This window comes from Macaca thibetana, chromosome 15, assembly GCF_024542745.1.
Source record: "Macaca thibetana thibetana isolate TM-01 chromosome 15, ASM2454274v1, whole genome shotgun sequence".
Lineage (NCBI taxonomy): Eukaryota > Metazoa > Chordata > Mammalia > Primates > Cercopithecidae > Macaca > Macaca thibetana.
In genome coordinates this window covers 34,020,513-34,092,601 of record NC_065592.1, presented here as the reverse complement: position 1 = coordinate 34,092,601, position 72,089 = coordinate 34,020,513, and the positions used below count along the sequence as shown (strand labels likewise).

Sequence of the window (72,089 nt, the reverse complement as noted above, 5' to 3'; positions counted from 1 at the left end):
TACCTTGCATATTAGGAAAAGTATCACAGAGTGTACACCTCCTGCGATATGGGGATTAATATTCTCTTCTCCCCTTCTAGATATTAAGAACAATATCACACAGGGGTTTACACTTTCTTCGATAGCTGAAGTAATGTCAGCCTCTCCTCCTTTGAATGTTAAGAACAATATAACAGGGGGGATGTACACCCCCTGCAATACTGGGAGTAATATCAGGCTCTCCTCCCCTCGTGATATTAGGAACAATATCCCAGCGTGGGTGTACATCTCCTACTATATGGGGAGTAATATCATCCTCTTCCTTCCTGGATTTTAGGAACAATATCCACAGGATGGGTGTATACAACCTGCGATATTGAAAGTAATATCATCCTCTCCCCCTCCAGGTATTAGAAACAATATCACAGAAGGGTCTTATACTCTCTGCAATATTGAAAGTAGTATCATTTTTTCCTTCCCTGAATATTAGGAGCAATATCTCCGGATGGATGTACAGCCACTGTTACATTGGGAGTAATGTCTTATTCTACCCACTGAATATTAGGCGCAATAGGGCAGGGTGGGTATACACCCATGGTGATATTGGGAATAATATCATGCTCTCCCTCCTTGGATATTAGGAACAATATTGCAGGTTGTACACCCCCTGCAGTATAAAGAATAATATTATCTTTTCTTCCTTTAGCTATTAAGAACAATATCACATGGAGGGTGTGCACCCCCTGCACTATTGGAAGTAATATCATTCTCTCTTATTCTGGATAGTAGAAAGAAAATCTCAGGCGGGGTGTACAACCCCTGTGAAATTAGGAGCAATATCATACTCTTCCAACGTGGATATTAGAAACAATGTAACAGGGAGCATGTTCACTTCTTCGATATTGGTAGTAATATCCTCTCCCCTCTGGATATAAGAAACAATATGATAGGCGGGTTGGACACCCCCCACAATAGGGGACGAATAATACCCCTCTCTCCCTCCCTGGATATTACGATCCACTGTGAACACACAGCGTGTTTACGATATTGTGAGTAATATCATCTCCCCCTCTAGAAATTACGAGCAATGTCAAAGACGGGTGTACACCCTCTGTAATATAGGGAGTAATATCATCCTTTCCCCCCTTGGATATTAGGAACAATATCAAAGGAGTGTTTATAACTCCTGCGATATTGGGAGTAATATCCTCTCCCACGTTGAAATTAGGAACAGTATCACTGGGGGCGTGTGCACTCTCCGCAGTATTGAAAGTAATATCATCCTCTGCCTTCCTGGATCACAGGAACAGCATCACTGGAGGGTGGACGCTTTCTGCGATATTGGGAGTAATATAATCCTGTCCGCCTTTGAATATTAAGGACAATATCACAGGAGGGTTTTACATCCCCTGCGATATTGGGAAAAATATTATCCTCTTCCTCCCCTGCATATTAGGAAAAGTATTACAGAGTGGGTGTACACCTCCTGCGATATGGGGAATAATATCATCTTCTCCCCTTCTGGATATTAGGAACAATATCACATGGGAGTGTACACTTCCTGCGATATTGGGAGTAATATCAACCTCTCGGCCTTCGAATATTAAGAACAATATCACAGGGTGGTTATACACCTTCTGCTATATGGGGAGTAATATCCTCTCCCTTACAGGATATTAATAACAATATCACAGGGTGAGTGAACACAGCCTGCGATACTGGAAGTATTATCATCCTCTCCCCCTCAGGATACTAGGAACGATATCACAGAAGGAATGTTCACTCCCCACGATATAGGGAGTCATATCATTCTCTTCTTCCGTGAATATTAGGAGTGATATCAGCGGGTGGAAGTACACCCACTGCTATATTGGGAATAAAGTCAAACTCTAACCCCTGGATATTAGGATCAATATCACAGGGTGGGTGTACACCTACTGCGACATTAAAACTAATATCATGCTCTGCCTCCCTGGATATTAGTAACAATATCACAAGTGGGTGTACACCGCCAGCGGCATCAGGAATAATACTATTATTATCCATCATTAAGTATCAATATACATAATAATAACAATGTTAATATCAATCAATATTGTCACTAATATAATAATGATTAATATTAATTATTAAGAAAAACAATCACCAATATTAATATTTTGTTTAATAACGTTAAAATTATTAATAGTAAACATTAATATTAATCATTCATACTAACTTTAAATATATTATAATTAATAATATTAATTAATGTTATAAATGGTCATGATTATATTTATTAATGTTATCGATTAACATTAATTATTAATATTAATGATCAACATCATTATTCCTGATATCCAGGGGGTGAGGCTATTACTCTCCATATCACAGAAGGTGTACACCCCCATGTGATGTTATTCCTAAAAGCCAGGGAGTAGAGGATGACAATACTCAAAATATCACAGTAGGTGTACATCCCTTCTGTGATCTTGTTCCAAATATCTAGTGGGGCAGAGGATGACATTACTTCCAATATCGCAGGGGTGTAGACCGCCCCTGTGACATTGTCCCTAGTACCAAAAGGTGGAGAGGTTGATATTTCTCCCAATTTTGCAGGGGGTGTACACCTCCCCTGTGATATTTTTCCTAATATCAAGAAGGGGAGAGGATGATAATTAGGGTCAATATCGCTGGAGGTGTACACCCCCTAGTAATATTGTTTTTAATATTTAGTGGGGGAGAGGATGATATATATATATATATTTTATTATAATTTAAGTTCTAGGGTACATGTGCACAACATGCAGGTTTGTTACATAGGTATACATGTGCCATGTTGGTGTGCTGCACCCATTAACTCGTCATTTACATTAGGTGTATCTCCTAATGCTATCCCTCCCCCACCCTCCCCACAATAGGATCCGGTATGTGACGATCCCCTTCCTGTGTCCAAGTGATCTCATTGTTCAATTCCCACCTATGAGTGAGAATATGTGGTATTTGGTTTTCTGTTCTTGCCATAGTTTGCTGAGAATGATGGTTTCCAGCTGCATCCATGTCCCTACAAAGGACATGAACTCATCATTTTTTATGGCTGCATAGTATTCCGTGGTGTGTATGTGCCACATTTTCTTAATCCAGTCTGTCACTGATGGACATTTGGGTTGATTCCAAGTCTTTGCTATTGTGAATAGTGCCACAATAAACATACATGTGCATGTGTCTTTATAGCAGCATGACTTATAATCCTTTGGGTATATCCCCAGTAATGGGATGGCTGGGTCAAATGGTATTTCTAGTTCTAGATCCTTGAGGAATCGCCACGCTGTTTTCCACAATGGTTGAACTAGTTTACAGTCCCACTAACAGTGTAAAAGTGTTCCTATTTCTTTACATCCTCTCCAGCACCTGTTCTTTCCTGATTTTTTAATGATTGTCATTCTAACTGGTGTGAGATGGTATCTCATTGTGGTTTTGATTTGCATTTCTCTGATGGCAAGGGATGATGAGCATTTTTTCATGTGTCTGTTGGCTGTATGCATGTCTTCTTTTGAGAAGTGTCTGTTCATATCCTTTGCCCACTTTTTGATGGGGTTGTTTGTTTTTTTCTTGTAAATTTGATTGAGTTCTTTATAGGTTCTGGATATTAGCCCTTTGTCAGATGAGTAGATTGCAAAAATTTTCTCCCATTCTCTAGGTTGCCTGTTCACTCTGATGGTAGTTTCTTTTGCTGTGCAGAAGCTCTTTAGTTTGATTAGATCCCATTTGTCAATTTTGGCTTTTGTTGCCATTGCTTTTGGTGTTTTAGACATGAAGTCCTTGCCCATGCCTATGTCCTGAATGGTATTACCTAGGTTTTCTTCTAGGGTTTTTATGGTTTTAGGTCTAACATTTTAATTCCAATATCACAGGGGACACACCCCCTGTGATATCGTTCCTAATATCCAGGGGAAGAGAGATGATATGACTCGCCATACGGTAAGGGATGTACAGCCCCTCCATAATATTGTTTCTAATATCCAGGGGAAATTAGAATATTACTCTCCATATGAATGGGGATGCACACGACCACATTGATATAGTTCCTAATATCCAGGAAGGGAGAGGATGATATTACTCCCAATAATGTAAGGGGTGTACACACCTCCAGTGATTTTGTTTCTGATATTTAGGTGGGGAGAGGATAATATGACTCTCAATATCTCAGAGGATGTACACCCACCCTTTCTGGGATATTGTTTCTAATATCAAGTGGGGTAGATGATGTTATTGCTACCAACATCACAGGGGGTGTAAACCCTTGTTATTATTTTCCTAGTATCAAGGTTGGGAGAGGATGATACTACTGCCAATATTGCAGGAGGTGTACACTCCACCTGTGATATTACTCCGAATATCCAGGGGAAGAGAGAATTATATTAATCCCAATAGCGGATGAGGTGTACACACCTCTGTGATACTGTTCCCAAGATCCAGTGGGCGAGACGATCATATTAATGGCCATCTTGCAGGGACTATGCACCCCTCTGTGATACTGTGTTTAATATCCAGGAGGTGGAGGATTACATTACTCCCAATATTGCAGTGTGTGTACACCAACTCTGTTGTATTGTTCATAAAATCCAAGGAGGGAGGCCGGGCGCGGTAGCTCACGCCTGTAATCTCAGCACTTTGAGAGGCCAAGGCGGGTGGATCACGAGGTCAGGAGATCGAGACCATCCTGGCTAACACAGTGAAACCCCGTCTCTACTAAAAAAATACAAAAAAAAAATAGCTGGGCGTGGTGGCGGGCGCCTGTAGTCCCAGCTACTCGGGAGGCTGAGGCAGGAGAATGGCGTGAACCCGGGAGGCGGAGCTTGCAGTGAGCCGGGATCGCACCACTGCACTCCAGCCTGGGTGACAGAGCGAGACCCCGTCTCAGAAAAAAAAAGAAAAAGAAAAAGAAAAAAAAATCCAAGGAGGGAAAGGATGATATTACTGTCAGCATAAATAGGGGTGGACACACCTTCTTAGATATTGTTACTAATATCCAGGGAGGAGAGCATTATATTAATCCCAACATCGCTAGTGTATACACCCCTTGGTGATATTGTTCCTATTATCCCGGTAAAGAGTCTATGACACTACTGGCCATATCACAAGGTGTGTTTACCACCACTGTTATATTGCTTCTTAGTTCAAGCAGTCAAGGAATTGACATTACTCCCACGATGGAATGAACTGAACACCTCAAAAGGGATATTATTCCTAATATATACCCTGGCTACGAGGCAGGAGTAATAGAACCCACCTCTTCCCCCCTGGCTATTAGGATCCACATGGCAGGGAGGTGAGGCACCCCCACGATGCGGGGAGTAATAGCACCCCCCTCTACCCCCCTGGCTATTACGATCCATGGTGGACTCATAGCTTGTTAAAGATATTTTGAGTAACATCATTTTGTCCTGTGGAAAATATGAACTGTTTCACAGACGGGTGTACACCTTCTGTATTGGGAGTAATATCATCCTCTTCCTCCCCGGATATTAGGAACAGTATCACAGGAATATTTCTACTCTCTGTGACATTGGGAGTCATATCCTCCTCTCCCACGTTGAAATTAGAAACAATATCACTGGGGGCGTGTACACCTTCTGTGGTATTTAAAGTAATATCATCCTTTTCCCTCCAGGATCATGGGAACTGTTTCCCTGGGGGGTGTACACTTTCTGTGATACATATAGTAATATCATTCCCTCCGCCTTGGAATATTATCAAGGACCATCTCACACAGGGGTGTGCAACCCCAGGGATATTGGCAATATTATTATCCTCTTTCCCCCCTGCATATTTGGAAAAATATCAGAGTCAGTGTACACTTCCTGTGATATGGGGATTAATAATCGTCTTCTCCCTTTCTGTATCACACGGGGGTTTACACTTTCTTTGATATCTGGAGTGATGTCATCCTCTCCTGTTTTGAATGGCAAGAACAATATCTCAGGGGGAATGTACGTCCTCTGCCATATTGGGAGTAATATTACGCTCTCCCCTCCTTGATATTAGGAACAAAATCCCAGCGTGGGTGTACACCTCCTACTCTATGGAAAGTAATACCGTCCTCTCCCTTCGTGGATTTTAGGAACAATATCACAGGATGGGTGTACACAGCCTGCATTATTGAAAGTAATATCATCTTCTCCCCCTCCGGATATTAGGAACAATATCACAGAAGGGTTATACACTCTCTGCGATATTGGGAATAACATCGTTTTCGTCTTCCCTGAATATTAGGAGCAATAGCTCCCGGTGGATGTACACCCACTGTTATATTGGGAGTAATGTCATACTCTACCCTCTGGATATTAGGACTAATATCACAAAGTGGGTGTACACCCACGGCGATATTGGGGGTAATATCATGCCCTCCCTCCCTGGACATTAGGAACAATATCAAGGTGGGTGTACACCCCCTGCAGTACAAAGAATAATATTATCTTCTCTTGCTTTAGTTATTGAGAACAATATCACGTGAGGGGTGTACACTTTCTGCTCTGTTGGGAGTAATTTCACTCTCTCTTATTCTGGATAGTAGAAATAATATCACAGGCGGGGTGTGCAACCCCTGTCATATTGAGAGTAATATTATCCTCTCCGAACATGGATATTAGGAACAATATCACAGGGGGCGTGTACAATTCTTCGATATCGGTAATAGTATCATTCTCTCCCCCCAGACGTAAGAAAGAATATGGCAGGGGGGGTGGACACTCCCCGCGATGTGGGGAGTAGTATCCCTCCCTGGATACTACGATCCACGGTGATCACACAGCCTGTTTACGATATGGTGAGTAATATCATCTCCCCCTCTAGAAATTATGAACAGTATCAAAGACAGGTGTACACCCTCAGCATTATAGGGAGTAATATCATCCTTTCCCCCGTTGGATATTAGGAACAATATCAAAGGAGTGTTTATAACCCCTGAGATATTGGGAGTAATATAATCCTCTCCCACGTTGGAATTAGGAACAGTATCCCTGGGGGCGTGTACACCCCCCGTGATATTGAAAGTAATATCCTCTGCCCTCTGGATCATGGGAACAATATCGCTGGGGGGTGTACACGTTCTGCGATATTGGGAGTAATATCAGCCTCTCTCCTCCATGCATATTAGGAACAATATCCCAGGGTGGGTGTACACGTCCTGCTATATGGGGTGTAATATCATCCTCTCCCTTCCAAGATATTAATAACAATATCACAGGGTGGGTGAACACAGCCTGTGATACTGGAATTATTATCATCCTTTCCCCTTCCAGATACTAGGAACAATATCACAGAAGAGGTGAACGCTTGCAGCAATATTGGGAGTAATAATCATACTCTTCTTCTGTGACTATTAGGAGCAATATCGCCGGGTGGGTGTACATTCATTGCTGTGTTGGGAGTCATGTCACACTCTACCCCCTGGATATTAGGATCAATATCACAGGGTGAGTGTACACCTACTGCAATATTAAAACTAATATCATGTTCTCCGTCCCTGGATATTAGGAACAATATCCCAGGTAGGTGTACACCCCCTGAAGTATTAGGAATAATATTATTAACCATCAATGATCAATTTTAATAATATCAATGTTAATATTAATTACCAGAGTATTAATTACTAATAAATAATTATTTTAATTATACTATTCTGCATGACTTTATTAATATTATTTATCAAAAATATTAATTATTAATCTTAACAGTAATAATCATTTTATTACCATATTATTTAGTTATTATTGATTTAATTAACATTAATTACTGATATCATTAATTAACGATATTGCTATTAATTATTAACAGTAATCACTAATATTTATAAGCAATAATAATTTCACTATCAGTATTAGAATTATTAATATCAAATATTACTATTAATTTTATTATATTTATTAATATTAATAATTGATAGTATTCTTCCTGACACCCGGTGGGGAGGGAATGATATTACTCCCAATATCGCAGAAAGTGTACACCCCTCTATGATGTTATTCCTAATAGCCAGGGGGTAGAGGATGACATTACTCAAAATATGGCAGTGGGAGTACATCCCTTCTGCCATCTTCTTCCTAATATCCTGGGTAGGAGAGGATGATATTACTCCCAATATCGCAGAGGGTGTAGACCTCTCCTGTGATATTGTCCCTAATGTCCAAAGGTGGAGAGGATGATCTTTCTCCCAATTTCACAGGGGGTGTACACCACCCCTGTGATATTGTTCCTAACATCCAGTGGGCGAGAGCATAAGATTATTAGTCTCAATATCGCAGGAGGTGTACACTCCCTAGTGATACTGTTCTTAATATCCAGGGACGGAGAGGATGATATCACTCCCAATGTAGTAGGGGGTGTACACCCCTTCTGTGATATTGCTCCTAATTTCCGGAAGGTAGAGTGTGATGTTCCTTCCAATATACTAGTGGGTGTACCCCCAGCCTGTGTTATTTCTCCGAATATTCGGGGAAACACAGGATGATAAAACCCCGAATCTCGCAAAGTGTGTACACCCATTGTGTAATATTTTTCCTAATATTCGAAGGTGGAGAGGAGGATATTAGTTTCAATATCTGTTGCGGGAAGTCAGGGACCCCGAATGGAGGGACCGGCTGAAGCCACGGCAGAAGAACATAAATTGTGAATATTTCATGGACATTTGTTAGTTCCCCAAATTAATACTTTTATAATTTCTTAAGCCTGTCTTTACTGTAATCTCTGAACATAAATTGTGAAGATTTCATGGATACTTATCACTTCCCCAGTGAATATCCTTGTAATTTCCTATGCCTGTCTTTACTTTAATCTCTTAATCCAATCATCTTTGTAAGCTGAGGAGGATGAATGTCACCTCAGGACCCTGTGATTGTATCAACTGCACAAATTGTTTGTAGAGCATGTGTGTTTGAACAATATGAAATCTGGGCATCTTAAAAAAAGAACAGGATAACAGCAATGTTCAGGGAACAGGAGAGGTAACTTTGAACTGGCCACCGGTGAGCCGGAGGGAACAGAGCTATATTCCTCCTCTTTCATAAGCAAATAGGAGAAATATCGCTGAATTCTTTTTCTGGGCAAGGACCATCCCTGAGAAAGAGAATGCTCCCTGAAGGTAGGCTTATAGAGGCCCCTTTCTAAGGCGTCCCCTCTTTTATGGTCGAAGCCAAAGGGATGAAATAAGCCCCGGTCTCCTATACTGCTCCCAGGCTTATCAGGTGGACAAAAATTCCTACCTAATAAATTTTGGTCAGACAGGTTATCTGCTCTCAAACCCTGTTTCCTGATAAGATGTTATCAATGACAATGCGTGCCCAAAACTTCATTAGCAATTTTAATTTCTCCTCTTCCGGTGGTCCTGTGATCTCGCCCTGCCTCCATTTGCTTTGTGATATTTTATTACCTTGTGAAGTATGTGATCTCTGTGACCCACTGCCTATTCATGCACTCCCTCCCCTTTTGAAAATCGCTAATAAAAACTTGCTGGTTTTAGGGCTGGGGGAACATCACAGATCCTGCCGACAAGTGATGTCTCCTCCGGACACCCAGCTTTAAATTTCTCTCTCTCTTGTGCTCTTTCCCTTTATTTCTCAACCCAGTGGAGACACTTGGGAAATAGAAAAGGACCCATGTGAAACATGGGGAGCGGGTTCTCCCGATATCTGGCGCGCCAACTTGGTCTTTCTTTTTTCCTAAGTGCATGTGGGAACCTCATTCCCTTTGGCAGGTGCAGTGAAATGACATCAGCTTGGTTCACAGATATGAGTGTTGGACTCCCTGATGACTGGTGAGTAGTCTGTGTATGGTCCGGGTTAACTATGGGACACACGGAGTATAAAAATTATACCTATCTCTTCTATATTAAACTCCGGTTAAAACAAGGAATGATTCGGGTGCCCATGGAAAATATGGTCACTCTATTCAGGGCGGTGGAAAAATACTGTCCTTGGTTTCCTAAAATAGGAACCGTATATGTAAAAGTATGGGATCTTGTTGCAGCATTCCAGGACCTGGTCTCCACAGGGAATTATGTTCCTGTCACTGTTTGGGATGATCCGGCCTTGGTGCGTGCCCTCCCAATACCTCCTCAACCTTCCTCTCACACATGACCTTTCATTATCTGATCAGCCTCTTGACTTTGGCTTAACGTTACCCCCTTATAATTTTACTTCTTTTCACGAAGGGCAGGTACTTGAAGCTCCTGCAGCCCCGACTCACACAGCCCAGGACCAGAGATATGCTAATTCTTCCCTCTTCAAACCTTGGCAGCATTTGCCTCTAGGTGTCACCTAATGGCTCCGGGACCAAACTACAATTTACCTGTAATTCTACAGGCCTTCCCCCATCCACTTCAGCCCCTCACCCTCCTGTCCTTTCGGTTCCTCAACTCGTCTGCGTTGATATGCGCCGCTCAATCTTATTTTTCTAAAACAATGTATGGATGCTTGTACTCAGTATGGTCCTACTTCTCCTTATGTTAAAATGGTATTACAAACTCTTTGTACAGAGGTCACTTTACTTCCTTTAGACTGGGACCTTTTGGCAGAAGCTGTTCTGACCCCATCTCAGCATTTACAGTTTTGTACTTCGTGGTCAGAAGAGGCCTGTTTGCAGGCTCAACTAAATCCGACTAAGGGCATTCTAGTCACTCAAGCTCAGCTCACAGGTTCTGAGAGTTTCCCTGATACTCATGCCCAATTGAACTTTGATACTCTTACCATGGAACAAGTAACAAATGTGTGTATGAGAGCTTGGGATAAATTATTCACCCTATGCCAAGCTCCTGTTTCTTTTACTACTGTTAAACAAGCTCAATTGCTTTTACTACCTAATATCCTTTTAAACAAAGGAGATAAGACACGAGGCCCTGGGATGGGCTCCTGTGGTTAAAAGGCCGCTTATTGGATTAATGTAATTTCTCAACAACGGTCCACCTGCACCATATACATTCAAGGGAATAAGTTTTGAGGGCCTAGTAGATACTGAGGCTGAAATTAACGTTCTACATAACTCTTACAGTACTCCCAGTCAGCATATGATGGAAAACATGGAGTTTATTCCTGGACTTGGTCTCGGTCCAAAGCATGAAGGGATTACTAAACCCCTCCCAGTTACTGTTAAAAAGCAGGACTGTTTTAGTGGTGGCCGCTGCCACACCTCCTGATCCTATCCCTTTACAATAGAAATCCAACACACCTGTCTGCGTTCAGCAGTGGCTGCTTTCTAAAGAAAAACTGGAGGCATTAACTGAATTGGTTTCTGAACAGTTCCAACTTGGAAATGTGGAACCCTCTCTTTCCTCCTGGAATTCTCCTGTATTTCTAGTAAAAAAGAAATCAGGCAAGTGGCGGATGGTAACCGATTTAAGGGCCATTAACACTGTAATTAAACCTATAGGGGCCGTCTAACCTGGCAAGCCTGCCCCTGCTTTAATACCTAAACATTGGCTTCTCATAGTTACTGATCTTAAAGATTTTTTTTTGTATTGCTTTACATAAATCAGATTGTGAAAAATTTGCTTTTACTGTACCATCTGTCAATAATCAGGAGGCTGCAGCTCGTTATGAATGGAAAGGACTTCCTCAGGGAATGCTGACTAGCCCTACAATCTGCCAGCTTTATGTTGGACAAGTGCTTTCACCAGTTCGAGCCCGATTTCTCCAGGCCTATATTCTTCATTATATTGATGACATTTTAATTGCTGCCCCCACTGATAAAGAATTAATTGACTGTTATCAAATTTTCAGCCGCCGTGTTACAGAGGCTGGATTACACCGCTCGGGATAAAATTCAACAGACCACTCCTGTTCAATATTTAGGAATGATGGTTGACAAACAATGCATCCAACCTCAAAAAGTTCAAATTAGGAGAAATTCCTTAAAAACTTTAAATGACTTCCAAAAACTTTTGGGTAACATTAATTATTTAAGACCTACTTCAGGTATTCCAACCTATGCATTGCTAACTGGTTTTCTACTCTGCGGGGAGATTCTGATCTCCGCAGTGCCAGGACTTTGATCCCTGAGGCTTTATTAGAACTGGAATTCGTAGAGGAAAGAATCCAGACCGCCCAGTTATCTAGAGTACAGCCGTTTCAGCCTTTTCAGCTTCTGGTTTTCACTTCATTACACTCCCCTACTGGACTAATAGTTCAACATAATGATTTAGGAGAGTGATGTTTTCTGCCTCATTCTGTGTCAAAAACTTTGTCTGTCTATCTGGACCAAATTGCCGTAATAATTGGCCAGGCTCGGTGTAGAATACTTCAGATTTCTGGATTTGATCCGAATTTAATTATAGTTCCTTTAAATCGGCTTGAAGTTCAGGCTGCCTTTCAGCATTCAGTACTGTGGCAAATTCACTTGGCTGATTTTGTTGGCGTTATTGACAATCATTATCCAAAAAACAAATTGTTTGATTTTATAAAAATGACATCTTGAGTGGTCCCTCGACTAACCAAAGATCAGCCCATTCCTGAGGCTGTTACAGTGTTCACTGATGGCTCCAGTAATGGCAATGCTGGCTATGTAGGTCCTACAGACAAGCTTATTTCTACTTCTTATACTTCTGCTCAAAAGGCAGAGTTAATTCGTGTGATTACTGCCTTACAGGATTTCCCCAAACCTTTAAATATTGTCTCTAATTCTACTTAACATGGGAAAGAGGATGTGCTTGTGTTTCACCAGGAGATCATCAAACAAAAACCACAGAGAAAAGATGTCTGTGTCAGAGACTGCCCTCAGATGTGGTGAGATCTGTGCCAACTCCTTAGAAGCTGGCACATCAAATCACAATGGGTCTAATTCAATCCTCTCTGGTGGCAATGGAGACTCATCTAACTAATCCCACTTCTAATTACCTTTCTTTTTCTCTTTGCAACCCTAAAAATCTCACCATATCTATTAGCCTAAAAATAACATCCCTCTGTTTTTCTCTTCCTCCTTCAGCACTCAATCTCGCTTATAATGGGTTTTATTTAATGATTCTCTTCCTTATACTTTCTGTCTCATCAGTTTCCTCTCACACTGATTTACCTGCTACACATAATTATTCTTATTGGGCTTATGTGCCTTTTCCTCCACTTATTCGACCTATCACCTGGATGGATGCTCCTGTTGAAATCTACACTAAAGATAGTGTATGGATGCCTGGAGCTACAGATGACTGTTGCCCTGCTCAACCAGGAGAAGAAGGCACTGCATTTAATGTTACCATGGGTTACAAATACCCTCCTCTGTGCCGTGGACATGCATCTGGTTGTATTCATTTAGAAACTCAAGCCTGGGCTGCTTATCTTCCGGAGAGATCAGCTACAGAGGAACCAGGACATTTGGTCTCTGGCCTCTCCCTTTCTCCTTTAAAACAAATGAAAGAGGGAGTAATGGGAGAGACCCCATACTTTAAATATAAACCTGCAGGAAAACCATGCCCTAAAAATTTTGAGGGCCCATCTAAAACTTTAATTTGGGAAGATCGTGTTAACTCACATGCAGTAATATTAAAAAATGACTCATACGGTTTAGTAATAGACTGGGCACCAAAGGGCTGTTTAAAAAACAATTGCTCCTCTGGCGGAAGGGAATGCCTGGAGGCTACTTATTTTATTTCTTATGGAGAGAAGGAGAATCATCATTCTACTTTGCATAGGAGGTTCAGCTCATTCTTTCCCTTAAAATGGGAAGATAAAGGCATTACCCTCCCCCCACAAGCCTGGTATGATACTCCCCATTCTGAGCCCAGAACACCCAGAACTTTGGAAATTGGCTATTGCCATGTCTGGACTGCAAGTATGGGAAGGGGAAACTATTCTGTCTGTTGTCCCCATTACTGCTCCAGTCTCTCAGTATCAATGTAGATCCAGACATTCTGCATTACTTATCTCCAACATGACTGTTCCCATACAGAGTTGTGTTAAGCCTCCTTACATGCTGTTAGTGGGAAATATCAAAATTTGGACGAACAATCAAACTGTCAAATGCATTAATTGTCATTTATACACTCGTATTAACTTCCATTTTGACTCCAGGAAAAGTGTAATGTTAGTTCGAGCTCAAGAAGGAATCTGGATTCCTGTAACTTTGGCCAGACCTTGGGAATCTTCTCCCTCGATACATTTAATTAATGAAGTGTTACAGCAAATTCTAAAAAGATCTAACAGATTTCTTTTCACTTTAATCGCTGTGATCATGGGCCTAATTACAGTCACTGCACTGGCCACCACTGCTGGAATAGCGTTATATCAGTCTATTCGAACAGCTCATTTTGTTAATAATTGGCAAGTCAATTCCACCCAAATGTGGAATTCTCAACAAGGCATTGATCAAAAATTGGCTACTCAAATTAATGATTTAAGACAGTCTGTTATTTGGCTTGGAGATCGGGTAGTGAGTCTCGAACATCGCATGCAAATGTGGTGCGACTGGAAAACCTCTGATTTCTGTATCACCCCATATTCCTATAACGAGACTGATCATTCATGGGAAATGGCATGGGAAATGGCTGATTACGATCCCCCCCCGGCTATTATGATCCACATCACAGAGTGGGTGTACACCTCCTGTGATATGAGGAGAAATATCATCTTCTCCATTTCTGGATATCAGGAACAATATCACACGGGAGTGTACACTTTCTGTGATATTGGGAGTAATATCAACCTCTCGGCCTTTGACTATTAAGAACAATATCACAGGGTGGATGTACACCCCCTGTGATATTGGGAGTAATATCAGCCTCTCTCCTCCATGCATATTAGGAACAATATCCCAGGGTGGGTGTACACCTCCTGCTATATGGGGTGTAATATCATCCTCTCCCTTCCAGGATATTAATAACAATATCACAGAGTGGGTGAACACAGCCTGTGATACTGGAATTATTATCATCCTCTCCCCCTCCAGATACTAGAAACAATATCACAGAAGAGGTGAACACTCCCAGCAATATTGGCAGTAATAATCATACTCTTCTTCCGTGACTTAGGAGCAATATCACCAGGTGGGTGTACATTCACTGCTATGTTGGGAGTCATGTCACACTCTACCCCCTGGATATTAGGATCAATATCACAGGGTGAGTGTACACCTACTGCGATGTTAAAACCAATATGATGTTCTCCATCCCTGAATATTAGGAACAGTATCCCAGGTAGGTGTACACCCCCTAAAGTATTAGGAATAATATTATTAACCATCAATTATCAATTTTAATAATATCAATGTTAATATTAATTACTAGAGTATTAATTATTAATAAATAATTATTTTAATTATATGATTCTGCATGACTTTAATTATTAATATTATTTATCAAAATATTAATCTTAATAGTAATAATTTTATTACCATATTATTTTGTTTTTATTGATTTAATTAACATTAATTACTGATATCATTAATTTGTTAATAACAATATTGCTATTAGTTATTAACAGTAATCACTAATATTTATAAGCAATATTAATTTTACTATCAGGATTAGAATTATTAATATTGAAGATTACTATTAATTTTTATTATATTTATTAATATTAATAATTGATAGTATTCTTCCTGAAAACCAGTGGGGAGGAGATGATATTACTCCCAATATCGCAGAAAGTGTACACCCCTCTATGATGTTATTCCTAATAGCCGGGGGTAGAGGATGACATTACTCAAAATATGGCAGTGGGAGTACATCCCTTCTGCCATCTTCTTCCTAATATCCTGGGTAGGAGAGGATGATATTACTCCCAATATCGCAGAGGGCGTAGACCTCCCCTGTGATATTGTCCCTAATATCCCAAGGTGGAGAGGATGATCTTTCTCCCAATTTCGCAGGCGGTGTACACCACCCCTGTGATATTGTTCCTAATATCCAGTGGCAAGAGCATGAGATTAGTCTCAATTTCGCAGGAGGTGTACACTCCCTAGTGATATTGTTCCTAATATCCAGCGATGGAGAGGATGATATCACTCCCAATATAGTAGGGGGTGTACACCCCTTCTGTGATATTGCTCCTAATTTCCGGAAGGTAGAGTGTGATGTTCCTCCCAATATACTGGTGGGTGTACCCCCGGCCTCTCTTATTTCTCCGAATATTCGGGGAAACATAGGATGATAAAACCCTGAATCTCGCAAAGTGTGTACACCCATTGTGTAATATTTTTCCTAATATTCGAAGGTGGAGAGGAGGATATTAGTTTCAATATCGCTCGCTGTGTACACACATCCTGTGAAATTGTTCCTAATATCCAGGAGGAAAGAGAATGCTATTAATGGACACTCCACATGGTGGGGTGAAGCACTTCTTGCGATATGGGGAGTATTCGCGCCCCTCTCTTCCCCTCTGGCTGTTACGATCCACATTCCAGGGGGGTGAGGCACCACTCTGATATGGGGAGTAATAGCACCCCCCTCCCTCCCTGGCTGGTAGAATCCACATCGCAGGGGGGTTAGGCACCCCCTGTGATATGGGGTGTAATAGCACCCCCTTTACCCCCCTGGCTATTAATCTCCATCAGATGGGCAGTTTGCAAATATTTCCTCCCATTCTATGAGATGTCACTTCAATTTGTTGATGGATTTGTTTCCTTTGCTGTGCAGAAGCTTTTCGTTTTGGTTGCCTGTGCTTGTGGAGTATTACTCAAAAAATGTTTGCCCAGACTAATGTCTTGGGAGAGTTTCCTCAATGCTTTCTTTTCAGAGTTTCATGGTTTGAGGTCTTAGATTTAAGTCTTTAATCCATTTTGATTTGACTTTTTGTATATGATGAGACATTCTTCTGCATACGGGAATCCAGTTTTCCCAGCCCCATTTATCAAAGACACTGTCCTTTCCCTGATGTAAGTTCTTGGCATCTTTGTTGAAAATGAGCTCACCATAGATGTATGGATTTATTTCTGGATTCTCTATTCTGTTCCATTGGTCCATGTGTCTGTTTTTATGTCAGTATCATGCTATTTTGGTTAGCATAACTCTGTAGCACAATTTGAAGTCAGGTAATGTGATTCCATCAGTTTTGTTCTTTTTGTTCAGGATAGCTTTGGCTATTCTGGGTCTTCTGCAGTTCTGTATCAATTTTAGGATAATTTTTTCTATCTCTGTGAAGAATGTCATTGGTCTTTTGATAGGGATTGCATTTAATCTGTAGATTGCTTTGGGTAAGATGAACATTTTGATAATATTGATTCTGCCAATCCATGAACATGGAATATCTTTCCATCTTTTGGTGTCATTTTCAATTTGTTGCATCAATGCTTTATAGTTTTCATTGCAGAAACCTTTTACTTCTTTCGTTTAGCTAATTCCTAAGTATCTTATTTTATTTGTAGCTATTATAAGTGGGATGGGTTTCTTGATTTCTTTTTCAGATTGTTCATTGTTGGCATCTAGAAACACTACTGATATATGTATATTGATTTTGTATCCTGCAACTGTACTGAATTTGTTCATCAATTCTAATAGCATTGGTGGAGTCTTTAGGTTTTACCAAATATTAATATAAGATCATGTCATCTGCAAACAATGATAATTTGTCTTCTTCCTCTCCAATTTGGATGCCCTTTGTTTCTTTCTCTTGTCTGCTTGCTCTAGCTACGACTTCCCATACTATGTTGAATAAGAGTGATGAAAGTGGTCATTCTTGTCTTTTTCCAGATCTTATAGAAAGGCTTTCAGTTTTTCCCTGTTTAGTACGATACCAGTTGTTGGTCTGTCATATACAGTTTTTACTGTGTTGAGGTATATCCTTCTATACCCAGTTTTTTCAGGGTTTTTATCATGCAGGGATGTTGAATTTTATCAAATGCCTTTTCAGCATCGATTGAAATGATTATGTAGTTTTTGTTCTTCATTGTGTCTATATGATTTATGAATGATTGATTTGCATATATTTAACGATCCTTGCATTCTTGGGAAAATCCCAGTTGATCATGATGAATTATTTTTTAATGTATTGTTGACTACTGGTTGTTAATATTTTCTTGAGGATTTTTGCATCGATATTCATCAGGGATATTGGCCTACAGTTTTCTATTTTAAACGTATTTTTGTCTGGTTTTGGTATCAGGATAATACTGGCCTTGAGAAATGAGTTTGGAAGTATTCCTTCCTCTGTTTTTTTGAAATAGTTTGAGTAGAATTCATATTAGTTATTCTCTAAATGTTTGGTAAAATTCAGCAGTGAAGCCATTGCGTCCTAGGCTTTTCTTTGCTGGGAGACATTTTATCACAGCTTCTATCTCATTACTTGTTATTGGTCTGTTCAGATTTTGGATTTCTTTATGGTTCAGTCTTGGTAGATTGCATGTGTTTAGGAATTTACCCATTTCTTCTAGGTTCTTTAATTTATTGGCATGTAGCTGCTCATAGTAGCCTCTAATGATTCTTTGAATTTCTGCAGTATTACTTATAATGTCTCCTTATTCATCTATAATTTTATGCACTTGGGTCTTCTCTCTTTTTTTTTTAGTATTGCTAAAGATTTGTTGATTTTATTTATCTTTTCAAAAAACAACTTTTCATTTCATTAATATTCTGTGTTTTTTATTTCAATTTTATTTGTTTCGCAGTGATCTTTTTATTTTCTTTTTCTTCCCTCCCCCCTTTTTTTGCAATTCTTATTCCAGCATTGAATCTGATCTTTATTATTTATTTCTTATTTATTTATTTATTTAGAGACAGGGTCTCACTCTGTTGCCCAGGCTGGAGTGCAGTCACCCAATTTCAGCTCACTGCAGCCTTTGCATTCCAGGCTCAAGCAATCTGCCCACCTCAGCCTCTTGAGTAGCTGGGACTACATGTACATGCCACCATGCCATAAATATATATTATATGTGTATATATATACATATAAAAGTATATATATATATATATATATATTTTTTTTGAGAGATGGGGTTTCACCATGTTCCCCATGCTGGTCTCGAACTCCTGAGCTAAAGTGATCTGCCCGCTTCAGTCTCCCAAAGTGCTGGGACCACAAGCCTATGCCACTGCACTCAGCCTATTTCTTTTCTTCTACTAATTCTGGGTTTGGTTTTCTTTTGCTTTTTAAGTTTTTTAAGATGTATTGTTGGGTTGTTTGAAGTTTTTCTAGTTTTTTTTTTTAATGTAGGCACTTATTGCTATAAACTTTCCTCTTAGTACTGCTTTTGCTGTATCCATAGGTTTTGGTATGTTTTGTTTCCATTTTCACTTGTTTCAGAAAAATTTTAAATCTTTTTCTTAATTTCTTCATTGACCCTCTGCTCATTCAGGAACATATTGTTTAATTTCTATGTGTTTGTATAGTTTCCAAAATTTCTCTTGCTATTGTTTTCTGGTTTTATCCCATTGTAGTCAATGAAGATATTTGATATAATTTCAATTTTGTTTGAAATTTTTAAAACTTGTTTTGTGGCCTAACATACGGTCTACTTATGAGAATGATCCATGTGTTAAGGAGAAGAATGTATATTTTGCAGCTGTTGGATGGAATGTCCTGTAAAAATCCATTAGATCCATTTGGTCTATAGTGCAGATTAAGTCTGATGTTTCTTTGCTGATTTTCTGTCTGGATGATCTGCCTAGTGCTGAAAGTCGGGTGTTGAAATCTCCAGCTATTACTGTATTAGAGTTTCTGTTTCTTCTTAGCTCTAATAATATTTGCTTTACAATCTGGGTGCTCCAGCATTGAGTGCATATATATTTACAATTGTTATATCCTCTTGACCCCTTTATCATTATATAGTGACCTTTTTTGGTCTCTTTTTATGGTTTTTGTCTTGAAATATATTTTGTCTGATGTTAGTATAGCTACTGCTGCTCTTTTTTGGTTTCCATTGGCGTGGAATATCTTTTTTCATCCCTTTGTTTTCAATCTCTATGTGCCTTTGTATATGAAATGTGTTCCTTGTAGGCAATAGATCATTGATCATTGGGTCTTTTTTTTTTAAATCATTTCAGCCATTCTAAGTCTTTTGTTCAGAGAGTTTAGTCCATTTACATTCAATGTTATTATTGATAAGTAAAGACTTACTCCTGCCATTTTGTTATTCATTTCTGGTTGTTTTGTGGTCTTCTCTTCCTTCTTTCCTTTCTTCCTATCTTCCTTTTAGTAAAGGTGATTTTCTCTGGTGGTATGTTTTAACTTCTTGTTTTTGCTTTTTGTGCTCTTTGATTTGAGGTTACCAGGAGGCTTGCAAATAATATCTTATGTTTTAGACTGATGAAAGCCGAACACTCATTGTACAAGCAAAGAAAATAACAAGCAAAGAGAAAACTAATAAAAACTAAAATTTAACTTCACCCTCTGCTTTTTAACTTTCTGTTGTTTCTATTCACATCTTACTGTACTGTCTATGTCTTGAAAAGTTGTCATAGTTGTTATTTTTGGTTAGGCTCATCTTTTAGCTTTCCTACTCAAGATATGAGTAGTTTACACACCACAATTACAGTGTCATAATATTCTGTGTTTTTCTGTGCACTTACTACTACCAGTGAGTTTTGTACTTTCAGATGATATTTTGTTGTTCCTTAACATTCTTTTCTTTAGATTGAAGAACTCTCTTTAGCATTTCTTGTAGAACAGGTCTGGTGTTGATGAAATCTCTTAGCTTTTGTTTGTCTGGGAAAGACTTTATTTCTCTTTCATGTTTAAAGGAAATTTTCATTTGGATATACTAATCTAGGATAAAAGTTTTTTTTTCCTTCACCACTTGAAATAAGTCATGCCACTTTTTCCTGGCCTATAAGGTTTCCACTGAGAAGTCTGCTACCAGTATTGGAGCTCCTTTGTATGCTATTTGTTTCTTTTCTTTTGCTGCTTTTAAGGTCCTTTATCTTGGACCTTTGGGAGTTTGATTGTTACATGTCTTGAGGTAGTCTTATTTGGGTTAAATCTGCTTGGTGTTCTATAACCTTCTTGTACTTTGAATATTGATATCTTTCTCTAGGTTTGGGAAGTTCTCTGTTATCATCCCTTTGAATAAACTTTGAACCCAGATCGTCTACCTCCACTTTAAGTCCAATAACTCTTTGATTTGTCCTTTTGAAGCTATTTTCTAGATCTTGTGAGTGTGCTTCTTTCTTTTTAAATCTTTTTTTCTTTTGTCTCCTCTGACTGTGTATTTTCTTTTTTCAGTTTTTGTTTTTGTTTCAGACAGGATCTTGCTCTGTTGTCCAAGCTGGAACACAGTGGTGTGATCATGGCTCACTGCAGCCTTGACCTCCTGGGCTCAAGTAATCCTCCCACCTCAGCCTCACGAGTAGCTGGAGGTACAGGCACATGCCACCATACTCAGCTAATTTTTGCATTTTTTTTTTTTTTTTTTTTTTGGAGCGATGGGGTTTCACCATGTTGCCCAGGCTGGTCTTGAATTTCTGGGGTCAACTGATCTGCCCACCTTAGCCTTCCGAAGTGTTGATATTACCGGCATCAGCTACCATGCCTGGCTTGATTATGTTTTTTCAAAAAGCATGTCTTCAACCTCACTAATTCTTTCTTCTGCTTGATCAATTCTGCTGTTAAAAAAACACTGATACATTCTTCAGTATGTCACTTGAATTTTTCAGCTCCAGAATTTCTGCTTAATTCTTTTTAAATATTTCAACCTCTTTGTTAAATTTACCTGACAGGATTCTGAATTCCTTCTGTGTTATCCTGAATTTCACTGAGCTTCCTCAGAACAGCTATTTTGAATTCTCTATCTAAAATGTCACATATCTCTGCCTTCCCAAGATTTGTCACCGGTGCCTTATTTTGTTTATTTGGTGAGCTCATGTTTTCCCGGATGGTCTTGATGCTTGTGGATGTTTGTCAGTGTCTAGGCATTGAAGAGTTATGTATTTATTGTAGTGTTCACAGTCTGGACCTATTTGTACTCATCCTTTTAGTGAAGGCTTACCAAGTATTCGAAGGGACTTGGGTGTTATGATCTAAGCCTTTGGTCACTTCAGCTTTATTTGCATTAGGACACACCCCAAGCCTAGTAACACTATGGGTTTTGAAGACTTGTAGAGGTACCACCTTAGGGGTCTTGGGCGAGACCCAGGAGAATTCCTTGGATTACCAGGCAGAGACTCTTTTCTTTTCTCTTACTTTCTCCCAGACAAATGGAGTTTTTTTTTCTCTCTCTGTGCTTAGCTGCCTGGAGCTGAGGAGGGGATGATGAAAGCCCTCCTGTGGCCACCACCACTAGGACTGCGTATAGTCAGACCCGAAGCCAGCACAGCACTGGGTCTCATTCAAGTCTTACAGTGACCACTGCCTGACTACTGCCTATATTCATTCAAAGCCAACAAGCTCTACAATCAGTAGGTCATGAATTCAGCCAGGTTTGTATCCTTCCCATCATGGTGGAGAGTTCCCCCTCAGACCCAGGTGGGTCCAGAGATGCCATCCAGCAGCCAGGGCCTGAGATTGGGAACCTTAAGAATCTACCTGGTGCTCTATTATACTGTCACTGAGCTGCCACCCAAGCTGCAAGACAAAGGTCTTCCCACTCTTCCCCCTCCCCTTTCCTTAGGCAGAGGCGTCTCTCCCTGTGGCCACCACTGCCTGAGGCCCACAGCGAGTAGTGCTTGGCTACTGCCAATGTTCATCAAGGCCCAAGCAGTCTTCATTCAGCTTGTAGTGAATGCTGCCAGGCCTGGGGCTTTCCCTTAAGAGCAGTGGGCTCCTCTCTGTGCCAGGGCAAGTCCACAAATGCTGTCCAGGAGCCAAGCCCTGGAATTAAGGACCCTAAGAGCCTGCTTGGTGCTGTACCTACTGTGGCTGAGCTGGTATCCAAACTACAAGACAAAGTGCCCTTTACTCTTCCCTCTCCTTTCCTTAAGTAGAAGAGTCTTTTCCCATAGGCTTCACAGCTGGGAATGTGCTAGGTCACACCTGAAGCTGGCATGAATCTGAGTCTCCCCCAAGGCCCACAGTGACCGCTGCATGGCTACCCCTGCTCATTATTCAGGGCCCAAGGGCTCTTTATTCAGCAGGTGATGAATCCTGCCAGGACTGGTTCCTTCCTTTTTCTCTTTCTGCCTTAAAGGCAACGGGTTCCCTTCTGACCCAGTGTGTGTCTAGAAATGTCATCTGGGAGCTAGGGGACCTCACAACTGTGCCCAATGGCCTATTCTGTTGTAAATAAACTGGTATCCAAGTTGTAAGACAAAGTTCTCTTTACTTTTCCCATTTTCTCCTCAAGCAGAAAGGAGTTTCTCCCAAAGCTGCAAGGTGCATGGCCTGGGGTTGAGGAGGAGTGGCAGAAGCACTCCCTTGGCTGCCACAGCTGGTGTCTCACCAGGTCGCATGCATCCCAAGTCTACTGACTCTGAGCTCAGGAGTGCACCAGGACTTGTCCAGGAATTGTACTCCTTGTGGCCTAGGCTGCCTTTCAAGTTTATTTAGGATTCCACTTTAGCCCATGATGGAGAGACTTGCTAGAACTCAGGTTCTGACTGCTGGGATGGATAATTCCCCTCTGGCTAGGGCCGGTCTAAATGCTTCTCCCTTGGGCACTGGCTGAGCTCTGCCTGGTGTTGCTTTCTGCTGTGACAGGGCAGCACCGAGTTCCAATGCAAAGTCCTACAATCAGTGCTGTCTCCCTCCCCCAAGTTCACAGATTCTGTCTCTGCACCACATGGCTGTTGCCAGGTGATGGGAGAGGGTGTAAGCAATTCAAGACTGCCTTTCCTACCCTCTTCAGTGCCTCTTTCCTAAATATGATGTTAAAACCAGGCACTGTAATCACTCACCTGTTTTGTGGTTCTTATGAAGGGACTTTTTTCCCCCTCTGTGGATAGTTTTTCAATTTGGTGTTCCTGCAGTGGGGATGATCTCTGGAGGGTTCTATTTGGCCATCTTGTTCTGCCTTCCTCCAGAAATTTTAAATTTTAATACATTCCAACAACATTATTTTCCTTCATGGATTACACTTTTGGTGTTATATCTAAAAAGACATAATTAAACCCAAGGGCATATAGTTTTTCTCCTATGTTTTCTTCTAGAGGTTTGATGGTTTTTCATTTTACACTTAGATTTATGGTTCATTTTGAAGTAATATTTGTGAAAGATGTATGGTCTGTGACTTTTGTTATTATTATTATTTTTTCATGTGTATGTCCATGGTTTCCAGCAGCATTTGTGGAAAAGATGATTCCTTCTCCATTGAACTGCCTATGTTTGTTTGTCAAAGATCATTTGACTCTATTTGTGTAGGTCTATTTCTGGGCTTTCTATTCTGTTCCACTGATATATGCATCTATCTTTTGCCAGTACACTCTCTTTATTATTGTAGCTTTACAGTAATATACATTTTTGGCAGCCATGTTTTTAACGTTTTCAATGATTGTTTTTCAGTTGATTCTCTGGTGATTTTTTTTTTCCCGTTTTTACCAGTATATTCACACAATTGACCTGAACTTCCAGGGCAATATTAAATAATGGTAATTGTATGCTCAGTGGCTCTCAAACTTGGGTATTCACACAATTCAGCTGGTATGATGGCTAATATGGCTAGTTTTATGTGTTAGCTTGGCTAGACTATAATATTCACTAATTTAATCAAACACTAATTTAGATGTTGCTATGAAGGTAATTTGCAGATGTAGGTTACATCTACAATGAGTTGACTTTAATTAAAAGAGGTTACCCTTAACAATGTGTATGAACCTCATCCAATCAAGTTAACTGCTTAAGAATAAAAATTGAATTTTTCCAGAGAAGAAGAAATTCTGCCTCAACACTGCAAATCGACTGCTGCCTGAGTTTCTAGCCTGGCCTTTATAGATTTTAGACTTGCCAGCTCCGTAACTGTGTGAGCCAATTCCTTAAAATAAATCTATGTATGTATGTTTGTATGTATCCATCCATCTATCCATCCATCCATTTATCCTATAAGTTCTGTTTCTCTGGAGAACCCTGGCTGACGCAGCATCCAAAAGAATAAAATTCCTAGGAATAAATTTAATCAAGAAGGTATAAGACTTGTGCTTGAAAATTACAACATTGCTGAAAAAAATCAAAGATCTAAATAAATGAAAAGACATATTCCATGTTTATGCATTGCAAGACTTACGATTTTTTAAATGACTATACTTCCCAAAGCAATCTACAGATTCAAAGCAATCACTATCAAAATATCAATAATTGCTTTTGCAGAATTTGAAGAGCTTACTGTAAATGCATATGGAGGTTATGCATGAGTTGAGTAACATGGACATCTACTCACCAAGGCTGACTTGGCTACAGGCACTGCCAAGTGCCCAATTTGCCAACAGCCAGAGAACAATACTGAGTTCCCATTATGTCACCATTCCCCAGGGTGATCAGCCAGCTACCTGGTGGCAGGTTGATTACACTGGATTGTTTCCATTACAGAAGGAGCAGCATTTTGTTCTTACCAGAATAGATGTTAGTCTGAATGAAGATTTGACATCTTTGCTTGTAATGCTTCTACCAAGACTATTATCTGTGCTGTGCCATTCTTTTGTTGCTATAAATAAATATTCAAGGATGAATAATTTATAAAGAGAAAAGGTTTAGTTGGCTCATGGTTCTGCAGGTGTACAAGAGGCATGGCTCTGACACAGGCTTCTGGGGAGGCCTCAGGGAGGTTTTACTCATGGCACAAGGCAAAGTGGAAGCAGGCACATCACATGGTAAGAGTGAGAGAAAGGGAGAAGGTGCCACACACTTTCAAACAACCAGATCTCCCAAGAACTCATAATTGCAAGGACAGCACCAAGCCATGAGGGATCTGCCCCCATGACTGAAACACCTCTCACCAGGCCCCACCTCCAACCTTGATGATTACATTACAACATGAGACTTGGGTGTTAGAAATAAGCAAACCATATCATGTGGACTTACAGAATGCCTTAAATGCATATTCCATTATATGTGTAATTTCACATGGCATTGTTTCTGACTGGGAAGTCACTTCAGAGCAAATAAGGTGCAGCAATAGGCCTGTGCTTGTGAAATTCACTGGTGTTACCATGTCTCCCATGTTTCTCTCTTGTGTCTCATCTCTGCTCTTTACTGACTCAGGGACCTAAGTCCTAAGCCCAAGTGTTATAGGAAGAGCACATTTCAGATAGGGACTCAGAGCACCCTTTACAACATTTTAAAGCTGGGTTATAGAAGTTTTAGTTTCAGCAGTTGCTAATTACCTTAAAGAAGGCAATTTCCACATGTCTTATAAAAAACCAGTTTGAAAAATCTACTCTAGAAAAGCAAGGAAAATCAGTAATATCGCAGCATGCTTTTGGATTCTTTCATCTCTTCATAGGGTGGCACTGAAGTTATAGACTTACATCCTCCCTCGTTGAGGAAGACCTGTCAAATCATCTCTGGATGAACAGACTGAGAGAAATACACTCAGGGCTGTGGCTGTGTACACTCTCCCATTTCCTTGCCACAAATCTTGCCTTTCCCATCCCCAAGCCCATAGGTGCTGTTCTTAGTTAGATGGCATTGGCAGAAAGATGCTGGGATCTCAGCCATGCATGGTAGAAAATATAAGCAAGCTGGGGCTGAGTACAAGCCAGGAAGATTAACACATCAATGAGGAGGCTCCTTGTGAAGGATACTCCAAAGACTACTATTGGATCGGGACATAAGGCACTTGTATTAATTGGATAGACCAACTGCAGTAACCAAGGTTCCTGAGTGTATAATGACTCATGAACAGTCCAAAATAGTTCCAGTTAGTGGATAACTATGCTTCACCCAGAAATCCAGGGATCTAGGCTGACAGGATCTGCCATCTTTAATACATGGTTTTCAAGGTTGCCCTGGACATCAACACCAAGCCACTGGAAGGGAAAAGAGGTCACATAGGAGGTTTTTATGGAACAGACCTGGAACACTACTTCTCACTTTCTTTCGGTAGAACTGAATCATATGTCCACATCTAACTGCAAGGGAGACTGGGCTATAGGCCCAGGAAGAAGAGGAAATAAATTTCATGAGGAACAGCAATCTCTTACACAGTGTCTGTGCCCAAGGGATGGCGATGTGATGTCTGGATTAGGGCAGCAGGAGCTAAAGACAAGATTTTGCTTAAATTCAGACAAGAGGCAGCATTTTCTTTTGAATGGTTCTGCCTGGCTTAGAGTAAGACCTAGCCAGTTGCAGGTGTGGGAAATGGTTTTGGTGGTGGGAATGTTATGGATGTTAATGCCCAGGCCCTGGGGAAAGGGACTGCAAGAATGAAGTAGGGCGGAATTCCTGAACCTAAATCACAAGGACTAAGATTTAAGTCCAGGCTCTAGTGATGATATTGAAGGCCAGTAATGTGGACAGAGGTTTAGATAAAGACTTACATGTGAGGACTTGCCTTGACATTAAGACATAATTCCAGGTCTCCACTGTCAGTGTGTCTAGAACTGCTTGGCTTGGCTCTGAGATAGTTTGGGGGTGGTCCTTATGCTGAAATTCTCCTTAGGCCTCTGTTTTCCAGAAGGGCACTCACTTATGCCCTTCAAAGGGCTTAATTTCTCAGAAGCAAGGGATGGGAATGGTGGCTGAATCCTAGTACCTATGGCTTCCTCAAGCAGCCTTAGTCACACTTCCTAGCTTTTAGGAGTTTACATTAAAATGATGCTGGGATACAGGTTACACATTTCGGATGTCCTGTGACCTTGTAGGACACATTCTGTCTCACAGTTTAGGCATGTAACTTAGGGGCTAAATAACTACCATTAGATTCTACGTAGACAGCTGGAACATAAATTGTATGCTTTGTTTGCTTTCTTCTTTGTGGGTAGCCAAAAAATCTTAAAAATTGTTAAGCCTTTCTGAAAATTGTCTTTTAAGGATGATACTGCATGTATTATCTGGAGATGTAGGTGGAACAGATGTCGCGAGAGGCTCTTACACTCTAATATGCTGAGAATGCCCATGTATCCCCCAGGCGTGACTGCAGAGAATCCAACACATTCATAGCACTACAGGGTGTTACCTTCCACTTGACCCTTCCGTTCTCTTGATTGTTCAATGCACAGGGGTTATTAAGAGGCTGAATGATGATTATTACACTCCATTGTGGTTGCCAGCTATGTGCTGGCAGATTTTCGAAAACAGAAACCATTCCAGGTTAATGGTATAATGGAATGTGAAAGATTTTGGTCTTGGAGAAAGCTACATTATTTTGTAGAGCAAAACGTGGGATGATAAAGGTGGCAATGTATTGTGGTATTTGAACATAGAATCTGTGGTAAATCTGCCATTTGCTGGAAACTTGATCTTGGGTTAATTGTAATCATTCAATGCCTCAGTTTCCTCATCTTAGAAATGGGATTATAACAGTACTCATTTGCACAGGGTTATAGCGAGAACTAAATGAACCAATGTATGCAAAGTGCTTAGCACAAAACCTGGCATATAGTAGGCCCTCAAAAAATTATTTATTATTATAGGCTAAGATTTCTTTAAAAAAACTTGTCATTTGAGTAATAAAAGTGGGAGATTAATCAGTCACCAAATATAAACACTTGTTCTTAGTGGTTAGAACTGGATCCTTAAAATTCTGTTGGTAAAAGGGTTTTTTTTTTTTTTTTTTTTTTTTTTTTTTTTTTTTAAATCAACTCCACCTATATCAGCCTTTTTAGTTACCCACCTTAAAAAGCTATTAGATCAAGTAGGGAAAATGTTCCCCAAAAAAGTCTAGAGCAGAGGCTCTCATAGTGTGGGCTCCAGGTCAGTGCCATCAGCATCATAGGGAACTTGTTAGAAATGCAAATTCTCAGGCTAGGCACCCCAGGCCTACTGAATCAGAAACTCTTGGGGTCGGGCTCAGCAGTCTGCTTTAACAAGCCTTCTAGTTGAATCTAAAGCTCAGATTTTATGAACCCAGACATGCATTTCCAGCTACCTTCTGGAAACTCCACCTGAGCCCCTCATTTACCCTACTCTGCTTCCTCCTGTGGCATCTTAGTTAATAGTCCTGCCACCCACCCTTCTAAATTCTTCTCCTCTCTCACTTTTCACCCAACCAGTCACTGAAAACCTGTTAATTCCCTTTCCTGAATGCTTCTATCTGTCTGCTCTTCCCTTCCCACTCTCTCCACCTTCATTCAGGCTCTCACTACCTCTTGTTGGGTTTAGGTTGGTAGTGTCATATTTTTGTTGCATCTTCTGACCTTTCTTCTTGAGTTTGCCCACTCTTCTCTCCACACTGCTGCAGAGCACTGATGGATCAGTTGTTTCACTGCTTAAAGACATTTCAGTGCAGTAGACAAATTCCTTACCATGAGATTCCCAGTGCTTTACAACCTAACCAGAGACTCTGTTTCCAGCCTCCCCTTCTTCCTACCCCTCTGTCTCCTGCCTTATGCTCCCACCACTCTCACCTTTCTTGTCAATGCCACGCTCCTTCACGGCCCCTTACTTGGCATATACCTTTGTATGTTCATCCTCATTATCTGTTTACTGAGGTTCTATTTAACAGTTCAGCTTCAACATCACTGATCCTAAAGCCTTCCTTGACCCTCCTAAGTAGATATAGAATCTCTCTTTGCAGTTCTTTGGCCATATTCTACTTTTAAAGGCATTTACTGCTGACATTGATAGCTTTCCTACTAAACTGTGAGCTTCTCAGGGCCAAAACAAACAACAAACAAACAAACAAACAATCTTATTCATCTTTGCACCTCCAGCACAGTGGTTAGTACTTATTAAGTAGGTGCTTAATAAATGTTTGCTGAAGGAATAAAGCAATGACTGTGTGTTGTTACAAGAGGATTTTCCTCCTAAGGAACAAAACCTCAGTTGCCCAGGTATAGAATACTGCCTTTGAGAGAGTATTTATGTTCTGGATCATGGCAGCCATGGAAGAGGATCCGTCTCTGAGGGAAACCACGGGAGAGTTTGGGCAGGTGAAATGTAATTATCCACGCTGGCCCTAAGCCAAGGGTTTGTAGAGCTGCCACCAGGCCAGGGCTAAACACGAATAGGTACGACCTTCATCTCGCCTCCCTTCTGAAGAGCAGCTCCTTGGGCAGCCCAGATCTCCGGAACAGCTTGCTAGGGCCTGGGGTCAGTTTCACTTGCAGGAAAGAGGCAGCAGACCCCTGTGACCCCGCTGAGCTGGCTCCGTCGCCGTTGATTTAAACACACAGCCTGGTGTGGAAAAGGCAGATGGTCTGTGATCTTCCTCTTATTCTTTTCAGCTGCACCACTGCATTCCTTCCAACTGAAGTTAGCAGCACATGCTTCCCTTTCGGGGCACAAGACCCCAGCATGTAACCATAACTTGACGTCAGTTACCAGAAGCCAGTTTCCTCACTGTGTTTGTGTGTCTGTGTCTTCATGTTTATTTCTAAAACCAATAAATCTCCCTACCCAAATAACAAAGCAACACATGCATAAATGCAGAAAATTGAAAAGCTATTTTGCAGCTGACCATGAATCCTTTCTGGAAGAAGGTGCAGGTTACAGAAAAAGTGGCTGAGCTGGGATTTAAACTCAGGAAGTGTGACTTTGCTGTAGGCTGGGCTCTCGGTGGGTTTACCTGGGGCGGGGGTGGGTTGGAGGCAGCAGAGACCAACACACATAGCAGGGACCTCTGAGTCCCCTGGTTTTGAATATAACTAAAGCCATAGAACCTTGGAGCTTCCACAAATATGACCTTGGAGGTGGCCACAGGAGACAGGTGGAGGAATGCAGAGTGGGGAAGGAGGCACGTCCTTTCTACAAAGCAATCTCACATTTAGTCGGTATTGTGCCTCTCAACCATTCTCTAGACAAGATTTTACACCCAGAGCAGAGACTTTCCCCTAAGCAGCAATATTCCTGTATGTTCTACTTTTCATTTTCTTGATTCTCCCTCCAAAGGTCTCCAAGCAATTTACAAACTGTAGGTTGTGTTTGCAATTCGTACCCTTAAAGTATATCTATGTTTCTCTCCCCCTCACTTTTCTTTTGTCTTTTATGATTGTGACTAAAAAAGAGTAAGAGTGGAGACCAAAGCTCATGAATGTATATGAAGCTATTACATTTGCTGGGCGAGATGCATGCTCAGGCACTCCTTTTTAAATGCTTGTCTCCCCATCACCAGAACTGCTTTGGAGCTTTTCCCTCCAATTGCACAAATTCATTATTTACTCTTTTACTGCATCTATTTATAAGTCCGCATGGACCCTCTGGGAGGCCCAATTCGGGCCTCAAAGCTCCTGTAATGAAGCCTGGCTCACTCTGCTTTGATGTAGCTCACTGCTACTGCTGCTTGGGGGATAGACTGTGTGCCCACCACTTTTTTTGAAGGTCAGCCTGACTGAGGACAAAGGATTTTAAATTGTGCTCTGTGGAATCCTGGAATCTTGAGTAAGCTGCCAAAGAGTTCCAGGAAATAATAAGAATAAAATCAGCCATCGACATTGTTTTATATTTCAAGGCACTATGATTTCGGTTTTGTTGTTAAAATTTTTCTGGGGTTAAAGTATATATTTAGTGCAAGCAGACCGTACTCCCTGAAGTTGGTTTTAAAAGTTCACCAGCGGTGTGTGGCAAGTATGTTTGGAGGAGTCAGATGGGAGTAGTCATGGGGACATTCCCTGGTGGTGACTTGTCCCACATAGGGGTTTGTCTATTTGACCGGTTGTCAGCTCCAAGAGGACAATGCCTGGCAATAGTAAGCACTTAATAAATCTTTGTTGAATAAATGAGTGATTGATTTTTTTGTCTACTCTGTGCCTCTGATGGTCCTGCCTGCAGGCTTAATTCTGTTCCAGATTTTGTGCCCATTTTGACCAAAGAAGGAATTTCATCAGCAGCTTGACTGTATGTGCTTCATATGCTTAAAGTCAGGACCCTCAGTCCTGACTGGGACCAAGTGACCCCTCATGACCCACTGACAGACCCCTTCACGCTCCTTAAGTTTCCTTTGCTGCACAAGGTTTGCTCCCAGGGGAATTCCGGGGTGCCTGGCTCACCTTTGGTTCCAGCTCTTCCCTTTCTCCTCTAGTGATGACTCCCTGTGATTTCAGGGCAGGAGCTCCGGAGTCCTGGCATCCTGGGATTTCTCTCCAGATGATTGCCTATCCTCCTACTCCAGGGTCTTGGCCACCAGCTGAGCTGACTGGGTCCGTGGCATCAAAAGCTTTCTAGCCTGGCTGCTCCTTGGAATCTGCTTCTCTAGTTAGCCAGATCTCTCCCTCAGAGAGCTGAGCACTTGGGTATGGGGACAGGGTGTGTGTGTGTTAAAGAGAGAGACAGGCTTTGACTCAGTTTCTCTCCTTGAATGACTTGTAATGCTCCTCCAGACTCCCATCCTCTAAACTCCCCAGAAATGTCAAGGTTCTCAAAGTTCAGAGGAAAGGGGAAGTCTCTAACCTCTACCTAACTGGTCATAGATAAGTTAGCAGTAAGAGTACAAGTATTTCCACTAACAAACACATAGAGTGACTCCTTGGGAAAATGTCGGGGTCCCTGGCCTTTTGCTTCCTAAGGTTGCATTTGTAATAAAGGAACAACACTATTGTCAAAAATAAGATTTATTGCAATTACTTTGGGAAAAGCACTCAACATGAGAGAACTTCACTTCTTAGAGGACTCTGCTAATTTCCCTCCGTAGAAAGTGAGGGGGGTATCTCCAGGTATCCTAGTGTCGCTCAATGGTGGTGGAGGCAGAAGTACTGGTGGTAACTTCTGATGAGGATACAGGGGCCAATGGCCCATGGGGAAGGAAAAGTAAAGAACCTGCGAAAGTCTCCATGTGGGAGAGATGTGGCAAAGAAGGTTTTAGAAGAAGCAGCTGCTGGACTGAAGAATTACTGAAGGGTGGAAAGGGAATTTTAAGAAGTGTCACTTGGGTTATGATTGTAATCTCCTTAAGTGTTTCTTAAGAGCAAAATAAAAGGTTCAAATTATTTTTGGCTGCTGGACTAGTTTATTTGGATGAGACACTATGCTAGAATCAAACCACTTGGGAACCAGAGATTTTATTCATCAAATATTAAGTGCCAACTACTGGAGATACAACAGTGAACAAAGCAGACCAAAAATCCTTTCTCAAGGGCTTGTTAGGAGAGACACAAAGTAAATAAAATAAGTAAATTATGTCATAGATCATAAAGTGATAAGTACTATGGAAAAAATAAAGCAGGAGAGGCACATAGAGAATTCCAAGGGAGGAACGTATTGCAAATCTTAAATATGGTGGTCAGTAAACTCCTCCCAGAGAAAGCGACATGGGAGCAGAGATTGGAGGGTGTGAAGGGTGAGCCAGGCAGGCAAAGTCATGGAAGAGTTAGAAGTAGGGTGTATTTATGAACCAGTAAGGAGGCCAGCATGGCAGATGTGGAGTGAGTATGGTAGGAGAGATCGGAGAATCAAGGAGACCTAACCATGCTGACTATGTAAGCCATTCTAAAACCTGTGGCTTTTCCTCTGGAGGGCTCTGAGCAGAGAAGTGATAAATACAGCTTAGGTGTGTGTGTGTTTTTATTTTTTAGACAGCATTTCACTCTTGTTGCCCAGGCTGGAGTGCAATGGCACAATCACAGCTCACTGCAACCTCAACTTTCTGGGTTCAAGTGATTCTCCTGCCTCAGCCTCCCGATGAGCTGGGATTACAGGCGTCCACCACCACGCATGGCTGATTTTTTTTTTTTTTTTGTATTTTTAGTAGAGATAGGATTTCACCATGTTGGCCAGGCTAGTCTTGAAATCCTGACCTCAGGTGATCCACCCGCCTCGGCCTCCCAAAGTGCTGGGATTACAGGCATGAGTCAGCGTGTCTGGCCCAGTTTAGGATTTATTTTATTTTATTTTATTTTTGAGATAGAGTCTCACTCTGTCATCCAGCCTGGTGACAGAGTGGAGTGGCCCGATCTCATCTCACTGCAACCTCTGACGCCCTGGTTCAAGCAATTCTCCTGCCTCGGCCTCCCAAATAGCTGGGATTACAGGCACATGCCACCACGCCCAGCTAATTTTTGTATTTTTAGTAGAGATGAGGTTTCACCATGTTGGATGGTCTGGAACTCCTGACCTGATGATCTGCCCACCTTGGCCTCCCAAAGTACTGGGATTACAGGTGTGAGCCACCGCACCCGGCCCTAGCTTAGGTTTTAATAGGAGGAAAGATGGAAAGGGAAGCAGATGTCAACAGAACAGTTACAAATCCAGTGACAGATGAAGATGGTGACGTGAACATAGTGAGAAGTGTTTGGATTTATTATAATTATACATCTATGTACCTATTACTTATTTAAATTAATAAATCATTTAATAAGTAGCTTAATAAACATTTACTAAGCCTTCACATAGATTATAATCTGAAACCCTAAACCCATCAGCTCCAGAATTCTAAGATTCTAAGGAATCAGAGATGAGAGCCTTGTGTCCAGAATTCGTGGGTTCTTGGTCTAGCTGACTTCAAGAATGAAGCTGCGGACCCTCGCAGTGAGTGTTACAGTTCTTAAAGATGGTAGTCTGGAGTTTGTTCCTTCAGATGTTCAGATGTTGTCCGCAGTTTCTTCCTTCTGGTGGGTTCATGGTCTTTCTGACTTCGGGAGTGAAGCTGCAGACTTTCACAGTGAGTGTTACAGCTCTTTAAGGCAGTGTATCTGGAGTTGTTCCTTCTTCCCAGTGGATTTGCGGTCTCACCGGTCTCAGGAGTGAAGCTGCAGACCTTCGCTGTGAGTGTTACATCTCATAAAGGTGGCAAGGACCCAAAGAGTGAGCAGCAGCAAGATTTATTGCAAAAAGCAAAAGAACAAACCTTCCATTGTGTTGAAAAGAACCTGAGTGGGTTGCCACTGCTGGCTGGGGCAACCTGCTTTTATTCCCTTATCTGATCCTACCCACATCCTGCTAATTGGTCCATTTTACAGAGAGCTGATTGGTCCGTTTTGACAGAGTGCTGATTGGTGTGTTTACAATCCCTGAGCTAGACACAGAGTGCTGATTGGTGCATTTACAGTCCTCTAGCTAGACATAAAAGTTTCCAAGTCCCCACTAGGTTAGCTAGATACAGAGTACTGATTGGTGCATTTACAAACCTTCAGCTAGACACAGAGTGCTGATTGGTGTATTTACAAACCCTGAGCTAGGCACAAAGTGCGTTTAGGATCCCTTAGCTAGACATAAAAGTTCTCCAAGTCCCAAGTGGACTCAGGAGCCCAGCTGGCTTCACCTAGTGGATCCCGCACCGGGCCGGGGTCGGAGCTGCCTGCCAGTCCCGCGCCCTACGCCTGCACTCCTCAGCCCCTGGGCGGTTGATGGGACTGAGTGCCGCTGAGCAGGGGGCGGCGCTCGTCCGGGAGGCTCGGGCCGCGCGGGAGCCCACCGCGGGGGGCGGGCGTTCGCACTAGGCGGGCTGCAGATCCCGAGCCCTGCCCCGCCAGGAGGCAGCTGAGGCCCCGCGAGAACTGGAGCGCAGCACCGGCGGGCCGGCACTGCTGGGGGACCTTGCGCACTCACCGCAGCTGCTGGCCTGGGTGTTAAGCCTCTCACTGCCCTGGGCCTGCGGCGCCGGCCTGCCGCTCCGAGTGCGGGGCCTGCCGAGCCCGCGGCCGGCGGAACTGACGCTGGACTGTGAGTGCCGCGCGCAGCCCCGTTTCCCATCCGCGCCTCTCCCTCCACACCTCCCCAAAAGCAGAGGGAACCAGCTCCGGCCTCCCTCAGCCCAGAGAAGGGGCTCCCACAGTGCAGTGGCGGGCTGAAGGGCTCCTCAAGGGCCGCCAGAGTGGACGCCGAGGCCGAGGAGGCCCGGAGAGTGAGGGCTGCTAGCACATTGTCGCCTCTCAGCCTGAGAAAGCAAGGAGCTGGCACCTTCCTGTCATAGAATCTACTGAGAAGCATAAAGAATGAGTTTCTGGCAGGTGACATTCCATGTGGACAGAGGACCGGGTAGGGGCAAAGGCCCTGAGTTGAGCAAGGGGAACTCAGACGAATAGGATGTGGTTGGAGGTTGGTGCATGAAAGAGTGTGCTGGAGGTTATGTCTCCAAACTAAGTGGGAGGCGATCATGAAGCGCATGGTGATGAAAGTTGCAGGACAGGGTGGGGTTTGGGGAGGGACTCCTCTTAGCAACACCTGCAGCCTTAAGGGAAGATCTGCTTTGCTCAGTCCCAACCTGTTCTAGGGGAAGGAGACAAGCTAGTTTTCCTGCAACCAATTGGGATGCTTTGAGACTCTGAGGCAGAGGGTCAGAGCTGGAAGAACCTTCAACATCACCCAGCTACTTTCACTCATTAAGTGTGCAGAGGATGGCGTGGAAGCCTTGGAGGCCAGGGGAGTTTTTAAGGTTACCAGTTAGAAAATGGCAGAGCTGGGCCTTTAGCCCTGGACAGAGTTTTGTCAGTTGCACCTGAATGTGTTGGAAGCTTTATTCAGCCTCTCCCTTTTCTCCTTGATCTAGTGGGATGGGGCCCCATCTCTCAGGCATCTATTGGCAGAAACCCATTCATCTGAGGATCTGGTTTCTGTTTTGGCAGGTAAATCATAGATGGCACAGATTTTGCCCCAGAATCGAGCTGGTCTTGGACTTTTTCTCAGGAGTTTTGCCTTACGGTCCTTTTTTGCACCTCTTGTCATCTGCCTTGATTTGAGACTTGCTCCAGGCTCCAATCTCTTGCTTCTGTGATCTGCTCCTCTCTGCCTGATGACCTACCTGAGGCTGGGCCCAGTTCTGTTTGCTCTCTCTCCATCCACCCATCTTCTGTACAAGACTAGAATACCAAAGCCTCATTTCTCTCCTACTATAGACTCCAAAATACTCTTTTCTAAACCCAGCCCGTAAGGGCTCTCTTCATGTCTGTCCCACTTTCCTTTTTCTGCATACATTCTTCTCCTCGCGTCCTTAGTTCTCTCCCTTTCTGTTTTAAATCCTGATGCCTTCTTCCTCATCTTGTATTATCTTCCTTATTAATTACCCCACTACTCACAAAAAATGTTTAGGGACAGTTGGATAATTTGGCAAGAAAGAATCCTTTTGGGAGTGAGGGATAAGCAGGGAAAGAAGCTGTGAATAGTCATGCTTTGTTATTTTTTCGCTGTTACATCACTTCCCATAACAAGTAGGGCACTGAATTTCAGGTTTGATCTGCACTGTGTGGAGTGGAGCTGTTATGTCTACTTTTCTTCCTTCTTCTTTGAACTATGTATTTTCATGCAATGGACAAAGATTTCCATTCTTCAGATTGCAATTTTAGATGGCCACATACGAGCTTCCTGGTAAACCAAACACTTATGTTTCTTTCACCTGCTGCCACCAGCTCACAACACCTTGGTTTGACACCCATTTGTACCATTTCCTATGGCTTCAAGTTTTGATCAGCCTATGCTTTCAAATATCACCTCTATTCTGATGACTGTCAATTTTATTCCTCTAGCCCAACGATCTCTCCGGATTTAAACCTCTTTAGATTGTCACAAAGCTTCAGTCTCTGATAACCATTACAAGTTTGCGACTGAGTTTGAGTCCCATAACTTTCTGGCCTTCATCTGAGGTAAGTTACTCAACTTTTTTTGTTTTGTTACTTAGCTTTTAAGCTACTTTTTCCTCTCCTGAAAATGGGAGAGAATATGAATACCCACCTGAAAGGGAGGGTGGGAAGACCAAATGACATAATTCATAATTGATGTAGAAGTGCCCTGTAGCTTGTAATGGACGTAAAAAGCCATCTCCAAATCTTCGTTGCCTTGTGAGTTGTATTTGCAACTTCAGCAGATACCAGATAAATTTAGAAATTGCCCCTGCAATAGACATATGTTGCCACCAGGTGGCAGGAGAAACCTGTGATGCAATCAAGGAGGACAAACATTCTCAGAGAGAATTAATAAAATAAATTCTGATTGTTAGAAGCAGCCAACTCTTTAGTGTTTATTAAATAAACAACAAAGCTTATTTATAAATCACAGAAACCCGGAATACACCAAATATGAATCCTCTAATACAGGATGTTTCAAACAGTTTTTAGGCCCTGGTACTCATTTTCCAGCTGAAATCTTACACAGAACCCCAAGTATAGAAAGTAGATAAAAGTGGCAGAACTTTTTCTGAAGTAGGGCAGGCACATTGGGAGTTAATTCACTCATCCTCCTTCTTTATCCTTGAGCCACCTCTACCAAACCTCAGGTCTTCCTGGGACTGAGTTCTAAACCACTGTTCTAACAACTGTATTAATACCCTTTGAAAATATTCCTTTGTCATTGTAAAAAATGCATATTACTCTAAAATATATAGAATTTTAGAGTTTATATAAAATATAAATTATAAATGTACTTAAATGTGTGTAAATATAAAATTATAAAATTTGGGCTGGGCGTGGTGGCTTATGCTTGTAATCCCAGCACTTTGCGAGGCTGAGGTGGGCAGATCACTTGAGGTTAGGAGTTTGAGACCAGTGTGGCCAACATGGTGAAACCCCGTCTCTAATAAAAAATACAAAATATTAGTTGGGCATAGTGGCGGGAGCCTTTAATCCAAGATACTTGGGAGGGTGAGGTAGAAGAATCCCTTGAACCCGGAAGGCAGAGGTTGCAGTGAGCCAAGACTGTGCCACTGCACTCCAACCTGGGTGACAGAGTAAGACTCCATCTCAAAAATAAAATAAAATAAAAAATAAAATTCATAGAGTTTGTAGCATATAAAAATATATAAAATACAGAATTTTAACAGAATCTATGTAGAATATATACTATATAAATGTATATATTTTTAGTTTTAGAATGAAAAAAGGGTCATTTTTTGAGGCACTGTAGAAAGTGACTAAAAAGAATATTTCTAACATTCCAAGCTGCTCTTTACCTCTGACTTCAGACTGTTGGATATTTTTTTACCTAGCTGTTGGTTCAAGATGGCAGACTGAGCACACACATTCAGCCTCTTCCACCTTTAAAAGTGTCAACAGGAATAAGTGAATTCAATGTAAGAAGGTATGTAAATAAATGAGTTTATTAAAAAGTGAGAATGAATGTGACATAGGAGAAGGTCAGCTGTTTTGAGGAGTTTCTAGAATATAGAAGGCAGAAGGTGTATCATATTTAAGCTCATGCGCAAACCAGACTAGAGAGGGCCAGGGCTCAGTTCTGCCTAGAGAAAGCAGGAGTGATGGGGAGCAGGTTTCTGTGGGAAGGAGAAGAGCCTCCCCCACTCCCAGAAGTCCGTGGTGTGGAGAAATGCAGAAGGAAAGTAGGGGGAATGGCCAACCTGGAGATAAGGAGCAAACTGTCTCTAGGATGGCTGCCTTGATCAGGTTTTAAAGCCTCTCTCACTACTAATGAGTGTTCTTTCCATCTAAGGCTGAAAGGAAATCAATATTTTCTAAAGTAATTGAGAAATCTGTATGCAAGGGGCCAGGCCCCACAATATGGATGGTTGGAGTCCATAAGAGCATCTTCTTAATATAGGCTCTGGGGTCAGAGGATGTCAGAGATGGTGCCACCCGCCTGCTCTGCTTTCTCACACCAGGAAGAGATGCCTTCTAGTGAACACACTTCCCCTACAGACAAAAAGCCCACATTCACTCCTCCTACTAGAGGGGCAAACATAAACCCATCTTTCTGCATTGATTAACCTATCAAGGGTGTCCAATCTTTTGGCTTCCCTGGGCCACATTGGAAGAAGAATTGTCTTGGGCCACATATAAAAGACACTAGTGCTAATAATAGCTGATGAGCTTAAAAAAAAAAAAGATAATTGCAAAAAAATAAAATCTCATAATGTTTTGAGAAAGTTGATGAATTTGTGTTGGGCCGCATTCGAAGCCATCCTGGGCTGCATGCAGCCTGCGGGCTGTGGGCTGTGGGGGTTGAACAAGCTTGACCTAGACCATCCTGCAGAAATGTGAATGGAGAGCCAGTGCTCACCAGGCTCGTAAAGAGAGTGAGCAGCATAAAATGAGAATGAACAAACAGAACTGACCCCAGAGAAAGTAGGGACAATTTAAGGAAAATAAGGGAACTTTAAAAGGATTATGAAGAATGTGAATTATTCAAGATAATGTACTCATAAAATGAAAAGGGTATATTATGATAAAGAGGCCACAAGTGAACAGAGAAAATTCCATAGAGATTTAAAAATAAGATCCATGAATTTAGGCTGCCACAGTGCCCAACTCTAAGGGTGCCCTTTACATTGTAGTGCTGTAAATGGAGCTATCTGGATGTGCAGTGCACAGCTGGTGTGGTCACATGTGATGACTTGAATGTGGAGGTCAGGGCATCTGGGTTCAAGTGCAGACTATGGCATGACTGGAGAGATGGCTTGACTTCTCTGGATCTTAGTTTACTCTTCCACTAAAATACTGTGGGGCCAGGGATATATTCAGTGAGGGCACAGCATGAGGCCTTTTTCTGTCTTTGGTTCCTTTAGATGTTAAGAGATACCCCTCCACTCTTCAGCACTTCCCGAAGGTAGCTCTGCCACTGTCTAGGTCATTTAATATATGCATTTAGCCAGTTGCGGTGGCCCATGTCAACACTTTGGGAGGCTGAGGCGGGCGGTTCACCTCAGGTCAGGAGTTCAAGGCTAGCCTGGTCAACATGGGGAAACCCTGTCTCTACCAAAAATACAAAAATTAGCCAGTGTGATGGGCACCTGTAATCCCAAGTACTTGGGAGGCTGAGGCAAGAGAATTGCTTGGACCTGGGAGGTGGAGGTTGCAGTGAGCTGAGATCGTGCCATTGCACTACAGCCTGGGTGACAAGAGCGAAACTCCGTCTCAAAAAATATGTATATATATGTGTGTGTGTGTGTGTGTGTTTATGTGTATATATATATATATGTGCATTTATAACCTGTTGGAACTCTTTCCTCCTTTGGATCTGAAGCTGGGAATGTGAGGGAATTGGGAGGGCATCCTGCACCCAATCTTTGACTAGTCCCAGAACAATTCTTTCTTGGCAATGTTTCAATACTGGGCTAGTATATATCTCCTTCATAAAGATGAGAGTATAGAAAAATCAATATAAGGTTTATGGAAAAGTTCTGTAGCACAACAGCAGCATGGTAATGTACTGTGACTAAGCAAATTCACTTTCTTCTGAAATAGATTTTGTGCAAGTAAATGAAACCATTAAAAAAATATCAATTCCTAAAAAGAGGATACTTTCTTCCATTAAACTGACCAGGCTGTTATGGGGGGTGGGGATGGGGAGTAAGAACATAAAATGATGCATAGAAATGAAAAAAGTATAGTAGCTAAAATAAAATCCATATAAGGATAAAGAAAGTGAAGACACACTACTATAAAAAAGCAGTTAGGCCGGGTGTGGTGGCTCATGACTGTAGTCCTGGCGCTTTGGGAGGTTGAGGCAGATGGATTGCCTGAGCTCAGGAGTTCGAGATCAGCCTGGGCAACACGGTGAAACCTTGTCTCTACTAAAATACAAAAAAGTAGCCGGGCATGGCGGCAGGCGCCTGTAGTCCCAGCTACTTGGGAAGCTGAGGCAGGAGAATTGCTTGAACCTGGAAGGCGGAGGTTGCAGTGAGCCGAGATCACGCCACTGCACTCCAGCCTGGGTGACAGAGTGAGACTTTGTCTCAAAAAAAAAAAAAAAAAAAAAAAAAAAGAAAATCAATCAGGTAGAAAATGAACTTTAAATGTTTTCAGAATGCAGAGGAAAAGGCCAAAGATATTCAAGCAATATGAAAGAAGATAGAAACTACCAGCAAGAGAGAGCAGAAATTCACTTCATAATTAGGTATTCTAGAAAAAGAATCCATAACAAACGGAGTACAGGCAATAAACAAAGAAAAAGGCAATAAAAATATTTCTGAATTTAAAAAAAGTCTTTAAAAAATTGGATTTCAAAGAAAAAGAAAGAAATTCTACAGGCATCCTGAACAGAGAAGAAAGAAATTGGTTGCTGACAAATGAGCAAAAAGCATTGTCAATGCGAAAAGCCAGAAAACAATGTAGTGATGCATATAGAACTTCCTGGAGAACGCTGTGGTTCTTATGTGAAGAAGATAGGAAGACACTGTCAGATATGTTTGGTGTCTGGAGAAATGTTTTGAAAAATATACACCTACATAATAGTGCTTAACAAATTAGTCATGAATTGTTCAGGGTTATTGAGACATTAATTAAAGTACAGTGAGCATTGACTATATTAAACATGTAGACACAATTTAAGTAATAGTGATAGATGTGGTTACACAGAAGACAAAAGGTTATTTGTAAAGAAATTATACATATTACATAAATTTAAAAGAGAATATAATCTGAATTCAAAATAAAGGAAGGTAGAAAAAGACTAGAGGGCAAGAGAAAATACCAGTGCTAATCTCCACATATCCAATAGATTACAGTAAAAATGACAGTCTGTATATTTGATAACTAAACATAGATTTTAATGTTTTAGATGCAATTTACCAGAATTCCAAATATTTGCAGAAGATTAAAACAAAATGTGGCTTATACAGAAAATTAGAACGGAAAGGGAATATTAAAGAGCACACACACAGAATGCATAAAATGGCTTAGAAAGACCAAGTGTAACAAGCATGAGAATAAATGTAAATGGTTTAAATTTTCCATTAAAAAAGGTTTTAAACATTCTCCGATTTGATCATAAAATAAATGCAATGATTTGCTATGTTCCTAGATATCCCTAAACAAAAATTACATAAAAAACGATGAAATTAGAAGGCAGAAACATATTACAAAAACAGAAAAGAAAAAGAAAGCAGCGTGGTCATAGTAATCATCAATTGAGTCATTTAGAATCATTTTACATTGCTAGAAGTTTTGAAACAGATCAGTGGTTCTCTAAGTGTACATCAGAATCACCTGGAGGCCTCTTAACAGATTAGTGGGTCCCACTCAGAGAGTTTCCAACTCCTTAAGTCTGGGGAGGGGCCTGAGAATTTGGATTTCTAACAGATTCCTAGGTGAGACTGATGCTGTTGGTCCAAGGACTACATATTGAGAAACACTGATTAAGAGTGAAGATTTGATGGTAATGAAACTTTATGTGCTAAGAAATAGCATCGAAATAAACATAACAAAAAAAATTCGAAGTACAAGAAGACAAGAGAATAGCAAATTTCAGCACATTATTTATATTAAATAGAAGTAATTTAATAATACAATTAAATATTTTAGTTAATATCATTATAGTAATACTATGCAAATAGAAATACATCCTTTCAACTGTCCATGGGATATTTGGATTTAATCACAGATTAGTATACCTTTGTAAATATCCATTTATAAAGATCAAGATAGAAAAATACACGATTAAAATTTTCGGTACATATATGTTACACATAGGAGCTAGAAACTAAATGAAATACTAATTTAAAAAAAGTACAAATAAAGAATTATAGGTAAATAAGTTTAAAAATAGAAAACAGTAGAATTTATAAATAATTATTAGAACTGGTTCTTAGCCAGGCATGGTGGCTAATGCCTGTAGTCTAAGCATTTGGTAGGCCAAACCAGGAGGATCACTTGAGCTCAAGAGTTCCAGACTTGCTTGGGCAACATAGCAAGACCTGTCTCTACTAAAAATAAAAAATAAAAAAAATTAGCCAAGTTCGGTGGTCCATGCCTGTAGTCCTAGCTACTCAGGAGGCTGAGGTGGGAGCCCAGGAAATCGAGGCTGCAGTGAGCTATGATTGAGTCATTGCACTCCAGCCTCGGTGACAGAGGGCCTGTCTCAAAAAATAAATAAATAAATAAACAACTGGTTCTTAGAAAACAAAGTTCTGGAAATTTTAATCAGTTAAAAGTGGAGAAAAATATATATAAAAGTATAGCTTAAATCAGTAATATAATGATAAATATGTGGAATATTAAAAATTTAAGTTAGTAATAGGGACAATTGTAATAGTGAATTAGAGATTCCCTAAGAAATGGATGGGTTTCTTGAAGAAAAAAAATTAAATCTCAAAAAGAACTCCCCCACCACACTCTAGGCTGGAGATGATTATGTTCTTCCCCAATTGACGAGGATTGAAACATTTTCATATCATTTGCATTGGTTCTAGAATGTGGAACCTGATGAGTTTAAAGCCAATTCAAAGGTAGTGTAATTGCTGGGCGCAGTGGCTCACACTTGTAATCCCAGCACTTTGGGAGGTTGAGGCGGGTGGATCATTTGAGATTGGGAGTTTGAGATCAGTCTGGCCTACATGGTGAAACCCTGTCTCTACTAAAAATACAAAAATTGGCCGGGCATGGTGGCCCACGCCTGTAATCTCAGCTACTGGGGAGGCTGAGGCGGGAGAATTGCTTGAACCCGGGAGGTGGAGGTTGCAGTGAGCTGAGATCATGCTGTTGCACTCCAGCCTGGGTGACACGAGTGAGACTCCATCTCAAAAAAAGAAAAAAAGAAAGAAAAGTAGCATAATTTAAATATTCTCAATGGGGATGAATGAAAAGGAAATCTGTAGACCAATCTTGTGAATTTTAAATGTTAAAAAAATAAAAAGTGAACAAAGATGACACAACAGAACCAAATAGTTTATTCCATAAAGGAAAAGATTACTTTCAGGAATTTATTACAATAAGACATCATAGCCATAGAGTCACAATAAGACTCTTAAAAATTACTTTATTACTGCCTTAACAAATGCTGAAAAAGTGATAAAACATAAAATACATAAATATTATACTCATTTTACTAGAAAACTTAGCATTATCAAGAGTATCTTGCCTTTGACAAAAATGTAGTTGGTGGTGATCAATTATGGTGATCTAGTTTCCATTAATTTTATAAAATTAGGGGAAGCATTTACAATTCCCCAAATAGAGAATTCAATTGGGTCAGTTTGCTCTTGCTTATATGGAATGCACCTCTTAAGTAGTGTGTGTATAAAGCTGTCTTAAATGTTCCCTCTCTCCTTCATACCTTTGCTTCCCTGGTGCCATCATTTGTGGCTCCAGTGGTAAGGTTGTTTACACATAAGACACATGGCGCCAGCCAGGGTGCATATGTGGGAAAGACCTACTTGGGATTTCTTTTTTCTGGAGAAAAGTGAACTAGAAGGCATTTCTTGGACTTCCTTTGCATCTTTGTGTACAGTTCATGGGTGTCATTTTCTGAGCCATACAGCATCTGTGATAGAGAAGACTCAGGAGCAAGAGTTTGGAATGAAAGATAAGATAGTATGAACACACTTCTCCACTACAGGAATCCTTAAAAATATTGCTAATGGCCTTTTGGTCTGGGAAGTGGCAGAGCTGAGCCATCAGCTCCCTCCATGTGCTCTCCTTGCCTACTCTCTGACTGTCCGCCCTCTGAGCTGCCAAGACAGATCAGGTCACCTCCTTCACCGAGGACTTCCTGGCCGGATGCCTCACTGCAGCCATCTCCATGATGCTGTGGTCCCCGGCGAACGGGTCAAGCTGCTGCTGCAGGTGCAACGTGCCAGTGAACACATCATGCCTGACAAGTGGGTAAACAGCATTGTGGACTGCATGGTCCGTATACCCAAGGAGCAGGGTGTGCTGTTCTGGAGGGGCAACCTGGCCAATGCTATTTGCTACTTTCCCACGTAAGCCCTCAACTTTGTCTTGAGGGATAAGTACAAGTAGGTCTTCCTAGGGTGGGGGGCATGTGGACAAGCATGTGCAATTCTGAAGATATTTTTCAGGAACCTGGACTCTGGAGAGGCAGTCCAGGTCTCCTCTCACTGCCTTATCTACCCCTGGATTTTTCCAGAACCCACCTGGCAGCCAGGAAATTGGGCATAAAGTGGGAGCTCGAAGGCCTGGGAGATTTTCTGGGGAAGATCACTAAGTCTGATGGGATCTGGGGCCTCTATCAAAGCTTTAGTGTCTTAGGCTGGGCACCATCATGTACCTGGTGGCCTCCCTCAGTGTGTACAATACAGCCAAAAGTGTACTCCCTGACCTCAGGAACACTTACATCATGGTAAACTGGATGATTGCCCAGATGTGATGGCCATGACCTGGTGTGGCATCCGAACCATTCAACACTATGTGGAAGTGGATGATGATGCAGTCCTGGCACAAAGGAGCTGACATCAGGTACATGGGGATCCTAGATTGTTGGATGAAGATCTTCAAAAATGAAGAGAGCAAAGCCTTCTTCAAGGGCACATGGTCTAACATCCTCAGAGGCATGGAGTGAGCCTTCGTACTGGCCCTAATGATGAAAGTCATCTAAGTGCATCTATCTCTCTGAAAGCATGAAAGCCAAGATCATCTTGAACAGTAAATAAGAAAACACTGTTAGGGACCATTGACCTTCAAGAAATTCCAATTACCTTTGTCCTGGCCAGATTATCTCTGTAGAAGGGTGGAGAAGTCTCTAGAAAAGGAGCTCATTGTGATCACCCATTGGCACTGGATTCTATGTGACATGGCTTGGCTCTATGTCTCCACCCAAATCTCATGTTGAATTGTGATCCCCAGTGTTGGAGGTGGGGCCTGGTAGGAGGTAATTGGAACATGGAATGGATTTCCCCCTTGATATTTTCTTGATAGTGAGTGAGTTCTCACAAGAGCTGGTTGTTTAAAAGTATATAGCACTCCCCCTTAGCTCTCTCTCTCTTGCTCCCCATAGCAAGACATGCTGGCTTCCCCTTCACCTTCTGCCATGGTTGTAAGTTTCCTGAGGCCCCCCAGCCATGCTTGCTGTGCAGCCTGTGGAACCATGAGCCAATTAAACCGCTTTTCTTTATAAATTACTCAGTCTCAGGTAGTTCTTTATAGCAATGTGAGAATGGACTAATACACCACGTATTGATTAGTGAGGGGGTGGTGGGGGGATGGGAATCATGATGTCATTGCAGGCCCACAGGCAAGGCAGCTCCACTATTCAGGCCTGGAGTCTAGATGCTTATAGGACCTGAGTTGTGTTCAAGTATTTATTTAAAACAAAAGAATCATGTCTCCGATTTGCACTTAACCACTAGCTTCTCTTCTGAATAGCCAAATATTTGTAATTATGTTCTGTGTTGGACATTCTGCTGCAAAACAATGAAAACAGGACACTGAGGAAAAAAAAATATTGGTGATGACAGTGAGCTTTCTACAACTATGTGGGTTAGAGTTTTTAAGTTATTTCCCTTGGCAGTTAAATGACACAGTGACTTAAAAAGTGCTGGGACAGTTGGATATGCAAATGCAAAAGAATGAGGTTGGACCCCTACTACATACAGTATACAAAAATTAACTCTAAAATAGGTTAACGACCTAAATGTAAGAGTTAAGACTATACAAATTTTAAAGAAAACATAGGTGTAAATCTTCACAGTCTTGGATTTGGCAATGAGTTTTAAAATATGGCACCCATAGCACAAGCATGAAAAGGAAAAATAGATGAGTTTCATCAAAATGAAAAACCTTTGTGCCTCGCAAGTTTTCAAAGGACATCATCAAGAAAATGAAAAGATAATTAATTGAATGGAAGAAAAAATCTTTGCAAATCATATTTCTGTCATTTGTATTTAGAACATATAAAGAACTGTTACAACTCAATAATACAAAGTGAAATACAATTAAAAATGGATAAAGGATTTCTCCAAAGAAGATATGCAAGTGGCCGACCAGCACATGAAAAGAAGCTCAGCATCGTTAGTCATTAGGGAAATGTAAATCAAAACCTTAGTGAGACACTATACCTACCTACTAGAATGGCTGTAATTAAAAATACAGATAATAACAAGTATTGGCAAGAATATGAAGAAATTGTAACACTCACACACTATGTGTGGGAATGTAAAATGGTGTATCTGCTTTGGAAAAGTCCTTCAATTCTTCAAAAATTTAAATGTAGAGTTTCTATATGATCAAATAATTCTGCCCTTAGGTATATACCCAAGAGAAATGGAAATATATGTATGAAAAAACAAACAAAAAACTTGTACATGCATGTTTATAACAGATTATTCATAAGAGCCAAAAGGTGAAAACAACTCAAGTGTCCACCAACTGATGAATAAAAAAACAAAATGTGGTATATCTATACAATATAAGGCTATTTGTTCATAAAAAGGAATGAAATACTGATGTACATGTATTAGTCTGTTCTCACAATGCTATAAAGATACCTGGGACTGGGTGATTTATGAAGAAAAGAGGTTTAATTGATTCACAGTTCCACAGGGATGGGTAAGCCTCAGGAAGCTTACAGTCATGGTGGAAGGGGGAGGGGAAGTAAGTCATGTCTTATGTGGTGGCAGGAGAGAGAGAGAGCACAGGGGAAACTGCCACTTCTAAACCATCACGTCTCATAAGAAGTCACTATCACAAGAACAGCATGGGGGAGACTGCCCCCATGATCCAATCACCTCCCACCAGATCCCTCCCTCTACATGTGGGGATTACAATTTGAGATGAGATTTGTGTGAGGACACAGAGCCAAACCATATCATACACTATGGGTATGAACCTCAAAAATACTGTGCTAGGTAAAAGAAGCTATTTACAAAAGACCATATAATTCCATTTATATAAACTGTCAGAGTAGGCAAATCCACAGAGACAGAAAGGATATTAGTGATTATCTAAGGCTGAAAGGAGATGAGGTATTTCTGTGCTAAAGGATATAGGGTTTCCAAAAACTGCATGTCCTCACTTGTAAGCAGGAGCTAAAGGACGAGAACACATGGACACATAGATGGGAACAAAACACACTGAGGCCTATCAGAGGGTAGAGGGTGAGAGGAGGGAAAGGATCAGGAAAAATAACCAATGGGTACTAGGTGAAACACCTGGGTAATGAAATAATCTGTACAAGAACCTCCCATAACACAAATTTATGTGTATAACAAACCTGCCTATGTACCCTTGAACTTAAAAGTAAAAATAAAAAAAGATATGAAGTTTCTTTTGGAGTGATGAAAATATTCTAAAACTGATGGTGAGAATGGTTGGATATCTCTGTACATATACTAAAATCTATTGTATTGTACACTTTAATGGGTGAATTGTGCATGAGTTATATCTCAATAAAGCTATTATTTAAAAAAGCTAGAATATTGTAGACATGAGGGTTATATGTAGATTGGATCTCTTCACTATATCTTCCATGTCTCTCCTCTTTTCTTATGTTTAGCAAAATGTGTTTATCTTTCTGCTTAGAGTTTTGTGTTTCTCATTTATCTTCCACTTTGGTAATCTGATATTCTGTAATATTTACCTGCTTTCATTACGACTTTAATTCCACAGTTTTGTTTTCACCTTTGCCCAATCTTTCCTGATGTCAGATTTTACTTCTTCATGACTTTCACTTAGCTTCATAGATGCAATATGTTCTTGAATCTTGCTGAGAATAAGACTCATGAATGTTTCATGTTTTGTCCTGCTTCTTGGAGGAAATCTATTTCATAAGAGCATTTTTTAAAAAAAATGGTTCTTCTGACCTTCAGTGTGTTTATGTCACAGATATGGTGATTTTACTGTTTTCTAACTTGGGGGCATCTCACCTCCATGGGACCACTTTGACTGTCCTCCAGTGGACCAGCAATTAGCACCAATCAGCTGTCTGTTAAATGCTGTATATGCTCTGGGTAATGCCAGTCTTAGTGGTCTTCAGCAGGATCAGTCTACAAATTGCTAATGGAATGTTAACTAAAGTTTATTTGTCATATTTCCTGAAAATTTGAATGTGGGGATGTCAGATATCTGCTATAAGTTATCATCTTAGCCAGTCCCTTTCTGGTCAAATTCATTTGCCAAAAAGTTTAATGTAGAATTGCCTATACATAGATTAGGAATATTGAGACTCAAACATATTGGCAGGAACTCAAATAATTGGAAAAGCATTTGGAAAACTTCAGCTTTGAAAGAAGAATGACTTATCACGTGATAATTGCAGGAAGAGGCAATAAAGGAGGCTTTTGTCAGAAATAGTGTTAGCTAGGTCAGTGGATCTAAAATTTGATTACTACCATACATAAAAATGAGTTCCAGATGGACTCAAGAGTTTAAAGAATGTACAGTCAGAAAACAGATTAAAGTAAAAGAGAGTTGTTATTTTCCCCCCTAGCAGAATACCTTACCAAGTATTGAAGTCATAGAAAAATAATTATGAGAATAATTATAAATAAATATAAATAAAATAAAAAACTGTTCAACAACAAAAATTACTAAAATTTAAAAGACAAACATACTTTGGATGTATTTGTAGTGAAAATATGAAGTCATGGTGATAGCATTTCATTTCTGCATGGAACCTCAGGAATTACTTTGGTCAAATTCCTCCCTGGGGGCTTGTGGCTAAACTGCTATGAGAAGGCCATCAAATATACTGATTAAGAACATGGCCTTTGGAGTTTCAAGGCCTGGGTTTGAGTTTCAGCTTTACTACCTATTAGCTGTGTTACCTTGGGGAACCCATTCTCTTCTGAGCCTCAATTTCTTCATCTATCACATGAAGGATGATCGTAATCTCTATCTCACCAAGTTATAGTGAAAACAAGATGAGATAAAGGATTTAAAGTACATAACAATGCCTGACACGTAGAAGGAGCTCAATATATGGTATTGCTTTTATTTATAATTGCCATCATCATCCTCATCATCCTTACCATCAGTTATCACTGTTATCATCATCCACATCATCATCATCATCATCATCATCATCATCATCATCATCATCATCACTACCTGCATTTGAATCCTGAATCAGCTTTCCTGAGTGTCAGAAGCTTTTTAGAATCTTCAAGGTGGCTTGTAAAAAGTCAGCCTTTCAGGTGGATAAGGGGAAAATGAGGCCAGATTGGGCAAGATCCCAGCTGTTGCTTCACTCTGGCTTCCTTTCTTCCCTCTGCTGGTTTCCTGGCTTGGCACTGCTCTCCCTGATTTTAGACATTCCATCTCCTGGCCAGTCCTGATGTTCCAGGACACTGTGTGACACTGGGAAGGTTATAAAACTTTTCTGAGCCATAGTTTCCTCACTCAGAATTTGGGAATAATAATTTCTACATCCTTGCAGCTGTGATGAGGATTTTTAAAAGTGCATGGTTATGAAATTTAGCAAAGTAGCAGGCATATTGCAGGTCTTCCAAAACTCTTAATTAATTTTGAGAGAAGGTGACTTGCTCAATGTCACATATCTTATTGAACCAAGGAATGCCCTTGGGCACACACTGTCTAACTATTGTTAGATTTATGGCCTGGTCTCATGTTAAATATGGAAAGGCAGGCTGTTGCTTGGATATGCAATGCTTGACCCAGTTCCCTCTGAGTTTCATATTCATCCACTTCAGAAATTCCTAGATTGGCTTTTCCTCACCAAGTAGTAATAGCCTTTTAGATTTCTGTGATAGCTTTCTTTTCTTTTTTTTTTTTTTTAATTTTTAAATTACTTATGACCACTTTAAAAATACATAATTTAAAGATCCAAATCTGTCACCCTTCCCCCATGTAGCAGTTGGCAAACACACTAAAAATATGCTAAAACTTAATTTTATGTGTGTACTTTTTTTACCCCCAAAGAAATAATAAAAAAATTATACTTGCAAAACATGTAATGTGGGTCTTGAATCAAGTAATCAAGTTACTTCTGCCAGATGCCTCTGACAGCACCCAAGAGTGTCTGGACTCCTGGGGTTACTTTCCCTGTGTGCACCCATCTGCGTGTCTGCACTTTGTGAGTGCGCAGGGTATAAGCTGTTTGTGGCCCACCCTCCAGTGCACAATTCCTGGTGTTAAAAGGCAATACTAAAGACTTTTTTTTTGTTTGTTTCAAATGGCATATTTTTACCTCAACAGTCTGATGCTGAAGCAGACCTCCTCTGGAAAAGCAAGTCTGTTTCTTGTGCAATTCCTACCCACTGTACCCCTCCCTCTCCAACCCTAGCCATATGCTTTTCCTATCTAACTCCCATCTCTTGGATGCCATACGGTTTGGCAGAATCTTGGCATAGGGCTCAGAGATCTGAAATTGTGTGGGGTGTGGTGTCTGACCACTCTCCCTTTGTCTGCCCAGCTTGGCTTACTGCAGTAATATGGCTATGCATGGTAATATGGGCCTGATTTGCCCCTCAAGTAGCTGGAATCAATTGCGTCTCATTGATATTGATATGCTCACCCTGATTTAAACACTGCCTTTTAATTTAGAGAATTTTATTGGGAAGGTGTTCTTAGCATATGTTCCCAAATGACATTATTCTTCTGTAGCTGTGATTCATTGGGAACAGATTCAGCAGGAGCTGGATCATATGCCCCTTTGGATGTGGTTTCTCTACCTACAAGTTGTAGTGCCACAGTGCCTGGCACCATTGATGAATGACTGCTTATGACTTATTTAATATAGAAGATATACTTGCATTGTGATGGCCTCTATGCTGCAAACACCCCAAGGTCAGTTGTGAAAAACTGCAGAAAGGGCAGAATATCCACTGCCATCTTGTTTCCCTGACCTCTGCCTTTCCCAGCACCTTCTCACTAGGTTCCCTGGCACCTTCCTCCCCTAACCTACCTGCTAAGGCTTGTTCATTGCTAACCAAACTTTGGACCTATGCACTGCCAGGAGCTAGTCCAAAGCACCTATGTAGCTCTTTATCCATCCATTCATTCATTAATCCATCCATTGATTCACTCACTCATGAAACATTTACTGAATCCTTGCTCCCAGATAAGTCCTCCTGTAGGCCCTGCAAAAGAGATAGGAAAGTAAGGGACAATTACTTGACAGTGAGATAAGAAACAGAGTTTTTAACCCAGCCGGGACTAAGCAACGAGGGGGTCATAGGGGAACAGTTCCTGGGAAGCAAACTCATGGAACTGAGTCTCCTCGCTTAACCAACCCTTCTGTCTCCTTTCATACCACAGGACTGGTTCCTGCCCTGTAGTTTACTAGTTACCTTCCTAATTCTTCATACTTACCTTTGGGTGGATGTCTCTTCCTGAACCTCAGTGAATTTGGTGGAACCCAGGTATTCTATTTAACTCCCTTTGTCCCTCTCCTGCATGATGGAATGTACTTGGCCCCCTGTCCATTGCCAGGGACCTTCCGGAGCCAGGTATACCACTTATTGGCTCCTGAGCTCTTTGGCCTCTGAGTCTTGAACCTTACTGCTGGATCATGCTCCCAAATAGTCAGAATACCCAACACAGGTATGTGGAGAACCAGACTTTCGGATCTGGGCTGGGGGCCACATACTTGTCCGGAACCAGGTTAGCATCCCCAGACCCTTCTCTCTGGTCCCACTTCTGGTTGTTTTTTTTCCTCCCAGCTCAGAGTCCACATTTAACAATTACCCTCACCCTGCACGTCCTGCACCAAGAGTCTAGCATGCCTTACATCTGAACACATCTGAACTGTAAGTATAACCTACCTATATGTTGAATGAACTTGGTAGAATACAATCCGAGAATAACTTTATTGACACCCCACCGCCACTGCTCTTCAAACCAGTTCTGTTGGGAACCCCTTTTCTATTGCTAGGTAGCATTTCAAATAAAGACAGAAGGTTTTTTTTTTTTTTTTTTTTTGTAATAGGTATTAGAATGGTCTCATATTTTGAGTATTAAAAAGCTCAATGTGATTTAAATTAAAATTTCACTCTTTTACCAAATGCTATTTGTCCTCTACTGCCCAGCTCAGGACAGACCCAGGCTCAGCCTCCTGCCCTGTAGAAGGGAGATGTGGTCTGTTTTTGACTCTGTCTCCTGGCTTTTGCTTCCTCCTGTCTACTCACTTACTGCTTCTGGATAAGCGAGGAGGAAGAACGGGAAGGAAATCTTATTTGACAGCTGCTGGCATACTGGGGCCTGATGCTCTGTGTGTGGTGGAGGCCCACATGCTCAAGGAGATTCTGCGAGTCCTTCAAGACACATACCTGGTCCTCCCAAAGATCTCTGATACTGCACAGCTCTCCCAAGTTGCTGATACATTCTCTAGCTGGCTGTCATCATCTGCCCCTACCTGCCTGAGCTCTTGCTCAGAGGAAACATCTCCAGACCTCCTGCTGAAATGTCTTCAGTCTATGGGCAATCTTCCTTTGCAGGGGTTTTCTCAAGATGGCTGCAGCTTAGCAACTTTTGGTGAAGTCACCTTAATTCATAGGGAAACCTACATCCCTGCTTTTCCTTCTGAGGAAGTGGAGCTTGCTTGCACTGTGGCTGTCCTTCTCCACTCTGCAGTCATAGGCAGCTCCCTGGGGGCTGTGGTGAGGCAAAGTACACACCCTATGACCCTGCCATGGAGAACAAAAGAGGATGCCACACACTTCCTGCTAGGCAGACAACAAAGAAACTCTTACTTTGACTATTAAAGCTTGTTTAGGATGGACTAAGAGATCCAGGTCTCATTTGTGGCCACCTTGCAGCTTTGAGCTTTAGCCAAAATTCTAAGACATCAACACAATCGCCATTTAGCAAAGACACAGTGTGAGGTGTTTTATTAGGAAAATGTACCAGACAGGAATAGTCTAGCCTTGGAGAAACTTGTACTGTACCAGTTCATGAGCTGAGATGCCCTTACTGCTCAGCAAAGTGCACACAGCCATGGCTAATGCTGTAATGGGCCATTTTCCCCTTGATTGGTATGAATCTCTTCCAGCACATTTTCAGCCATTGGATCTGGAGAAAAACCAGTGAAGAGCAGGAATTGAATGGAAAGGTTGTTAGGTGGAGTCAAGTCATACCTGCTGTGCACTGTGGGCCATAAACATACAATGAAGAGGAAAAGGCATATTGATAAAAGCTGGTGGTCATGGTGACAGGTAACATGTGTGCCATCAGTAAACAAGATATCAATGACTATGACTCACTCCTCCACCTGAGCCTCAGCCTGTGATGGTAGTGAACATGTATATGTGTACATGCAAGAATGAAGGAGAGAGTTCATTAAGAGTATTAAAGTGTGTAAAAGAGTGGATTAAAAACTTATGAGTGTTAAGGTGTTATTTCAAGAAAGAGAAATCTCACTGGAAGATAATTTGAGTCTGTGAGGTATGTGTGTGTGTGTGAGAGGTAAGTGAGGAAAAGGTAGAGAGAAAGAGAAAATGATTTAAAAAAGATAAAAAAAAGAGATTTAATAGAAAAGAGAGAAAAGGAGAAAAGAAAGAGAAAGGGGAAGAGAAAGAGAAAGGAAAAAATGAAAGGGAGAAAACAGAGGAAAAAGAAAGAAAGGGAGAAAGTGAAAGAGAAAGGAAAAGAGAGAGAAGGGAATGAAAAAGAGGGAAAGAGAATGACAGAAAAGCAAAGAGAAAGGAAAAAGAAGGAGAGAGAAAGGTAGGAAGAGAAAGGAAAAATACAAAGAGAAAAAGGGAAAGAAGAGAAAGAAAGGGAAAGAGAAAGGCAAAGAAAAAGGAAAGAGAGAAAGGTAGAAAAAAGAAAAGATACAAAGAAAGGAAAAGAGAGGGAAATACAAAAAGAGAAAGGGGAAGAGAGAGAGAAAGAACAGAGAGAAAGGGAAAGAGAGAGGAAGGAAAAGAGAAGGGAAAAGAGAGAAAGGGCTAAAGAAAGATATAGAAAGAAAAAGGGAGAGAAAGTGGAAAGGAGAAAGGAAAGAGAAAGTGAAACGAACAAAGAGACTTTATTCAACATAGATTATAGTCACATTCTCATGGGGAAAAATATAATGTCCTGTGCAAATGAAAGGAAATTCAAAAATAAGTGGTCACAGTTTCTCCAGATGAGAAAGAACCAGTGGAATAATTCTGGAAGTATGAAAAAATAATATGCTCTGACAGTAACCAAAATGAAATTTTTGAAGTGCAGATAAAGAATTCAAAAATATTTATTTTAAAGCTTAATGAGATCAAACAGAAATCTGAAAACTAATACAAAGAAATCAGAAAATTAATTTAGAATGCGAACAAAAAATTTATCAAAGAGATAGTTATTAAGAAAACAAACAACTACAAAAGAAAAATTTATGAAGGGAATTACAAAATGCAGTTGAAAGCTCCAATAGACTAGACCAAGAAGAAGAAAGAATCTGATAGCTTGAAGACATGTATTTCAAATTAATCCAGTCGACAAAAAGAAAAAATAATTTAAGAGAAATGAATAAAGGCTTTGAGAAGCCCGTGACTATATAAACTGTTTGAACCTATGAGTCTCAGGTATTTCTGAGGGAGAAAAACAAACAAAAAGTTTAGAAAACGTATCTGAGGAAATAGTTGAGGAAAACTTCCCTACTCTAGCAAGAGACCTAGACATCTAGATTTAAGAGACTCAATGAACTTCACGAAAATGCATTGCAAGAAGGACCTTGCCACAATATATAGTCATCAGACTATTAAGGAAGCCCCATCAGACTAACAGTGGACTTCTCAGCAGAAACCCTGTAAACCAGAAGAGATTAAGGTTCTGTTTTTGAAGTAGTTAAAAAAGTTGTGTCAGCCTCAAATTTTGTATCCTGCTAGAATAAGCTTCATAAATGGAGGGGAAATAAAGTCTTTCCCAGACAAGCAAATGCTAAAGAAATTCATTACCACTAAACTGGTCCTACAATAAATGCTCAAAAGAGTTCTAAACATGGAAAGGAAAGGTTGATACCATCATAAAAACACATGAAAATGTAAAACTCACGATCTTTCCAAACAATAACAAATGAGGAAGAGAAAGAAATCAGATGGTAGCATGACAGAACACAAAACCACAAACACACAGAGAGAGAAAAAAATCCAATAAACCCAGGCAACTAGATGACATTATGACAGGAACAAAACCTCAATATCAATGTTAACTTTGAATGTAAATTGATTAAATGCTTTCCTTAAGAGGTATAGAGTGGCAGAATGGATTAAAAAAACATGAACCAGCCATATGCTGCTTAGAAGAAACTCACCTTACTGGTAAAGATAACAACTAAAGGTACAGGAGTAGAAAAATATTCCACGCAAGCATAAACTAAAAGTGAGCAGGAGTAGCCATACTTATATCAGATAAAACATAATTTATTTATTTATTTGAGAGGGAGTCTTGCTCTGTTGCCCAGGCTGGAGTGCAGTGGAGTGATCTCGGCTCATTGCAAGTTCCGCTTCCCAGGTTCACACCATTCTCCTGCCTCAGCCTCCTGAGTAGCTGGGACTACAGGGGCATGCCACGACGCCCAGCTAATTTTTTAAATATTTTTTTAGTAGAGATGGAGGTTCACCATATTAGCCAGGATGGTCTTGATCTCCTGACCTCGTGATCCGCCTGCTTCAGTCTCCCAAAGTGCTGGGGTTACAGGTGTGAGCCACTGTGCCCGGCCAAGACTTTAGATAAACAACGGTAAAAAGGACAAAGAAGATCATTATGTAATGATAAAGGGATCAATTCAACAAGAAGACATAAGAATCCTAAATATATATGCACCCAATACCAGAGCTTCCCGATTCAGAAAACAAGTATTACTGGACCTGAGAAAAGAGATAGGCAGCAATACAATAACAGTGGGGGACTTCAACAATCCATTGACATCATTAGACAGATCATTGAGACAGAAAGTGAACAAAGAAACACTGGACTTAAATTGGACATTAGACTAAATGGACCTAACAGACATTTCAGAAATTCTACCCTAAACTGCAGAATATAATTCTTCTTATTAGTGCATGAAACATTCTCCAAGATAGACCATATGTTAGGCCACAAAACAAGTCTCAGTAAATGTAAAAAAAATCAAAATCATATCAAGGATCTTATCAGAACACAGTGGAATAAAACTAGAAATTAATTCCAAATAAACTCTCAAAATGGTACAAATACATGGAAATTAAACAATATGCTCCTGAATGATCTTTGGGTCAACAACAAAATTAAGATGAAGATTAAAAAGCATTTTTAACCAATGAAAATGGAGATGCAACAACAAAAACTTCTGGAATACAGCAAAAGCAGCGCTGAGAGGAAAGTTCATGGCAAGAAGTCCTACATCAAAAAATAGAAAGATAAAAAATTAACAACCTAATGATACAACTTAAGGATCTAGAAAAACAAGAACAAACCAAACCCAAAGCTATGAGAATAAACAACAGAGAGTAGGGCAGACTAAATGGAATTAAGACCAAACAAACAAACAAACAAAAAATACAAAGGATCAATAAAACAAGAAGTTTTTTTGAAAGATAAACAAAATTGATAGACCACTAGCTAGATAAACTTAGAAGATTCAAATAAACACAATCACGAATAAAAAATGAGACATTATAACTGATACCACAGAAATACAAAAGATAACCAGAGACTACTATGAATAATTCTCTGCTCACAAGCTAGAAAATCCAGAGGAAATAGATAAATTCCCAGAAACATACAACCTCCCAAGATGGAACTAGGAAGAAATAGAAATCCTGAACAGACCAATAATAAGTAGTGAGATTGAATCTGTAATAAAAGATCTCCCAATAAAAATATAAAAAGCTCAGGATCAAATGGATTCACAGCTTAATTCTACCAAACATACAAAGAAGAACTGGTACCAATCCTATTCCAAACAATTGAAAAGGAGAGAATCTTCCCTAATTCATCCTACAAAGTCAGTATCACCCTGGCACCAAAGCTAGACAAGGAAGCAACAACAACAACAACAGCAACAACAACAACAACAAAACTACAGACCAGTATCCCAGACTAACATAGATGTAAAAATCCTCTACAAAATATTACTTGAACAAATTCAACAGCACATGAAAAAGATAATACATCATGGCCAAGTAAGTTTTATTCCAGGGATACAAGGATGGTTCAACATATGCAAATCAATAAATGTGATCACATAAATAGAATTAAAAACAAAAACCATATGATTATCTCAAGAGATGCAGAAAAGGCATGTGATAAAATTCAGCATCTCTTCATGATAAAAACCCTCAATAAATTAGGAATAGGAGTAACATACCTCACAATAATAAAAGGCATATATGACAGTCCCACAGTGAACATAGTACTGAATGGGGGAAAAGTTGAAAACATTCCCTGTGAGAACTGGAACCAGGCGAGGATGCCAACTTTCACCACTCGTACTCAACACAATATTGGAAGTCCTAGCCAGAACAATCAGTCAAGGGAAATAAATAAAAGGTATTCAAACCGGAAAAGAGGAACTCAAATTATCTCTGTTTGCTGATGGTATGACCTTGTACCTAGAAATCCCTAAAGAGTCTGCCAAAAGACTCTTAGATTTGATAAATTAATTCAGTAAAATTTCAGGATACAAAATTCATGTGCAAAAACCATTAGCATTTCTATACACCAATAACAATCAAGCTGAGACCCAAATGAAGAACTCAATCTCATTTTTAATAGCCACAAAAAAAAAAAATACTTAGGAATATATTTAACCAAGGAGATGAAAGGTCCCTACAAGGAAAACTACAAAACACTGATAAAAGTATTTATAGATGACATACAAAAAAATGGAAAAAAAATACCATGCTCATGGATCAGAAGAATCAATATTGTTACAATAAACATATTGTCCAAAGCAATCTACAGACTCAATGCTTTCTCTATAAAAATACCAACTTCATTTTTCACAGATTTAGAAAAAATAATCCTAAAATTCATATGTAATAAAAAAGACCCCAAATAGCCAAATCAAGCCTAAGCAAAATGAATGAAGTGGGAGGCATTACATTACTTAACTTCAAATTGTACTACAAGGCTACCGCAACCAAAATAGTGTGGTACTGGTACAAAAATAGATCAATGAAACAGGTTGGAGAACACAAATAAAGCTACATACCCACAGCCACTGATCTTTGACAAAGTTGACAAAAACATACACTGGGGAAAGGATACCATATTCAATAAATGGTGCTGGGAAAATTGGATAGCCATATGCCCACGAGTGAAACTGGACTCCTATTTCTCACCATATACAAAAATTAACCCAATATGGATTAAACAGTTAAATATAAGACCTGAAACTGTAAAAATACTAGAAGAAAACCTAGGAAAATCTTTTCTGGATATTGGCATAGGCAAATAATTCATGACTAAGACCTCAAAACAAAATACAATAACAACAAAAATAGACAAATGAGACTTAAACAAAAGAGCTCTGCACAGCAAAAGAAACAGTCACCAGAGTGAACAAACAACCTACAGAATGGGAGAACATATTTGCAAACTATGCGTCCAACAAAGGACTGATATCCAGAATCTACAGGGAACTCAACCCAACAACAACAATAAAAAACGACAACCCCATTAAAAAATGGTCAAGGGACATGAACAGACATTTTAAGACATACAAATTGCCAACAAGCATATGAAAAAAATGCACAACACCATTAGTCATTAGAGAAATGCAAATTAAAACCATAAGCAGATACCATCTTACACCAGTCAGCTGGCTATTATTAAAAGTCAAAAAATAACATGTTGGCGAAGATCTAGAAAAAAAATATGCTTATTCACTGTTGGTGGGAATGTAAATTAGTACAACCACTATGGAAAACAATATGCAGATTTCTCAAAGAACTAAAAATAAAACTACCATTTGATCTAGAAATTCCACTGCTGGGTATCTATCCAAAGGAAAATAAATTATTATATCAAAAAGATACCTGTACCTGTATGTTTATTGCAGCACTATTCACAATAGGAGAGATATAGAATCACCCCAAATGTCCATCAACAAATGATTGGATTTAAAAATGTTGCATGTGTATACAATGGAACACTACTCAAACATAAAAAAGAATGAAATCACATCTTTTGCAGCAACATGCGTGGAAGTAGAGGCCATTATCTTAAGTGGAATAATTCAGAAACAGTAAAATACTGCATGTTCTCAATTACATGTGGGAGCTAAATAATGTGTATACATGGACACAGAGAGTGAAATAATGTACACTGGAGACTCAAAAGGGCAGGAGGTTGGGAGAGGATGAGGGATGAGAAAGTACTTAATGGGTACAATGAACACTATTCAGGTGATGGCCACACTAAAAGCCCAGACTTCACCTGTATGCAGTATATCCGTGTAACAAAACCGCACTTGTTCCCCCTGAATCTATAAAAATAAAAAACAAAAGAGAAAGAGAACTCAGAAGGAGGGAGCTGCAGCAGCTTCATTAAAGGTTCACCATTAGAAACACAAGCCCTCATACCCAGAAGTAAGACACAGCAGAGACCAAGAGCCTGGTCAAGAGGGATGGGTCATTGATACTTTGGCTGACTGGTGTGGACTTGGATCCCTGCCTTCTTTGACTTTAATGATTTCCAAGTCACCCTGTGTAGTTAGAATCCAAGTCCTGGGCCCTCCTTTGTACCCCTCGGTGCTCTAGTCTTCCATGACCCCAACAAGAAGAACTCAGTGTCACACCTGTTTTCACCCAGCCTCTCAGCCCATCTTCCCAGCTGTTTCTTTGCTCACCACTCTCCACGTGGCCCAGGTGGAGGAGATTTCAGAGAAGCTTCACAGCTTTTTTTAGTATGCTCTGCTTGCTTTGGAGTCAGAAAGGTTGGGCTTGATCTAAACGTTATCATTTCCTCCTGGACAAGTTTGGACAAGTCACTAACCTTCTCCAGGCCCAGTTTCCACTTAGCCCCTATGGTGATTGTAAGACTTGAATGAAGTCACTCTTAAGTAATGCACAGATATCAGTTGTTAACAGGACTCTAAGGCAATAGTGTCAAAAGTGACATATAATTGTGTTTTCAAGCTAGGGAACGTTCAGAAATTATTTTTCATGGCCACGTGCATCATATCAGTGTTTTTCAACCTTTTTCCAGGGTAAGAATTACTTAGAACTCTCAGAAAATACAGATTTCTGGGTTCTCTGTCAGAGAGAGAATTTCTAAGGGAGAAGCCTGATAGTCTACATATTTAGCAAGCAAGCCTTCCAGTTTCCTAACAGCAGTCAAGTTTGGGAAATCTGCTTCTATGATGCTGTGTGATACTCAGGTGCTGGGAATCTGGTAGAGGACGTAAGCGTGCAGATGGGAGGTTGAGGGTAGGAAAGAAGAGGCTTTCAATAATTTACTAGAGATGAGGACCGCAGGCTTATCTTTTAACTCTTGGGCAGTACAGTTATCGTTGTTAGTCCTGGCTGTGAATGAGTCAGGAGCCTTTGCACTGAGGCTGCCCTTCTCTCTGTTGCTCTCATCTTGAAGATTAACAGCCCTATTCTTCAGTGGCTGCACCTGTCTGAGGAAGTCAGGGCACACTAAAAGCATGAAGGCAAGGAAGGGCACAGAGAAATATCCATGCTAGCTGTCACTGGGGCTCTGCGGGCAGGAGTCTGATGAGGGCAAAATGCTTTGGCCAAGGCGGGCTTCAGCTTGACCCAGAGGTGAGTTTGTCCAGCCCTCACTGTCTCTTGTGGGTACAGAACTTCACGGCTCTGGCTGCAGAAATTGACTGTCAAGGGCAGAAAGCACATTGCAGCCTACTCACCAGGTGTCACAGGACACCAACTTTGTTTTCTCTAACAGAGCCTGGCTGGATGGTTACAATTGCATGTGCTCTTCCAGGGAAAACTGTGGTGGGAAATGATGTTTGTCACATCTAGGCTTGGTAGTTACAATTTTTCTACAATGTTACCGGCTCCTTCCTTGTCTGAGCAGCAGGAAGTGAAGGTCTCTGAAATGGTAGAACTACACAATAAAAGGATTCAGATCCCTGATCCCAGGATGAAGAACTTCCCAGACCCTCATGAGACCATGGCAGCCATGTGATATACAGCACTGAGATTTTAGATTATTATCATAGGTGGGACATCCCTGCCGTCCAGCAGTTCTGTAATCATAATCTGTGTCCGATTCATTTTTACAACCCCCATAGCTAGAGACAGCACCTGGAATTGAGTAGGTGCAAATGAAAACAAGTAGGTAAGGGAGGCACGGAGTCACGCTCACTTCGGCTGCTACAGGAGGGCGATGACCTCTGTCTTTGTATAGTAAAAGGTACAAAGCTAAAACACAAATTTGGGGCCAGATATACTTGGGTTCAAATTTCTGCTCTGCCTCTGTGAGCCTCAGTTTTGACATGTGTAAAATGGGCTTGAAAGCTCCAACTGCTATGATTGTTCTGGGGATTAACAGATGACATTTGTGACATAGTTACAGTGCTATCAGAATGTTCACTTACGTAATACATTGAGCTTGGTTCCTACCTGTGGTCATCCCTGAATCCATGCATAGGTCTTTTTCTGGTTGGGGGCATGTAAACATAAATTTATTGAACCTTTCTTATACCTAGAGAAGAACTTGTTATAAGGATGCAGAGGTTTCTCAGGACCATGCAGGCTAGAGGTCAGTTGGATGTCGGGCTACTCTGCCTCTCTGGGCTGCTGCTTCATCTCTCATCCTCCATATCAGCCTACTCTGATTCTTGCTCCACAGCTTTCACTGTTAGAGGCTCTCATTTTAAGTGACCAGCCTGAATTGACTGAAGTCTAAACTCTTGGGCAGGAGGGCTCAGCCCACTTTATTGGAACATAAGCTCTGAGGGGAATTATTCACCACTTCTCTCTCACATATACAAAATCGGTGCTTTCCAAAGTTACCTGATAAGAATCACCTGTGGAACACATTAAAAAATCCAGATTCCCCAGCATTGACTACAGTTTCTGGCACATAGTAGGCTATCAAAAATGAATGAATAACCAGTGAATGGAGACCTGAAGTCTTCTTGCGATGGTTGGGAGTGCATTCTGTACAATTCCCAGAAAAGGATGGGCTGTGTGAACAATCATTGTATCTCCATGGCTGGTGTTTTAGATGTTGATAATGACTGGCCACCATTTACTGATCACCTACTCTTTGCCAGGCATTGTACTAAGTGCTCCATTATAGATTGTGAAGCAGGTGCTATTGTTATTATAATTCGTTCTCTCTCCCTCTCTCTCTTTCTCTCTCTCTCTCTCTCTAATACAAAGAAAGTTCAGAGAGGATAGTAACTTTCTTCAATTCCCACAGCTAGTGGGAAGAGGACCTGGGCTTTGAACCCAGGCAGTCTGACTCTAGCAATGGAGTTACAAACTGCAGCGCACTTAACCACATCTCAGGCACAATGCGAGTTACTGAAAGTTTTTATTGGAGCAATAAGGTTGGACTTTCGAGTTGCAATTTAAAATAGCACTTTGTTGATAGTCTGAGAGGCTGGAGGCAGGGAAACCAGCCAAGCAAACGGGAAGAGATGAAGAGGTCTGGATCAGGACTGTGGCTGGGGTGGGTGTGGGGGTGGAAGCGCTAGAGGGGAGAACCTGGAGGAGGTACCTCAGACTCCCCACCCCGACAGCCCTGGGTGTCTGTTTCTGATTTATGGTCTTCCCATCTACAGGCACCACATTTAGTTAAATAACCCTGTAGTGACTCTGGAAGGTGCTGTACCCCTTGCAGCTCTTAGGGCTGGCTCCTAGTGAGGAATAATGGTAATCTCTCCTTGGCTAACAGTCTTTATGTGGGGTTGCCCCGATAAGCTCTCCCTCTAGCCCAGCTTTATAAATTTATGAGGTTGGTTTGATTTGCTGTTATCGATCATTTTTCCATTTTGAACTCCTTTTAAGTAAAATCTTTAAGTTGACAGATAATATTTTTAAATCATGTACTACATACGTTTTGAAGTATGTGTATGTGTGTGTGTGTGTGTGTGTGTGTGTGTGTAGTGGTGGAATGGTTAAATTTAGCTGATTAACAAATGCATTACCTCACATAGTTATCATTTTTGTGGTGAGATAACATAACATCTACTCTCTACATTTTCCAAGAATGTAATGTATTATTAACTATAGTCACCTTTTTGTACAATAGAGCTCTTGATATTTATTCCCATCTAACTATAATTATGTAACCTTTGACCAACACCTCTCCATCCCCACCTCAACCTCTGGTAACCACCATTCTATGGTAACTCACTTCTTCTATGAGATCAACTTTTTTAGATTCCACGTGTGAATGAGATCACTTGTTTTCTGTGCCTGTCTTATTTCACGTAATATAATCTCCTTCAGGTTCATCCAAATTGTCTCCAATGACAGGATTTCATTCTTTTTTATGGCTGAATAGTATTCCATTGTGTATATATACCATATATTCTTTATCCATTCATCCATTGATGAATACTTAGGTTGCTTTTGTATCTTGGCCATTGTGAATACTTCTGCAATAAACATAGGAGGGCAGATACCTCTTCAACATACTGATTTCACTTTCTTTGGGTATTTGCCCAGTAGTGGGATTGCTGGATCATATGGTAGGAACTTCTGTGCTGTTTTTGATCATGACTGTATCTTTCTGAACTCTCTAATGTTCTCTCCTTTGATTTCTACTGAAGAGTCTTATTTTATATTTTTATTTTTTTGAGACACAGTGTTGCTCTGTCACCCAGGCTGGAGTACAGTGGCGTGATCTCAGTTCACTGCAACCTCCACCTCCCGGGTTCAAGTGTTTCTTGTGTCTCAGCCTCCTGAATAGCTGGGATTACAGGCATGCACTACCATGTCCAGCTAATTTTTGTATTTTTAGTAGACATGGGGTTTTGCAATGTTGGCCAGGCTGGTCTTGAACTCCTGACCTCAGGTGATTGCTCACCTCAGCCTCTCAAAGTGCTGGGATTACAGGCATGGGCTGCTGTACCCAGCCTATTCAAGAGTCTTTTCTACTACTTATATATTTTTTTCTGTTTGATTCATAACAATTGCCTTCTTCATTCCATTTTAGTCTATTCCATCCCAGAACTTCCTTCCCTCTGTACTTTTGTTAAAGCAACTTTATATGTTGAAAAGAGCCAGAAACCTAGAATCTGAAAAGCTGAATGTCCACTGACAATTTGATTATTAGCTTCACCTTTATTTTCTTGTCAGTAAAATGGGGGCAATTTACCTTGGAGAGGTGGTCTGAAGGTTAAGTGAGAAGATGTTTGTAAAAGGGCTCTGTAAAGCCTATGGTATTATATAAATTGGTAGGTTTTTTTTTTTTTTTTTTTTTTTTAAAGACAGGGGCTTCTCTGTCTCCCAAGTTGGAGTGCAGTGGCATGATCATAGCTCACTGCAGCCTTGAACTCCTGGGCTCAAACGATCCTCCTGCTTTGGCCTCCCAAAGTGCTGGGATTACATGCGTGAGCCACTACACCCAGCCATAAATGGTCACTGTCCTAATTTCATTTCATTGTTCATATTTTCTTCACCTTCTGTAACCTCCTTCCACTCTGCTCTTGCTGATAGCTTCTCTTTGGTTCTGTAGTAATTCTCAGTAACAGGATTACCAAAGTGCAAAGCACTTCCCTGGATATTATGTACGACCTGATTTAAATGATCTGGGCAAAGACGCTCAATGGGCACTTCCTCTTCCCTAGACAAAGTGGGATTTTCCCTTCTAAGGTGATCAGAATATTCTTTCTTCAGGTTTCAATTTGTAGCAATACTCTCTTTTTTTAAAAAGTAGTTTTAGCAGTACAGTAGGTCCTTGTGTAAGGTTGTTTTATTCAACATCATTTTGTTATAATTATTGAAAGTAACCTCGATTTTTGGCTGGGGCCACTGTCTGTGTGGAGCTTTCACGTTCTCTCTATGACTGCGTGGGTTTTCTTTGGGTACTCTGGTCTCTTCATGCATACTAAAGACGTGTATGTCAGATGAATTGGCGTGTCAGTGTGAGTGTTGGGTGTGTGCATGAGTGTGGGATGGTCTGTCCAGGGCTAGTTCCTGAGCTGGCCACCTGTGATTGTGAATTGGCGTCAGCGGGTATGTAATTACCTTACTAGTTTTTAATAACCTTTCTTAAATGTATGTATAGCTCACATTTATTTCAGTGTTTAACATTAGAAGTGTTCTGGGTTGTTACTTAGAAGTTTGGTGATGTTTTTGTGACCAGTAATATGCCATGAAAACTTAACTCTGGTTTCTGTCAATTAGCCTATAATAAAATTGGTTTAATTATACATCCTTTTACTTAATGTTGCAGTTTCTAAGAACCTATTGACAATGTTAATTGAAGACTTACTGTACTTTATTTTTAAGAAAGTAAATTGTCAGTCACATTAGGGGATTGTTTAATGACTTGGTAATTGTGTTGGCCAAAAATATTTGAGATCAAAATTAGTAAATTCACTAGGAGGTGAAACATCTTTAAGTTTGTAAGCTGGGTTTGAATAGTGTTTTCCAAATTTGCTTTATCTTAAGAATAACAGGGAGCACTTGTGAAAATACAGATTTCTTGCTCCCACTTAGAACGAACAAATCTGCTCCTGGGAATGATTCTTATCAGGCAACATTGGAAATATCTGATTTTGTACATTTGTGAGAGATTTTTGGTACCTGTATTAGGATTCCTTCCTTAACCCCAAATAACAGTAGATTTTAAAAGTGAACACACTCAACATATATATTAACAAATCCAGCATGTGCAATTTTTTTTGCACATCCACTCAGAGAAAGCAAAAGCAAAACACTGTAGGTCAATATAAGACATTTAGAATATTGGGTTATGAGTTAATTCAGTCTCTATAGTCTTCCTGTTTATTCTTAACCTAGAAAAAGAAAGATGAACTCCCTTGCTTTTTTAATTCCCCAAAAGAATTTGCTCAAAGAAATATTTTCTCATATCTACAAAAGAACCCATGACTATTAGAAGTTGGATTATCATTTCAATAGTTTCTGACATTAAGGGATTCTCAAACTATTCCAGTAAGGCTGATTTTTAAGATTCAGATGGAAAAACAGGCACTATGCTGGGTGCTTTCTTGTATATAATCTCATTTAATCTTTATAGCAATTTAGTGGGCTGGTGTTTTAGATGTTAATAATGATTGGCCACTGGTCATTAATTTAGTGGGGCATTATTATCACTATTTTGCAGGTAAGCAAATAGAGGCTCTGAGAGTTTGGGGAATTTCCCTCAATATGTTGCTATTAAATGCTGTGGTTTTCTTAAAAACCTCATTAACAAGAATCACTTACACCTGAAATGAATTGCTATTGGATCTAGATAGTTGACTTTGGGTAGGCTTTTTTTTTTTCAGAGATTAATGATTAACCTTAGTATGGAGAACAACAGTAAGAATATTGGTAACATGCAGAAACACTTTTGCTGTAATAGAAAGAGAACGCGGTTTTACAGTCAGGAAAAGCATACCATTTAGGAGCTATGTGACTCGAGCAAGTTACTGAACTTTTTTGAAACTCAGTCTCTGAAAAATGAAGACAATAGTGCCCAATTCACCCCTCAGAGAAGATTATGAGAAGTGAATGAAACGAAGAATTTAAAGGGTCTAAGAGTGTCTATCACATGGTTAGTGCTTATGAAGTTTCATTCTGTCTTCCTTTTCCCTTCTGGTCACAACTGGAATAACTGCCTGTCATTTTACATTTTCTCGAGCTTTCTGCTAATGCTTTCCTAGCTGCAGTAGGATTCTGAATAATAATATTTACAGATATACAAAATAACTGACATTTATTGAGTGTTTTACATGCATTATCTCCTTGAGTTCTCCCCACAACTTTATGAGGAAGATATTACTATCATTTTTAGTTTACAGAGGGGGCAGCATTGTAAATCCATGAACCGCAAATAGCAATGTGTGAGAGCACACAGCAGGGGCTTCTAACTGGGTTGGCAGAATCTGAAAGACTGGAGGAAATGAGTTCTAAGCTCAGTCCAGAAGGCTGAGCAGGAATCAACCATTCAGCCTCCTAGTTTACACCCACAGCACACTTTGCAAGAGCAAAATGTAAACTTAAGTTAAGCTCCTGAGATGTTAGCATTGTTTATTTACACAGTGCAAGTACAACATACCCTGTGGTTCAACAGCCACCATCCCTGACATTCTCTGATTCCTTATTCTGCTCTATTGTTCTTAGCACCTAATGCTATTTAATATTAAATTACATATTAATTCACGTATTTGCCTATTATCTATTTTCCTCCAATAAACTCCATCAGGGTGAAGATCCCATGGAGTCTTTGTTTTGTCCACTGCTGTATCCCTTTCGTCTAGTATAGTGATTGGCACACAGCAGGTTCTCATTAAACAATTTTGAATGCATCAACAATCTACACCTGTCATACATTTAACACATAGTTAGGATGTTTCTATTTACATTTAACTAACACATACTTCTTGTGCATACCTACTATGTGCTGAATAGAACAGGGAATTTCACAGTAAATTATATGTCTACCTCCCCAGTGATAAACTCCTAAAGAACAGAGACTTATCTTTTGTATTTATGTCCCAGTTCCTGCACATAGTAGACATCCAGTAATGTTTGTTGAGTAAAGGAATGATTTGCAAGCCAGTGAGGAAGGCATTATTAGCATATGCAAAGAAGGAAATGAACTGAAATGACGTTCCTGAGTTCACACCACCAGTAAGAGACCAGGCTCAACTCTTGCCACTGCATCACACTGAAACATGTGTTCTTGCAAGAAGACATTATTCTCTTCAGTTTTCATTCCAATACAGTCTATGGGTTGTTATGGACACCCATTAGACTGTAAGTCCTTTGAGGGCAGGGCCATGTCTGGTTCTTTTATCTCAGTATTACTGGTACCTTCAAAATGTCTGGCTAATTGTGATAGGAACTCAACACCTGTGTGGAAACAATGAACGAGTTCATTTTAGAACACATTTCCTTTGTAAATGTGTCTGTTTATGACAAACTTTCTTGAGCATTTTACCCTTTAAGATGTACCTGACTGGAAGATGTGTACCTGTTCTAAAGACTGTGCCAAAGTGTGGGGGGCTTGTCTCGTTCACTTGAAAAGCTCACTTGAACTGCCTTCCTCTTTTCTTCTCTCTTTGGGCTTTGCAAGTTCAGCACTCATAGGGGATGCCCATGTCACAGGTACCTTGCCAGCAATAATGGCACATTGTCCCCAGCTAGGTGATAGGCCTTTAAATTTAGGTTCTTTGGGTATGAGGGTCAGGTTGCCATGTCATACTCACCCACAGTAATAATTGAGAGAAAAACTAGCTTGCTTTTCTGTCACTATAGTTTTGTGTCAGGAAACAACGTGTATGAAACTTGCAAACTCTGGAGTCAGACTGCCTAGTTTCAAATCCCAGCTCCAGCACCTACTTGCTGTGTAATCTTGGTTCAGCCAAGAAACTTCTCTGTTCCTCAGTGTTCTCTTCTGCAAAATGGGCATAATAATTATATCTGCATAATTAGTGTGTGTATCTCACAGGGACCTGTGCAAGCACATAGTCAACACTAAATAAATGTTGTTATAACTAAACACATTTCTGTTACTTATTTAAACAAATTTTGCTAGTGCCCATTAGTACTCAGGACTTTGTTCAGTGCTGGAGATACAGTAATGACTGAGACACACTCCCTGCCTTCAAATTGCTTGCAATCTTAAGTGGGGAGAAAGATAGGAAAATGGGTAGTTATTGTACAGTGGATGAGTGCTGGGCGAATAGAAGTTGGGGATGTCTTGGAAGCACATGCAGTGGCTTCTAACATGGTTGGTGGAGCCAGGAAAGACTGGAGGAAATGATTCTAGATGAGTCCAGAAGGCCAAACAGGAACCAAACATTAAAAGTGTTGTGGTATGGAGCAGGTCAAGAGCATTCCAGGCAAAGGACTACTCTGTACAAAGGCTATTTAGAGGCTAAAGGGAATATGTGGCCTTTGGGAGAGTGTACGTGGTTCAGTATGGTTGGAATTTGGCTTTCTGTGGAGGATGTGGCCTGAGGTGGGGAGTCAGGGCCTGGAGGGGGTCCTACAGGTTAGTGTTTTCAAAAATTTAATGTGCTGGCAAACCATCTGGAAATTTTGGCAGAATGCAGATTCTGATTGAGTCAGTGGTAAGCTCTCAGATTTTGCATGTCTAACAAGCTTCTAAGGGCTGCTGCTGCTGAATCACTTTGAATAGCAAGGGAGTAAATATTATGAAGGACTTGATTGTATTCTACAAAAAAACGAAGGGTTTGAGTTTCTCTACAGATGAATGCCTCCTCATCCACTAAGATAAAACTTACTGTAGTTTTTATGTCTCTATGTTAGATTGGCTTATTGGAATATTTCTTAGAAAATGTCGAGGAGACCTTCTGCATCGTAATCACTGGGGGATGCTGATTAAAACTGCAGTCTCTCCTTGTTTATGGCAGATGACAAGTGCTGACTGGTAAAGTTGAAGGGAATGCTGGAGATAGAACAGCAACGTTTTGCAGCCATCATAGTAAAGACGGTTTAGGTCAGACATATCAGTAGATGCTAAATCTAGGGGAATTTTGATTAAGATCAGGACACTTGCTTGATCTTATATTGTTACTACCTTTTAATAAATGGTATATTAGAAGCAAGGAAAAATATAGTTTCTATACAGTGGAGAGTGTAGACAATACCTTGACAGTGTTTTTTTGTTTTGTTTTGTTTTTTTGAGATGGAGTCTCGCTCTGTTGCCAGGCTGGAGTACAGTGGCGCGATCTCAGCTCACTACAACCTGCCACCCGGGTTCAAGTGATTCTCCTGCCTCAGCCTCCTGAGTAGCTGGGACTACAGGCATGTGCCACCATGCCCAGCTAATTTTTTGTATTTTTAATAGAGATGGGGTTTCACCATGTTGGCCAGGATGGTCTCAATCTCTTGACCTCATGATCCATCCGCCTCGGCCTCCCAAAGTGCTGAGATTACAGGTGTGAGCCACTGTGCCCGGCTGATGGTGTTTATATTTAACATCATCAGTGAGGGGCTGACAGACCGTGCAGGCCTTAAGACATGATACTTTGAGACGGACACACATCATATAGTATCACAGCTGGAAATGCATAATCTGGATCTACTCATGTAAAACATCAGTGTATAACAAAGAATTTGACCTTGTACTCTCAGCTTCTGGGAAGTAACCTGTGTTATATCTGTTGGAGTGTTTTTGTTCAGGATGGGGAGCTGGCCACGCCTGCAGTTTTAAGGTAGGGCTGGCCACGCCAGAAAGACCAACATGTGAATATGGCAAGGGCTTTGGATCACATGATATTGGTAGACCTAGAGACTGAGTTCAACCCTGGGGCAGTTAAGCAATCAATCATGTCTATGTGATGGAGCTCCTAAGAAAACTCTGAGCACTGAGGCTTGAGTGAGCTTTTCTCACTAACACTTGTGTGTGTTATCACACACAAATTCCTGGAGGGTAATGCATGCTAACTCCATGGAGAGGAAAACAGAAACTTCACATTTGGAACCCTCCAAGACTTTGCTCTATGGTATCTCTTCCTTTGGCTTATTTTAATCTGTATTTTTCCCTGTAATACACTGTAACCGTGGGTATAATAGCTTTAAGTGAGTTCTGTGAATTCTTCTAGCAAATTATTGAAACTTCAAGGTATTTGGGGAGCTCCCTGAATTTGCGATTGGTATCAGATGGGAGG

At 40.6% G+C, this 72,089-nt stretch overlaps 1 long non-coding RNA gene across 1 annotated transcript; it reads left to right on the top strand.

Annotated features, from left to right (window-relative positions):
* Positions 1-37,293: 37,293 nt before the first annotated feature.
* Positions 37,294-42,270, top strand: LOC126937952 (uncharacterized). The gene is made up of 3 exons (XR_007719910.1): positions 37,294-37,402; positions 38,740-38,831; positions 41,510-42,270. It is a non-coding gene; the product is annotated as an uncharacterized LOC126937952 (long non-coding RNA).
* Positions 42,271-72,089: the final 29,819 nt, after the last annotated feature.